General features: G+C 38.0%; 6 protein-coding genes across 6 annotated transcripts; 3 read left to right on the top strand and 3 right to left on the bottom strand.

The window, feature by feature from the left end:
- Positions 1–753: 753 nt before the first annotated feature.
- Positions 754–1,194, bottom strand: LOC138903200 (uncharacterized). Its single transcript, XM_070191131.1, has one exon. It carries the CDS (start codon positions 1,192–1,194, stop codon positions 754–756), a length of 441 nt encoding a protein of 146 aa, XP_070047232.1.
- Positions 1,195–37,600: 36,406 nt separating this feature from the next.
- Positions 37,601–38,287, top strand: LOC138903199 (uncharacterized). Its single transcript, XM_070191130.1, has one exon. The coding sequence runs from the start codon at positions 37,601–37,603 to the stop codon at positions 38,285–38,287; it is 687 nt and encodes a 228-aa protein (XP_070047231.1).
- Positions 38,288–38,864: 577 nt separating this feature from the next.
- LOC138903198 (uncharacterized) lies at positions 38,865–39,605 on the top strand. The gene has a single exon (XM_070191129.1). It carries the CDS (start codon positions 38,865–38,867, stop codon positions 39,603–39,605), a length of 741 nt encoding a protein of 246 aa, XP_070047230.1.
- Positions 39,606–40,789: 1,184 nt separating this feature from the next.
- On the top strand, positions 40,790–41,722 carry LOC104096441 (probable calcium-binding protein CML36). Its single transcript, XM_009602811.4, has one exon. The coding sequence runs from the start codon at positions 40,872–40,874 to the stop codon at positions 41,529–41,531; it is 660 nt and encodes a 219-aa protein (XP_009601106.1). The 5' UTR covers positions 40,790–40,871; the 3' UTR covers positions 41,532–41,722.
- Positions 41,723–42,287: 565 nt separating this feature from the next.
- LOC138903197 (uncharacterized) lies at positions 42,288–42,961 on the bottom strand. The gene is made up of 2 exons (XM_070191128.1): positions 42,910–42,961; positions 42,288–42,796 (listed from the first exon to the last, which is right to left on the bottom strand). Exons 1-2 carry the CDS (start codon positions 42,959–42,961, stop codon positions 42,288–42,290), a joined length of 561 nt encoding a protein of 186 aa, XP_070047229.1.
- Positions 42,962–43,921: 960 nt separating this feature from the next.
- On the bottom strand, positions 43,922–44,401 carry LOC138903196 (uncharacterized). Its single transcript, XM_070191127.1, has one exon. The coding sequence runs from the start codon at positions 44,399–44,401 to the stop codon at positions 43,922–43,924; it is 480 nt and encodes a 159-aa protein (XP_070047228.1).
- Positions 44,402–72,089: the final 27,688 nt, after the last annotated feature.

Raw genomic sequence — 72,089 nt, 5'->3', positions numbered from 1 at the left:
TATAAACAGGAGTACCAAAGGACTCACGAGGAATATCCAAAAATTAAGCAAACAGAGATGACACATATGAATAGGTAGACCCTGGATCAAATAATACCGAAGCATCCCTACCGCATACAGAAATAGTACCTATGATCACGGTATCTGAGGCCAATGCATCTGGTCTGGCCCAAAAAGCATAGAATCTGGCTAGAGCATCGGCGGGCTGGCCCCCGCCTGACTGAACAGTAGCTGACTGGCCTCCCCCGCCTGGCCACTACCTCTAGGACGGCCTCTACTAGCCTACCCTCTGCCTCTGGGCGGCCAGACAACCGGTGATGAAATCATGGGTTGTTGGCCCTGCTGTATTGCCTTGCCCCGAAGGCTGGGGCAGAATCTCCTCATGTGACCGAGATCTTCGCACTCGAAACAGCCCCTCGGTGCGATGATCTATTGTCCTGATGTTTGACCCCGATGGCTTGTCGACCCACTGGAAGAAGCCTGAATAGCCGGTGGGCGGTATGAACTCTCCGGCATGGCACTAAAATAGGAGCTGGAAGAACCCTGGTGGCCTAAGTACCCAGTAGAAGAACCCTGGATAGGTGGTGGGTGGTAAGGACTCCCTGGTATTACTCTGAAATAGGGGCGCGCTAGAGCACCTCGAGGAGGTATTGTTGATGAATATGGGGGCCTGCTAGGCTGACCCCTCCCAAACTGTCCTCTGCCCCTAGTCGGGGCATCTCTAAACTCTCCAGAGAAACGGGCCCTCTTGTCCTACTGCATCTGCTCTCTGCCTCTCTGACGGTAGCCCTCAATCCTCCGAGCAATCTCCACTACCAGCTGATAAGAAGTCCCCATCTCAATCTCTCGGGCCATATTGGCCCTAATACCGGAGTGCAGCCCCGCAAGAAACCTCTTCACTTTCTCTGCGTCTGTAGAAAGTATCATAAGTGCATGGTGAGACAACTCAGAAAACCTTGCCTCATAGTCGGTCACTGACATCTGACCCTGCTCAAGCTGCTCAAACTGATACCGCAACTCTTCCCTCTCGGAGAGTGGAATATACCTATCCAGGAAAAGCTGTGTGAACTGGCTCCAAGTCATGGGAGGAGAACCTGCTAGTCTGCCAAGAAGATAAGACTGCAACCATCTACAGGCCCGGCCCTCCAGCTGGAATATAGTGAAGTCAACCCCATGAGACTCCAGTATCCTCATGTTGTGCAGTCTGTCCCTGCACCTATCAATAAAATCTTAGGCATCCTCATGACGCTCGCCTCTGAAGAAATGAGGGTGTAACCTAGTCCATCTGTCCAATAACTTCTGCGGATCGTCGTCCGCAGTCAGTCTAGGCTCAGGTGCAGCTGCCGCAACTGGCTGGGCTCCGCCCACGGGTAGTGCACCCGAAGTCTGATATATCGCAGCTGCATGCCCAGGAGCCTGAGCAGTAGGGGTCTGTGCTCCCCCTCCTGCATGAGATATGGCTGGGTCCGCTGGAAATAAGCCAGCCTGAGTCATGGTGTCCATGAATATAATCATACGGCCCATGACCTCCTGAAAGCCCGGTGCTGTCATAAAATCTACCGTGGCTGGCTCTACGGACCTGCTCCTCAACAATGGGATCCTCCATTGGATCCGCTGGTGGTGCTACTAGGGAAGCTCTGGGTTGCCCTTGTCCCCTACCTCGGGCTGATGCCCTCCCCCGACCTCTGCCTCGGCCTATAGCAACGGGAGGAGAAGCTCATCCCGGGTCTTGAACGTCCGTCGTGCGCATCCTCACCATATGTGAGAGAATAGAAGAAGGAAATTTAGTATACCATCAATTGCACGATAGGAGATGAATAATAAATAGTTTCCTAGCACCCCATAGCCTCTCGAAGATAAGTACGGACGTCTCTGCACTGAACCGCAAGACTCTACAAGGCATGCCCATAACTTGTGAGACCTATGTGAACCTACTGCTCTGATACCATGTTGTCACGATCCAACTCCATGTCAGGCCGTGATGGCGTCCAGTACCGTTGCTGGACAAGCCAACAATGAACAACTTAGTGATTTCCCATTTTTTGTTTATTAAGCAATTCCAACATTTAGTTTTACTTACGTTTAAAGCATTTGATAAATAAAGGATATTTAAGGCAAACAAACGAAAACATGTAAAAGCAGTTATAACTATTGAATTACACCCCAAAAATCAAAGTCTACTAATACGTGCCAAGATCTAGTGTCACAAATATGTGGGCAACTAGTAGAATATATAAAAGATGACTATCCTACTGTCTGAAACAGAATAGACAGATAGAAATAAAAGAGAAACTCCGGCATGCTGCTGAACGGCTCAGAAGGGGCAGCTCACCGTGAAGTCTCGGTCCAAGATCAAGTATGCGCACCGGGCGGATAACTAGATGCACCAGCCTCATATCCTGTACAATTAAGTACAGAAGCGAAGTATGAGTACATAAATAATATGTACCCAGTAAGTATCCCGCCTAACCTCGAAGAAGTAGCGATGAGGGGTCGACTTGACACTTACTAGGATAATAATAATGTAACAAAAGTATTATGCTAAGCATGGATATCATGAATGATACTGTTAGTTCAACAACAGAAAGAGATAAGTCCTTCTTTTATAATTATAACTTAAATTTCAGTAATACCATTTAGCAACTTACATTTCAAGGCATTTAAGCAGAATACATCATGGAGAATTTCCAAATAATTAGCATGAGCAATTATGCCGAGGTCGTACATCCCGGTCCAACATAATATTAAATTGTGCACTGGCGGAGGGTCGAACGGCGCGAACCATAGATACATCTATTTTCTACCGAGGCGCTCGTCCCGATCCACAATTAACAATTATTTTTAAGAAAACACAAGTTTCTCATTTACAATCAAATATCTCATACAACCTTCAAGTAAGTGCATTTAACCTTATACAATCCTTTTATCAATTTCTATCATGACTAAGTGATTATATTATCAAGTAAGGGCACAAACATTCCAACTATAGCATGATACGGGTCCTAGACTACCAGGACAATAGCATAATAGTAGCTACGTACGGACTCTCGTCACCTCGTATGTACGTAGCCTCCAACACTTAGGTACAAACATTTATTTAATTCACCTATGGGGTTAACTCCCTTTTACAAGGTTAGAAAGGAGATTTACCTCGCCTCAAATTCTACTGCCCAATTCAAAAACATGCTCAAAGCTCCTAATTTGACGCCAAACGACACGAAGCTAGTCAAACATTACATAAACTAATCAATCTATGCTCAAAAGTTCGTAATTCCACCATTTAAGTGATTACCCAACCTAAATTGCAAGATTCCTAAAATTCACCCTCGGGTCCACGTGCCCGGATTCCGGAAATTGTTAAAGAAAGTTGTTATCCATAACCTTAGGAACATAAATATATGATTTTTATAAAAATTTCATAACAAATTTCGTGGTTAAAGCTTATTTTTATCAAAAATCTAGGTTTTCACCTAAACCCATGATTTTTACTAATTAACATGTTATAATCTACCTTTAAACTATGTATTTAACTCATATTAAGTAGAAATTACTTATCTCACAAAGCTAGGTCGAAATCCCCTCCTTCAAAGCTCTCAAATCCCCAAGAGTGAGAGAAAATGTGATAAAAATGGCCTAAGTCCGTTTTAAATGAGCCCTCACTGCCCAGCGACTTTTGCAACTGCGGTGCTTTGGGCCACACCTGCGGTCCCGCACTTGCGACAAATGCCTCGTAGGTGCGCTTTTCCCTTGTCTGGCCATGCTCCGCATCTGCGGGCAATAAGGGCCGCTTCTGCGAGCCTAGCCGCACCTGCGACCATGTCTCTCGCACCTGCGCTCACGCAGGTGCGCCCAAATCTTCCGCATCTGCGGATTCTGGGCTGCCCTCCGTTTCTTGCTTCTGGGCCTTGTGGCTCGCACCTACGAGCCCGCACCTGCGGCTGACCAAGCGCAGGTGCGATTATGACAGATTTGGGAGCTTCAGCTGTTGCTCCAATCTCCCAACTTGGTCTGAGCCTCGTCCGATTGACACTCGGGGCCCCAGGGGGCCCGCCGAACATACCAACAAGTTTAGAATCAGAAAATGGACTCGCTCAAACTCTTAGAACGCTCGAAACAATATTAAAACTAAGAATCACACCCTAAAACCAATTGAATTAAAGTTAAGAACTTCAAGTTGTTCAATTTACTTCCAATGCGCCGAAATGTACTTATACCACTCAGAATGACACCAAATTTTGCGTGCAAGTCTTAAATGACACTACGGAACTATTCCCGATCTCAAAATTTTATTTGGACCTCGATATCACCAAAACCCGCTCCAAACCAAATTTAAAGAACTTCTAAAACATTCAAGAACCAATTTCACTATTATGCGCCAAAACACTCCCGGGTCATCCAAAAACCCGATCCGAACATACGCCCAGGTTCGAAATCATCATACGAACCTATTGGAACCATCAAATCCCGATTCCGAGGTCGTTTACTAAAAATATTGACTAAAGTCAATCTTGGCCTTTCAAGCCAACCTTAAGGAACTAAGTGTTCCGATTTTCACCCAAACTCTTCCAACTCCCGAAACAACCGTCCTCGCAAGTCATAATTTATTAAAAGCAAGTACGGGAAGTTCTATTTAGGGAAACGGGATTCTAGAAAGCAAAACGACAGGTCGGGTCGTTACAAGAACCATAGTAACTAGAATTATTTGGTTGCTATCAATAATTAGTGGCCGATACGTATGACCTTAATGAATGAAATTATATATTGGCTACTATATATAGAGACGTTCAATATAATTATAATGCGCAATAATGTAATTAACTAGTGGAACCATAGTAAATGGAATTATTTGGTCGCTATCAATAATTAGTGGCCGATACGTATGACCTTAATGAATGAAATTATATATTGGCTACTATATATATAGACGTCCAATGTAATTATAAAGCACAACAATATAATTAACTAATGAAACCATAGTAAATGGAATTATATGGTCGCTATCAATAATTAGTGGCCGATACGTATGACCTTAATGAATGAAATTATATATTAGCTATTATATATATAGACGTTCAATGTAACTATAAAGAGCAACAATGTAATTTACTAGTGGAACCATAGTAAATGGAATTATATAGTCGTTATCAATACTAAGTGGCCGATACGTATGACCTTAATGAATGAAATTATATATTGGCTACTATATATATATACATAGACGTTCAATATAATTATAAAGCGCAACAATGTAATTAACTAGTGGAACCATAGTAAACGGAATTATATGGTCGCTACCAATATCTACTTATTATTGATATTTCATAATTAAATTTCTAATTATATCCCAAATATAACTATTGGTGTCAAAATTAACATCACAAGTGGACTAAATATGCAAAATATAGATCTTAATTAGGTTCCAAATCTGTATTTTACTAAACTTTATGGTCAAATATGTATTTTTTGTTAGGTTGGTCGTGTGTGTGTATGTGTGTATATATATATATACACACACACATACACATTCACACATATAATCTTTAATACAATAAACGACCCTCACTCTTACACAAACCCTAGAAACCAAACGATCCACATCCTACTCATCTTCTGATGATAACGACGAAGAGAACAATTCAACATTTGAAGTGCTTCTGAAAGATTCATACATCAAGCAAGACTATCTGGTAAATGAGATCTTTTTATTTTTGAAAATTCGGCTAATCAACAATCTATTTTTTTCTTTAAATCTGCTTTTAAATTCGGCTAATAAGTTCAAATTCACCTCTGTGTAAATGTTTGTTTTTGGATGTTACTACAAACACCCGGTGGTACTGGAATTTGATTCAAAAAAATAATAATTTGCTTTTCGATTTGGTTTTGGAAAAGAGGCAGAAACGAAATAGGGTTATGTTTCGATTTGGATTTGGAAAAACTAAGTTTCAAACAAACAGATTGAGAACCTTTTTTAAGAAAAACGAAATATATATGTGTTTAGATTTGGTTTTGGAAAAACTAAGTTTCAAACTAATGATTTTTTCTTCTGTTTGCAGCATATTCCAAAACGACTCTACGAGCACATTCCTGAAGAACATACCACCGCGGTTCTTCAATATGGTGGCAAAGAGTGGTTTGTAGGAATGAACATTGGTGAACGAAGATGGATCAAAGACGGCTGGAAAAAATTTTGTGATGAAGAATGATATCAAGCTTGGTTGTTTCGTTAAATTTGAGTTGGTTGAACTTACACAATTGTTTGTTGTCTTCAAAGTGCAAGTGAAAGGACAGGGAACTCCTGAAGATCCGGTTGAAATTAATTAGTTTTAGGTTATGTTTGTGTTATTTTTTTCCTTTGTTAGCTTTTATTTTTAATTTCATCCAGTTATGGAATGTGTACTTTTAATTGAACAATGAATTATATCAAATTTTTATCTTCATCCAGCTCTTGTCTGATTTCTTTTTGTTATAACTGTATCTTTTTTTTTTGTATTATTTCAAAATACTAATATGAAAGAGACATTACAGTATTCTACTACCCTAACTATATGGTTGGAAAACTCATCTAAGGAAGTTAAATGGTTGGTATGTGAATAGTTTTTTTAATAAATAAGATTTAATATCTAGATGGGAATTCAAATATTGTAGTTATCAATACAATTTTGGTAACCGAAATAATAAATACAATTCAACTAATACCATTAATTTTGACAATTCAAACCAAACCAGATAGTGTGGCCAAAAATAGGTTGTTTTTTCACTGACGGGTTTCTTTAGGCTAACTAAATTGGAGGATTCATTAGGCTATATTTAATTTCATTAGGAAAATTGTTACTTAGGATTCAAATTTAGGATGAAAAGTGATGGAATTAGAATTAAAATACTATTTAATTAGCACTCAAACGATATGATACAACGTCAAAATTGTACAAAGAAAAAGAAAGAAAATTAGCATTCAATACATCCTTTTTTAACAGGAGGGTGTTTGAAATATTTTTTTGGACTGAGTTGGCCCCATATATATGGTCACATACTCTCATATACTCAAACCCTAAAGACCTAAAGCACACTCATATACTCAAACCCTAAACTATTGATGCCTCTCCCTCAACCAAACGAGCCTTATCTTACTCTTCTACTAGCAGTGATGCCCTATCTTACTCTTCTACTAGCAGTGATAATGAAGAAGAGAATCCTCCAACATTTGAAGTGGTTATGACTGATTTATGCATCGACTACAATGATCTAGTAAATTATTATGTCCTTTAAACTTTATTTCTTTGAATGTTACAATAACTTCTTGAGTTAATCCTAACTAAATTTTTCTTTTACATAAAATACTTTTGTTTCTTATACCTTAACTCCAGAAAATATATATACATCAGTATTGTATATCTTGATTCAGTTTCATATTTTCCGAAACTTAATAGTAATACTTTTTTTTAAGTATATTCCAAGAAAAATGTACAAGCATCTTCCTCCAACTGTAGAACACGCGCTTCTTCACTATCGTGGCAAAGAGTGGTATGTAAATATGAGCGTTGGTGATGAAAGAAGGTACAAGGGTAGGCTAGAGACTTTTTGTTTTGGAGAATTATATCAAGCAAGGTTTCGTCGTCAAATTTACGTTGGTTGATATTTCACCACTGTGTGTTGTCTTCAATGTTCAAGTGAAGGGAGAAGGAACTTCATACGGTTGAAATTGAATAGTTTCTAGGATGTGTTTGTGTTGATTTATCTTTTATTATTTTTTATTTTCATGTATGTTGCTTTAGTTAAGGTTGTTGTGCTTTATTCTGTTGAAGTATTATGTTATGAAATTTCAATCTTCATATTGGTCTTCTTTACTATAATTGTTTTTTAATTAACTATCATTCAAAAAAAGCCGAAATGGAATGATTAGTGATCATGTATTGGAAGAGTAAATGCATCATAGGGAAGTTTAATGGGTTGGTATGTTATTAATGTATTGTAAGAGTAAATCCTACATAGGGAAGTTAAATAGTCCGATGGGTTGATTTTGTATTCAAAGATGAACGGTTTTGAACTCTTGGAGTATTTGGTAGCTGATGGGTTCGTTTGCTACTTAGGATTCAAATTTAGGATGAAAAGCGACGGAATTAGAATTAAAATATTATTTAATTAGCACTCAAACGATAAGATACAACGCTGTCAAAATTATACGAAGAAAAAGAGGAAAAATTAGCATTCGATACACCCTTTTTTTATCAGGAGGGTGTTTGAAATATTTTTTTGGACTGGGTTGGCCCCATATATATAGTCTCATACTCTCATATACTCAAATACTAAAGACTTAAAAAACACTCTCCTACAAACCCTAACTATGGACGCATCTCCCTCTACCAAACGAGCCCTAACTTATTCTTCTACTAGTGATGATGAAGAAGAGAATCATCCAACATTTGAAGTGGTTATGACTGATTCATACATCAACTATGATGATTCGGTTATGCATCAGTATTGTATATATATTTTTTCGTGTTTCAACTTTATATTTTTCGAAAACTTAATAGTATTGTTTTTTTTCCTTTTTCAGTATATTCCAATAAAAATCTACAAGCATCTTCCTCCAAAAGTTGAAACCGCACTTCTTCATTATCGTGGCAAAGAGTGGTTTGTATCTATGAGCGTTGGTGATCGAAGAAGGTTCAAAGAAGGCTAAAAACTTTTTGTTTTGGACAATTATGTCAAGCGAGGTTTCGTCGTCAAATTTACGTTGGTTGATGTTGCACGACTATATGTTGACTTCAATGTTCAAGTGAATGGAGAAGGAACTTCTGATCATAATCCGGTTGAAATTGATTAGTTTTTAGGATGTGTTTTGTATTTTTCTATCCCTTTATTATCTTTTTATTTAATGTTGATTTAATTATGCTAGTTGTGCTTTTGATTTTCTGTTGAACTATTGGTGTTTTCAAATTTTATTTCATCATATTGGTCTTCTTTGCTATAACAACTTTCATTTCTTCCATATGAAATCAATTTCAAAGACTTTTAATTTTTTTAAAAAAAATTAATTCTTCAAGATGAAGACTTAAATGAATTCAACCTAATTCTACCTACACACTACTAAAATGGTTGAGAAGCATAAATGCTTCATTGTTAAATGGTTGCATGTAAATAGTTATTACTTGGGGATTCAAAAATTGTAGTTATGAATATAATTGGTAACCGAACCAGATAAATACAATTCAACTAATTCTATGCAAACCAAACCCGATAGTTGCTCACCTCTCAGATTCTTTAGGCTAAGAATTCTTTAGGCTAACTAGAACTATTTCAGTGGTTAAATTATGAGAGGCAAAATATTTACAGGAAAAAATACCGTTAATAGTGAAAGAAATTAAGCGTTCAATATTCTCAAACCAGATATTCTCACTACTGGTTGGATCAAGAGTTCATGCATAGAATTTTGGATAAACTAAATGGATGCATTGAAAAATGTAAAGACTTCTCTGAGGAGTGTAAAAGATTCATTGAAACCGTAACCCTAGCTAAATTCAAACCATAACTCGTACTACAAATATCACGACCCAACTCCATGTCAGGCCGTGATGGCGTCCAGCACCGTTGCTGGGCAAGCCAACAGTGAACAACTTAGTGGTTTCCCATTTAGCTTTACTTATTTTTAAAACATTTGGTAAATAAAGAATTTTTAAGGTAAACAAACGGAAACATCTAAAAGCAGTTATAACTATTGAATTACAACACAAAAATCAAAGTCTACTAATACGTGTCAAGATCTGGTGTCACAAGTGTGTGGGCAACTAGTAAAATATTTAAAAGATGACTATCCTACTGTCTGAAACAGAATAGACAGATAAAAACAAAAGAGAAACTTCGGCATGCTACTGAACGGCTCAGAAGGGGCAGCTCACTGTGAAGTCTCGGTCCAAGATCAAGTATGCGTGCCGGGTGGGTAACTAGATGCATCAGTCTCAGATCCTGTACAATTAAGTACAGAAGCGTAATATGAGTACATAAATAATATGTACCCAGTAAGTATCCCGCTTAACCTCGAAGAAGTAATGTAATGACCCGGCCGGTCGTTTCGGGAGTTATAGTCCCATTTTCTCCATTTCTATTTCTTTTATTCTCTTAAGCTATATTATGATATACCGGGTTAGTTGGTTCGGGTCCGGAGTGGTTTCGGAGTGGAATGAGACACTTAGTCTCTTATTTAGAACCTTAAGTTGGAAAAGTCAAATGAATATTGACCTATATGTAAACGATCTTGGATTTGAATTTTGATGGTTCTGTTAGCTCCGTTAGGTGATTTTGGACTTAGGAGTGCGTCCGGAATGTGATTTGGATGTCTGTGGTAGAATTAGGCTTGAATTGGCAAAATTGAAAATTTGGCGATTTCGGTCGGCAGTGAAAAATTTGATATCGGGGTCGGAATGGAATTTCGTAAGTTGGAGTAAGTTCGTAGTGTCATTTTTGACGTGTGTGCAAAAGTTGAGGTCATTCGGACGTGGTTTGGTTGGTTTCGGCATCAGTTGCCGAATTTAAAAATTTAGAAGTTCTTAGGCTTGAATCCGAGGGTAATTTGGTGTTTGGATATTGTTTTGAGTGATTCGAAGGTTCGACTAAGTTTGTATGTTGATATATAACATGTTGGTATTTTTGTTTGAGGTCCCGACAGCCTTGGGGTGATTCCGGGTGGTTAACGAATTTGTCGAAGTTGGAAGATACAACTGAAGCTGCTGCTTCTGCTATTTCCGCACCTACAGAAGGAAGAATCGCAGGTGCGGGGCCGCTAGTGTGCATGGGGGTTCGCATGTGCGGGCATTGCTAGGCTAGGTAGGATGTGCAGGTGCGATAAAGCTATCACATCTGCGAGCCCGCAGGAGCGAGACCTGGGGCACAGATGCGGAAGGAAGTTAGAAGGCTGGCTTCGCAGATGCGGCGCGCCACGCGCAGGTGCGACAGGTTGGCCGCAGATGCGGAACCTGGGCATTTAAGTGACTTGCACAGGTGCGTTTGTTAGGACTGCAGGTGCGGTCGCGCGGGTGTGAGTAGAAGGCCGCAGTTGCGAGAAGCCTGGGTAGAAGGTACATATTGCACACTTCGCGAATTTTGGTGCATTCTTCATCATTTCTATTCGGTTTTAGAGCTTTTGGGAGAGATTTGAAGAGGGAATCAAGGGGGTTTCATTGAGGTAAGTTACTTGAGCCCTGATACCGTATATATGGTGATTTTCCATTATTTAATCGTGTAATTAGTGAAAATGAGGGGTTAGGGCTTGGGATTTATGAAAAAGTAATTTAAGGATTTGAAGGATCAAACGATGTCGGATTTTGATGAATTTAGTATGGTTAGACTCGTGATTGAATGGGCTTTCTAGTTTTGTAATTTTTGTCGGATTTCGAGACGTGGTCCCGGGGGGCCGGGTTTGAGCCAATTTCGGGTTTTGGTCTAATTTTATAGCTTTTCTTGTGGAATTCATTCCATTAGCACGTATTTATGGTATTGTACTGATTGTGAATAGATTTGGAGCATTTGGAGGCCGAGTCCAGAGGCAAGAGCATTGCGGGATAGAGATTTGACCGGTTTGAGGTAAGTAACGATTGTAAATCTAGTCCTGAGTGTATGAAACCCCGAATTTTTGTATCATTCTACTATTTTGAGGTGACGCACATGCTAGGTGACGGGCGTGTGCGCGTGCACTGTTGGGAATTGTGACTTGGTCCATCCTGTAGCAACTGTAAGGTTGCATATTTTGTGAAAATTATATGATACTTATATGTTTTAGAAAGAGTTTCTGTAAATTGGGCTGAATGCCATGTTTGAGCCTTGTGCCAGTGCTGTTTGGAACCTTAGGGGCCTTTTCTTACTGTCCTCTCACTGCTTTCGATTGAAAATCTATACTCAGTTATGGTTATACTTGTTTACTGCATAACTCAATTTTATGACTCTTTTTTGATGCATATAAATATTGTTTTGGGCCGAATGCCCTATTTTTACTGAAATGCCTGAGTGGCTTGAGATGTTTATGACTGAGTGAAGCCGAGGGCCTGATTTGTGAGGATATTTATGGGATCAGACTACACGCTGCAGCATGTTCGATCTAGGCCGAGGGCCCGAGTGATTTATGCCATGATTTGGCTTGATATAGCGCTTGGGCTGAAGGAGCCACTCCAGAGTCTGTACACACCTCCAGTGAGCGCAGATACCTACTGAGTGCGAGTGTCGAGTGACGAGTGTTGAGTGATTGTGAGGCATGAGTGATTGTGAGGTATGCCCGAGTGGCAAGAGTGATAGTGAGGTGTGTCCGAGTGGCAAGAGTGATTGTGAGGTATGCCCGAGTGGCACGAGTGACTGTGAGATTTTCCCGAGGGGCTGCTTATGATTTCATCATGTTTGCTCACCTTTGCATTGAGCCTTTTTTTGAAAAAATGTTGAAAAATATTTTTAAATAATTTTTACTGGAACCGGGTTTAAACGAGATGATTTGATTCAAACACTGAGTTTTAAAGCATGTTGTACTTTACTGAATTTTTGTGATATGAACTTGATATGCTTTACTGCTCGTCACTACTGCTCAGTCTTTATTTATTATTGTTACTTACTGAGTTGGCGTACTCACGTTACTCCCTGCACCTTGTATGTAGATCTAGGTGTAGCTGGACACGGTAGCAGTTGTTGATTATTCTGGTTGTAGATTTTCTCGGGGATAGCAAGGTAGCTGCTTGGCGACCGCAGCCCCTGCTCTTCTCCCTCTTATCTTCCTTTAGTTGTATTTAGCTATTTTCTAGACTATGTTAGTCTTGATATTGTCAGACAAATGGTAGTAGATGCTCATGACTAGTGACACCCCGATGTCGGGCTTTTCTTTTCCACACTTTCGTTTTGATTTGAACTCCTTTACGAAGGTTTTTATGTTGAATAGCATTGAAACTTATCTTTGAAATGCAAATATCGGTTTGTTTTGAAAATGAGTCGACTTTCCTAGTTCCACGATAGGCGCCATCACAACAGGAGTTAGTTTGGGTCGTGACAAGTAGTGACGAGAGGTCGACTTAACACTTACTAGGGCCAATAATAATGTAATTAAAGTGTTATGCTAAGTATAGATATCATGAATAATTCTAACAGTTCAATAACAGAAAGTGATAAGCACTTCTTTCATAAATTTAAAATTTTAATTTCGGTCATATCATTTAACCACTTACATTTCAAGGCATTTAAGCAGTATAAATCACAGAGAGTTCCAAATAATTAACATGCGCAATTATGCGGAGGTCGTACGGCCCGATCCAATAAAATAGTTAAAATGTGCACTACCGGAGGGTTGAACGGCGCGAACCATAGATGCATCTATTTACTACCGAGGCACTCGGCCCGATCCACAAATAGTAATTATTTTTAAGAAAATACAAGTTTCTCATTTACAGTCAAGTATCTCATACAAACCTTCAAGTAAGTGATATTAACCTTATACAATTATTTTCTCTATTTCTATCATGACTAGGTGATTATATTAGCAAGTAAGGGAACAAACATTCCAAGTATAAGCATGATACGGGTCATAAACTACCAAGACAATAGTATAATAGTAGCTACGTATGAACTCTCGTCACCTCGTACGTACGTAGCTCCTACAATTAGGTACAAACATTTATTTAATTTACCTATGGGGTTAATTCTATCTCACAAGGTTAGAAAGGAGACTTACCTCGTCTCAAAGCCTACTTCCCAATTCAAGAACGCGCTCAAACCTCCAAATTTGATGCCAAAATACTCGAAGCTATTCAAACATTACATAAACTAATCAATCTATGCTCAAAAGTTCATAATTCCACCATTTAAGTGATTACTCGACCTAAATTACAAGATTCCTAAAATTCACCCCGGGCCCACGTGCCCGGATTTTGGAAATTTTTAAAGAATGTTGTTACCCATAACCTTAGGAACATAAATATATGATTTTTACTAAATTCCATAACGAATTTCGTGGTTAAATCTCATTTTTATCAAAAACCTAGGTTTTCCATCTAACCCATGAATTCTACAAATTTACATGTTAAAATCTATCCATAATCTATGTATTAAACTCACAGTAGGTAGGAATTACTTACCCTCAATAGCTAGGTTGAAATCTCCCTTTTTGAAGCTCTAAAATCTCCAAAAGTGTGTGAAAAATGGGAGAAAAATACCTAAGTCCCGTATTTAAAACAAGCTTCTGCCCAGCTGTGACGCCCTTCTTCGCTTGGTTCCAGAAGATCTTGGATGTCACTACGCCCGAGACCCGCACGTAAAAAGAACTGGCCCTTAAATACCGGTGGAAGGCAAAAAATCATGGTAGGTCGAATTCATCTTATTTTTATCTTTCGTATAGCAAAATTGATTAACTTTTCTCTCATGTCGAATTCAGGTCTACCCTAGGCTCCGTTACCTTCCCCGAAAAGGACGTTTTGGATGATCCCTCGGATGCGGTGAGGTTGTTGAAGGAGGCTTTCACCCGAACGGGTATCCCCGGGCCCTCTTCTGGAGCAAGTTCCTGCTAGAGATGAAACTCAAAAGCAACCATCACAAAATGAACTAAATCAGCAAGAAATTAAACAAAAATTCAGGAGTCACACTATGAACTAAATACAAAACCAAAGAGTATAGATAGAAAGCTTACTATAAATAGAGTAGCACAATTGATATAGGGTAGTATAGTTGGTCAGGTAGGACTGTTTAGGGAGTAAGGATGAATATAAGGGAATCAATTGTAAATGTTTGTGCTGGTAATCAATAAAATTTTTATTTTCACCAAAAAAAATGAACTAAACAAAAATAATTTAGGAATGCAGATTAATACAAAATGCAGATTATTTCCTTGGAATATTTTGCATGAAACATGATCGAAATGCTAAAGAATTAATAAAATTCGAACTTCATAGATAATGAAGAAAGTAAACATGAAATAATCATGCCCAACTTCATACAATACTTGATATTCAAAATAAAAAACAAAGTCTTCATCTCTTGCACACCAAAGAAAAATAGCAAACACTTTTCTAACAAAAGATAAAATAACAACTAAAATTGACATAATTAGTTTGCAATATTTTTTGACAGCTACAACCTAATAAATATGCCCGCTAACATAGCAAATGAAATAGCACTTGTTGCACTTTCATTTGTTACCACTTCTTCATTTTCTTCAACGACCGAGCTTGAAGATGACTCTTCCTATGAACAACTTATTTTTTAAAATTTGTTAAAGGCTTCTAAGGCTTCATCATAATATTGGAAAGCTTGAAAGTAGCTACCCTCTACTCCAACAAGCATATTAATACACTCAGACCAACATTTGTATATTCCCGGCTTCTTACCACAAAATACAACAAAAACCATAGATTTGAGATTTTTTTTACCTTCAATTGATTTTTCAAATTCATTGAACACCGATATGGCCGCATCGTGAGACTTGAAAGATTGAAAGATGCTACGCTTAACCCCGATAACCATAGGAGAACATTCACTCCATGAGTAGTATATTTCTGGCCTTTTACCAAAAAATACAACATATACTTTTGAAGCACTATTCTTCTTCGAATGCACCATTATTGATTCCTTAATCTATTAACTCACACTTAGAAGAACATAGGAGTTTAAATGAAGGTTTGTTTAAGTAGAGTTTCGGTCATCTAGGTTTGTTTAAATAGTAGGGCTTTGAAGACCTTATTATACTAAAAGTATACGAAATACACAATCAAACACATGTATATAGATGAATAATTTCAAAATATATACGTGTATACTACAAAAAAAAGGATGAAAATACGTAAAAATAAATAAATAAATAAAGATTTATGAGAAATAGGGTTTGCAACCTTTGAGATCTTCCATGTATTGGGAAGACAACTATTAAATAGGTGGGAGAGAAATATTCAAACCTAACTAAAAGGGCATATCGGTATAAAGATTCGCCTGAAACCTTAATTTGGGCGTAAATTTAACTTAATGATCCCATTTGGGTCAACGTGGCCAAAAATGGTGTAGCCGAAAGGATTTTTCCTTATTTTTAATTTGTTACGAGATCTTTGAAGAGATTATAGTCGGATTTGTGGCTGTGTTTCGAAGGGAATTAATTGTGCTTGTGGATGTTGAACTGGACAGTGCATTTAAGACTCTAGGCTCTTCTTTCAAAGTTCAAACATGTCCCTCAAATATGAAAGCTGAGGCAAGCCAGGTCTTTATTGTGAATTTGTGATGAATATCTAAACCTTCTTTCTCCTTGTAAAAAATGGTTTGATTATGTCTCTATTGTTGGAAGGATTTACATGTGCTGATTGTCTGCCATTTAGGTGTTTCTGACTACTCCTCTTTAGATCCTGGCCAGGGGTTTCTCAACAGTTGGTCGCCTTAAATTTAGTATAAAGACTACATTTTCACTCATGAATATATATATTCACACATGGGTGCAATATGTCTATAATATTATATATATATATATATATATATATATATATATATATATATATATATATATATATATGGGGAATGTGAAGAACCGTTGGACAACACAGAAGGAATCGACCAAGAATTAATGAATAGTATCAGAGAATATGATACTTTAATTTGTAACGAAGATAAAAAAAATTTAGTACAATAAAAGTACTAGCAAGAAAAATTTAGTTTAACTGAACAAATAAATTTCACTTGTTACATTGAGTAAACTGTAAAGTACCACAACAAAACGTAGTTTAGCTAAAAATTAAACTAAAACTTGTTACATAAAGATGATTTCTTCCGGCTTTCAAGATTTTTTATGGTGCATCAATTGGCAAAAGTTGGGCATACAAAAAAATTTGGTGGCAAATTCATGTCATAGCTAGGTGGCTTCATGCGCGAGCGCGCCCATACAAATCATTTTTATGGATTAAATTGGAAAAATAAAAGCTGACAAACCACGAATTTGATGACTAGAGTCAGATGTAGAGGCAAGTTTTTTCACTACGCAAAAATCAAAATTGAGTAATTGATTGGAGTTCTGCCTTACAAACTCAAATAAGCTAGCTGGAATTTCACACAATTAATTGCTCAGAAGCCAAGGGAAGTTTAATATATACAAAGAAGAGTGTCAAATTTGAAATCTATTGTTGTGCAATGATCAGAGTCAAGCAAACTGATTAAGAGATGATCATTGAGTTAAGAAGAATCGCAATCTAATGCAACGATTTGGTGCAATGAATCCAATATTGGAATTTAGAACTCATATAGCAAGAAAGAAAATGTTTCTTTAATTTCTAGGATAGTATAAATAATTACTTTTATTATTAAAGTTATGAAGTCCTTAAAAGATAGAATAATAACTCTAAGAAACAGATAATATGGACCAAATAGAATAATTTGGTTGAACAATGAGAGTCTCGGTGAAGCACTTAGTAAGGGCGGATTTATAGCCTAATACATGGGCACGTGAACTCATAATTTTTTCCCAAATTAGTTATTTTATGTACATATTTTCTAGAATGGATTTACTATTATATGTTGGCACTCATACTCCAAAGAGGTTAAATAGCGCACTTGATTGAATATTGAGTTATTTACCTAGAGAATCAGGGATCGATTCTCACTTAATACTTTCTTATTTCTCATTTGTTTAGTAGTGCATTCATGTAATCCTAGCTCCGCCTCTGCGGGCTAAAGTTCATGTAAATATTCTAATCTTCTTAGGAATAAATGCAAATCATATTAACTACTCATTAGAGTACTGTTTACCCACAAAAACGGATAACAATTAAATTTATATGTAGTTTTAAGGATAAGTGGATTAATTCAATACGAGTGATTAATGACTTTAGATTAAGCAAATGAAAAACGTAATAAATGTCCAAACCAATGATACGAGTGATTCCAAGCTCGGTTGATGACTCAATGAGGAACCTGCCCTCGATTCCAAACTTGCAATTATGAAGAACTTAAGAACAAAAATAAGAACTTTGAGCGACAAAGAGAATTGAAATAGATTGCCTTGGTATTCGTGTTACAATGTATGTCTTGAACAATAAGCTTCCCCTTAATATAGTAGGAAAGTTTTACCCTAAGTACAATTCTAAGAAAGGTAAAAATCTTCTGTTTCGCTAATCACTGATTTTTTGCCGATACGAGCCGAGATTCACGCCGTGATATCCGGTTGGGCACAGACATCATGGTCCTTTGTTAGTCGTGTGCAGTTGTTTGGTAATGCTCTCCAAAGTCTTGATCCTCGAACCGGACCCGGAGGACATGGCCCAGATACCCCCGAGGGCAGATGTTTTGCCCGAGCCCCGATATGAGGGGTTCCTCACTCTGACTCTGGTTTATTACGGTCACATTCCTGCTCTGTTTGCCTCATCGAGAAATCGGGCATGTCATGCACCGAACCTGGGCCTGGACATAACACGGCACCCGGTGCCTGACTACATGTGACCCAGCGAATCAACTCGATGGCTGAATCAACATGTGATATCATAACATACTGAATGCGGAAGATAAATTTACACATGTTGATATACTGAAAGTCTAAATGATATAAATCAAAGTGCAGAAATACTAATACAATTCCAAAATATATTTGTAGCCAACATAGCTTAACATGAAAAGCATGCGACTCTGTCTAACTATTACTCTAGTCTATGAAGCCTCTAATGAGGTACCGAAAATACTGACTGTCTGAAAATACTGAAGGACTCTAAAGTAATGATAATGCCCCGAAAGAACTTGGGCTCACCAAATAGCTGGTACGTGAATCCTAGCGCTTTGAATCACCAACTTGTAAATCATTGCCTGCATCGTGAGATGTAGGCCCGGGCAAAAGGAACGTCAGTACATTTGAATTGCACTGGTATGTAAAGTAACTGAAAGAAAGAATTGTAAATGCTGAAACTGAAACCGAGCTGATAATAGAGAACAAATAACTAACTGAAATGATAACTGCTGAAACGGAAACTGCATTGATAACTGATAACTGAAATGATAATTGATAACTCATAACAGAACAAAGGAAGTAAGGATATGAATACTCTCTCTTCTGAATGATGAACAACCTGTTTATCTGAATAAATAAATTACGGCCTCATGCCCAATATATATATGCACAAACTGCGGCCTCGAGCCCAAGTATACGTATACATAACTGCGGCTCCAGGCCCAAAGATACATAAATCATTAACTGTGGCCTCAGGCCCAAACATGCATAAAGCATAAACTGCAGCCTCAGGCACAAATATGCATAAAGCATAAACTGCTGCCTAGAGCCCAAATACAGGTGTTCAACATCCAGGGATTTAAAAACATAAACTGAGAATCGTACTGTAATACATGATACTGAAATACTGAATCATATTGAGTTACATGATACTTGAATGTTGAATAGAACTGAACTGAGACATGTATTCATGAACTGATTATGAGAACTTATGCTTCAATATGATATGCTGGTAATCTAGACTGAGACTCATGTGAATTAAACAGGAGTGTATATTTATTACGCACTGAGCTCACAACGTTCAGAATGAAAGTCATGAACGAAATATGAAGCTAAAGAATAGAAGTTCTGCAACTATTCGGGGAACTAGGTTTAACAATATTTCTGAGGCAATTAATAACGTCGTAAAAGAAACATAGTGTAGGGAGAATCATTAACATTCGCAAACATAGAGAGTTAGCCTCACATACCTTAACTTCCAGCTCTTAAGCGTAATACTACATTCGTCAACCCTTTCAACTTTAATCTATATCAATACAAGTCAAAGGGATTCCATATTAGCAATAATACTCATGTTTCCGGTTCTTTCAAGGATGGCCTGAGACATTTTAACTATTTAAGCTTCAACAGTGGCATTGGAGAGCGTTTTCAGTCAAGCAAGACTTCAACTCGGTGATTATAGAGCGTCTATGAGGGAGAGCTTGAAAAAATCAGTACTTTTTAGAGATTGGATCCGTTCGGAAAGAAGAAATTTTGGACTTGTTGAATCACAACCAGAGGAAGACGAAGCTTACGAAGAACTGCTAGTTGAACTTGCGGAGGATGCTGCTTCGCCCGACAATGGAAGCGGCGATGTCCAAGCTACTTTTCCGCTACCACCAACGAAAATTCCTTCGAACCTTGAAGGATTTATAAAGTTTGTGAGAGTTACCATGTAACTTGTATGAATAAAAATTAGAATGTATTATGTAACTTGTATTTTGGCACATCTTGATTAGTTTCTTTTTCTTCTCAATGGTTGTAAGCACCTTGTTGTGCTCATTCCATAGGAGGAGGAAGTCTAAGAAAGATATTGCCATATTTCTTTTAATGCTATAATAAAATTACAAGGCATTGCTTTGAATATCTCTTTACAATATTTTTGTCTTTAAATTTTGAATTAAAAAGTTTAGGTCACAAATTTATAATAAAATTTACAATGCATTGCTTTAGATATTTATTTTTTTTAATCTTTTTGTCTCTAATTTCAATTCTAATTTTTTTAAAAAAAATTTAATATTTTAGCCGTTGGGCCCACTTAGCCCGTTTAGCCCGCGGGCCCGGCTTGTTTAGCCCGAGACCATGAGTTTGTGGGTCCGGTCCCGGGCCGGTTCCTAGGAAAGGACCGTTTAGCCCGGGACCATTTGGCCTGTTTAGTTAGGGATCGGACCGGGACCGTTTGAACCGGCCCACTTGGCCCGTTTAGGGCCCGGACCGGCCCGCATGCCACCCCTAATACCGATAGAACTTCACATATCCAAAATATAACATTACTACTCATTTAATACATTCACACCTAAGCCAAATTTACGAGGTGTTACAGGGCCTTCTTCCACTACTGATTTCATGAGTTTTACGACCGTTCCCGAGCTGAATTCATCGTCATCAACCGAAGACCCCAAGTTAGCGAGAGCATCGGTGTAACGATCCGACTTGTTATTTTAATAATTAACGCCCCGTTCAGTGGCTTAAGGTCTCGAACAGCTTCACAATATGTATTATGACCCGCGGGTGTGGTCGAGTTTGATTTACTGAAGATTCAGAATTTAGTTAAAAGAGCAATTCTTATTTAGAAACTTAAATGGAAAGAGTTGACCGGAGAGATTACTTTTGAGTAAACGATCCCAAAATAGAATTTTGAAGATGGCAATAGCTTTGTATGATGATTTCGGACTTAGGCGTATGTTCGGATTTGGATTTGGAAGTCCGTAGGACAATTCGACACATTTTGGCGAAAGTTGGAAAATATAAGATTTTGAAAAAATCCGATCGAAGGGTGAATTTTTTATAACGAGGCCGAATTTTGATTCCAAAAATGGGAATAGCTCCATTAAGTCATTTATGACTTGTGTGCAAAATTTGAAGTCATTCCGGATTGATTTGATACGTTTCGGCGCAAAACAAAGAAGTTGAGAGATTTGTAAAGTTAAGAAAAATTGAGAGTTTGGCCATGGTCAATATCGGGTCAAAACGGCCTCTTTTTAGTGTTTTAAGTGTGCGAGCAGGTCCGTAGCGTATTTTATGATTGAAATTCATATATGGTTTGTGTACGGGAGGTTCTGGATGAGTTTCGGGATGAGTTTTGAGCGAGTCCGGGCATTACCGAAACTAAGGCATGGTTCTGGTGCTTAAAATTTCGCTGAGGGCAGCAAAAATTCCGCTGAGGGCGGCAACATTCCGCTGAGGGCGGAAAGATTTCGCAGAGGGCGGAGGAGGGAGCGCGGACCGCGTAAATTTGGTCGCGGAGGCGCTCCAGGAAGTTCTGCAGTCTGTTGGTCCGACTTCAGAAGCCTATATCTTTTGATCCACAAGGAATTTTAAGATGATTCAAAAATCAAAGTTGTAGCCCTTCGTGTCTAGTTTCTTAAGAGGTAAAGAAGTCATTATTTGGACTCTGTAAAAAAAGTTATGGCCAAAATAATAAAGCCTGGCAGTGCAGCCACCAAACTTTCACGGCCGCGGTGGGAATTTCGCGGACCGTGGTGAGGCGTTCACGGGGGCGGTGGAAATGCGCGGTCAGCGTATTGAGAATCCGAGAGGTGCACTATATATCCGAGGTTTAGGTTATTATTTTATTTTTGGACTTAGGGAGCTCGGTTGGAGACGATTTTTTGTGAGTTTTTCAAGAAATTCATCGGGGAATATATCACTGATTTCATGATTTAGTTAGTACTTTGAGATGGAAATTTGGAAAAAAATTATAGAAACTTCATAAACAACAAATTTAAGATTTGAAGGTACATTTGACATCGGAATTTGATAAGTTTAGTATGGTTGAACTCGTATCGGAATGGGTGATCAGATTTCCTGAAAATTATGTCGGGTTCTGAGAGGCGGGCCCCGCGTTGACTTTTCTTGACCTTTTGGAATAAAATTTTAAGTCGACATATTATTATTCAGAATTATTTTCGATGAATTTTAATGAAGTTATGAAATTAGTTTGGATAGATTTGAGCGATCCGGAGGTCAATTCAAGCAAGAAGGCGATTTTGGAATATCGGCATAATTTCAAAAAGGTAAGTATCTTGCCTAACCTCGAGTGGGAAAATTACCCCTTAGGCATTGAGTCTTATGTGAAAATTATGTGGTTAGAAGTCGTGTACGCGAATTTGGATTAATGAAGGCGTTGCCCTATACTGAGTATTTTTCATCTATGTTGACTGTTTTGAGATTTTATATACGTTGTGTGGAGCCTTGGGCTATTTGTTGATAAATATATTAATTCTGCTACATATTTAGAACCTGACTGTGGTCAGTGGCAAATTGTGATATGAATTATTGTATTGTGTTGTGGATTAAACACTCTCCTTGACGTTATTTATGCTTCCTACCTTGCTTGTTAATGATATACATGTGCTTGGTGAGGAAGAGTGTAAAGCACGAAGGGTGATGCCGAGCCATTTGAATTATATTATCATGTGAGGGAGAGTGTAAAGCACGAAGGGTGATGCCGTGCCATTTGAATTATATTATCACGTGAGGGAGAGTGTAAAGCACGAAGGGTGATGCCGTGCCATTGAGAGTGTAAAGTACGAAGGGTGATGTCGTGCCGTTTCATTTATATTATCAGGTGAGGATGAGAGTAAAAGCACGAAGGGTGATGCCGTGCAATTATTTTTATATTATCATATATTCATGGCACGAAGGGTGTTTCCGTGTAGGAGAGGACGAGAGACATATATTATATTGTGATATCATTTTGTTGTGTATACATTCATGCCTTTATCTTGAGATGTTATTGTACATCTATGTTTTCTATGTGACTTGTAGTCGTTGTTGCTTCCTGTGTGCCTCTACTTTATTCTTTTTATTGTTATTGGTACTTCTCCCACTTAGTTGGTACTGTTATAAATGCACGAAGGGTGTTGCCGTGCCAATTGATTTGATATATATATATATATATATATATATATATTGGGTGAGAATGAGATAAGTGCACGAAGGTATTGCCGTGCCATTTGATGTGATGTGTTGAATATATTTCTCACGCCAGGAAAGTTAAATGAGGCGTCACATAGTGACTTTTATTCGAAAGAATTATATTTGAAGGATATTTACTTGAAAGAATTATATATGAAAGATATTTACTTGAAATAATTATATTTGAAAGATATTTACTCGAAAAAAATTATATTTGAAAGATATTTACTTGAAGGAATTATATTCGAAAGATATTTATTAGAAAGAATTATATTCAGAAGATATTTATTTAAAAGAATTCTATTTAGAAGATATTTATTTGAAAGAGTTATAATGGAAAGATATTTATTTGAAAGAAGTATATTTGAAATATATTTATTGAAAAGGATTATATTCTAGAGACTTTCATTGAAAAATATATAGATAAAAGATGTATATTTTGAAAGACTAGATTAATTGGTTGTACCTGTGTTTATTATTCGTTTGAGTAATATTTATGATGTTCCTATGCCTTGCTGTTTAAATCACTAGTTGATTGGTGTTTCCCTTATTGTTTTTTGTTTTCTATTATTTTTGTATGCTATATTGCACAGATTATTTGACTAGTGAGTGTCTTGACTGTACCTCGTCTCTACTCCATTGAGGTTAGTCTTAATACTTACTGGGTACCGACCGTGGTGTACTCATACTACACTTCTGCACATTTTTGTGCAGAACCAGGTATTGGAGATAGAGGACTTGGGCAGAGTAAAGCGGGATCGTAAGGATTCAAGGTAGAGTTGCTTAGTCGTCGCAGTCCCTTGGAGTCTTTTCATTTCATTGTACTATTAATATTTAAATCAAATAGTATTGAGTATTCACTCCTTGAGATCATTTCATGTATTCAGTTAGAGTTCGTGACTCAGTACTACCAGTCTTGGGAGGTTGTTACATTTATATTTGTTCCGATATTGGTTTCGAAAAAAAAAACGGGAGGGGGGGGTTCGAAATATAATCTAAATCGGCTTACCTAGTCTTAGAGACTAGGTGCCATCACGACGCCTGTGGTGGGATTTTGGGTCGTGACAATCGGCTTCGCTGTTTTGATCCCGGGATACGTGTTGTAACGTCCATTCCTTGAATCGATGCAGCGTTACCTATAATTTTTCAAAGTACCTTCACATTCGTTGACTTGATTTACCACAAGGAGGGAGTCATACTTAGCTTCGACCACCTCGGCCCCCAGGCTTTTAGCCAATTTAAGACCTGCAATCATGGCCTCATACTCAGCCTCATTGTTAGTTAATTTTAAAGTTTTGATAGATTGCCTAACTATGTTGCCCGTAGGCGGATTCAACATGATGCCGAGTCCGAACCCTTTTGCGTTCGAGGCACTATTCGTAAAGAGGGTCCAGATTCTCGAGGAAGTCCCCGAGGTTAACAAGAATTCCTTTTCGACTTCGGGTATTAAGGCCGGTGTGAAGTTGGTTACGAAGTCTGCCAAAATTTGAGATTTGATGGCAGTTCGGGGTCGATATTCGATATCGTTCCTACTAATTTCTACGGCCCATTTGGACAATCGTCTCGAGAGCTCGGGTTTGTGCATTATGTTCCTCAGTGGGTAAGAAGTTATGACATATATGAGATGGCATTGAAAATATGGATTTAACTTTCTGGAATCGCTTAGCAAAGCGAGCGCACCTTGTTTCGGCCTCGCCTAGAGTTCTTCTAACATAATAGATAGGAAATTGTGTACCTTCCTCTTCCCAGACTAAGACTCCACTTACCGCTATCTCGAATACCGCCAAGTACAAGTACAACTGCTGGTCTGCCTTCGGAGTATGAAGAAAGGGTGGACTCGAAAAGTACTGCTTGATATGACTTGCTCCAAGTAATAAGTTTTTTCCTGAGCTCGGGAGTTAACCCCGTGCCCAGGTATAACTTCTGATCGAGCAAGTATTCGATCAATATGACTTGCTCCAGCTCCAGCTCCTCAACCGTCGACTTGGTGGCATCGGAATCATAAGTGGCGATGAACGAACTAGGAACTCTATAATCATCATCCTCGCCTACCTCTTGCTTCTCTGGTTCCGTCGGGGCCGGTGTCGGTAATTTCTATTTAATTTCTTCCTTCTTAACCGACTCCGGGTTCTTTGATGTCGAGAGTGTGGACATCGGGATCACCTTATCGACCGCGAATATTTCTTTTGAGGCTGGCTGTTCACCGTAAACTGTCTTGATCCCTCCCAATGTGGGGAACTTCAATGCCTGGTGTAGTGTTGAGGGTATTGCCCTCATGTTGTGAATCCATGGCCATCCGAATAGAGCGTTATACCTCATATCCCCTTCGATGTCGTAGAACTTTGTTTCCTGAATGGTTCCGACGGTGTTCACTGGCAGGGTTATCTCCTCTTTAGTAGTTTCACATGCCATGCTGAATCCGTTTAAGACCCGAATTACAGGCACTATTTGGTATTGTAGACCCAGCTGCTCTACGACCCTCGATCTGAAGATATTGGCCGAGCTACTTGGATCAATCAATACATGCTTAACTCGAGATTTATTTATGAGTACAGAAATTACCAGTGCATCATTATGCGGTTGCACAATGCTTTCAGCATCTTCATCGTTGAAAGAGATGGTCCCCTACGGCATGTAATCCCGGGTTAGCTTTTCCCTTGTAATGGACACTTTAGTGCGCTTCAGCATTGGCCGCTGGGGGATGTCGACTCCACCGATGATTATGCTGATGATGTGTTGAGGTTCCTCTTGCTCGGTCTGCTTGTTGGAGTCCCTATTTCTGAAGTGACTTTTGGCTCGATCACTTAAAAATTCCCGGAGGTGTCCGTTATTGAATTACCGGGCCACTTCTTATCTTAGTTATCAACAGTCTTCGGTCCTGTGGTCGTGAGTGTCATGATACTTACACATCAGGTTGGGGTCTCTTTGGGCAGGATTGGACTGCAATGGCCGAGGCCACTTGGTATTTTTGATGCGTCCGATGGCTGACACGATGCCAGCCGCATCGACGCAGAAGTTGTATTCTTATAACCTCGGTGCCTCCCTGGCCCCGATTGGCCTGTCGAAACCATTTTTCCAATGAGTCCCCGGCTATTATGACCTCGATCGCTTCTTTTTAATTCCTTGCAGGGTTACGTCCGGATTCGCTGCCCCTTAGATCTCCGTTATACGGTTAATATTGATCTATGCTTGGTCTTAGTTTATGATCGATGACTCTTTTAGACCTGTCATTAGTTCTGATGGGATACACGGACCCAGAGGGAGGCCCGAGCTGATCATCCTCGACTCTGATTTTCGATTGGTACCTGTTATAGACGTCAGCCCAAGTTACTGTCAGGTACTCTATCAAATTCTATTTCAGCTACTGTGAATCCAAGGAGCTTTAGGGGTTGAGTCCTTGGGTGAATGCTTGAACAGCCCAACCATCCGAAACCGGGGGAAGGTCCATCCTTTCCATTTGAAACCTCGATACGAATTCCCTGAGCATTTCGTTATCTCTTTGTTTCACTTTAAAGAGGTCTGATTTTCTGGTCTCGACTTTGATGGCCCCGGCATGAGCTTTTATGAAGGCATCTGCAAGCATAGCAAATGAATCAATGAAATTAGGGGGCAGGTTGTGATACCATATCATTGCTCCTTTAGACAGGGTTTCTCCGAATTTTTTCAGCAGAACCGACTCGATTTCATCATCTTCTAAGTCATTTCCCTTGATGGCACACGTGTAGAAGGTCTCGTATTTATTTGGATTCATGGTCCCGTTATAGTTTGGAATTTCGGGCATACGGAACTTCTTTGGGATCGGTTTTAGAGCTGCGCTTGGAGGGAAAGGTTTTTGGACAAATTTATTTGGAATACAGGCCTTTCAATATCGGGGATGCTCCTAGGATTTGATCAGCCCTGGAGTTATAGGTCTCCACTTTTTTATTGGTGGCTTCGATTTTCTTTTCTCCCGATTCTACCCGCTTTGTCAGTTCCTCTAGAATCTGTATTATCTTGGGGTTGGTCCCGGGTTCAACTTCACCCGGCCTTTCTGTGACTGGTTCATTTCTGCGGGTGTTATCCCGGGATGGTTCGGGCTCAACTCTGCTGGGGCGCCTTTGGTTCTGCAACTGGGCTATTGCTGCCTGTTGAGCCTGTAACATTTTGAAGATCACTTGTAAATTTATCCCATCGCCTTTGCCGTCGTGGGTACCCCGGGCTATCGATCGGGCTCCCCCGCGAACGCTGTTTTCGGGGTCAGTAGGCAAGTTTGCGTCGATGGCCACATATGAGTTAGCACCGATTGGGTCAGCGACTGGAACTCTGTTGGGGTCAACAGGAGGCACCTCATTGGTGGGCATTACATTATTGTTCTCGCCATGGTGTCCAGACTCAGCATCTTCAAATGAGCGGATAGAGAGTACGACATTTTTAATTTGACCTGAAATTAAAATCTCAAAGAACAAGCGTAAAACAGAGTGCGTTATGGAAATTTGTATTAAATTACCACTCCTTAGCCCCATGGTGGGCGCCAAACTGTTTACCCTAAAAAAGGATAACAATTGAATTTATATGTGGTTTTAAGGATATGTGGATTAATTCAATACGAGTGATTAATGACGTTAGATTACGCAAATGAAAGGCGTAATAAATGGCCAAACCAATGATAATAGTGATTTCGAGCTCGATTGATGACTCAATGAGGAACCTGTCCTCGATTCCAAGATTGCACTTATGAAGAACTTAAGAACAAAAATAAGAACTTTTAACGACAAGAAGAATTGAAATAGATTGCCTTGGTATTCGTGTTACAATGTATGTCTTGAACAATAAGCTTCCCCCTTTATATAGTACGAGATATTTTACCCTAAGTACAATTCTAAAAAAGGTAAAAATCTTCTGTTTCACTAATCAATGACACAGACATCACGGCCCTTTGTTAGTCGTGTGCAATTGTTTGGTAATGCTCTCCGAAGTTTTGATCCCCGAACCGGACCTGGAGGACATGACCCCAATACCCCCGAGGGAAGGTGTTTTGCCCGAACCTTGATATGAGGGGCTCCTCACTCTGACTCCAGCTCATTACGGTCACGTTCCTGCTCCGTTTGCCTCACCAGAAAATCGGGGTGTTCAGTGGGCTCGATTTTACCTGTATACAAGTGTCTTCTATACCTAAAGCACATGGTCCTCGGTAGAGGTGTACAATAAAAATCGATAAACAACACCAAACCGATAATCTGAGTCAAATCGGAGAAAAAAAATGATTGTGATTTGGTTTGGTATTGGAAAAAAAAATCCGACCATAATTGGTTTGGTTTGGTTTTAACTAAAAAAAGTCAAATCGAAACCAAACCAACCCGATAGTATATTTATACAATTTTAAAAAATATTTTATATATATAAATATTTATTGTAATGTGATTTATAAATATTTCTTAAACTTTTTCACAGTTTTATTTTATAACGTATTATTTTAAGTTTGGATCTAACATTCTTGAGTAGTAAATAAATTTTATAGCCCATAAATATGATAACTCAAACAAAGTTTAAATCAATACTAATGCTAACAATTCAACACTAGGAATGATGATAGTGTTGGATATTTATTTTTTAGTTTTACATTATTTTATAATGAAAATGCATAACTTATTTTATCTTTTTCTTTAGTACTTAGTTATGTAATTAATAGTACTTATTAGCTATACTTATTTTAGCATAGCCTATATGGTATTTTTATATTATGTTAATTTTTATTATGATTTATTAATTAGTAATATTTGCTTTATGTAATTTTATTATATTTGTTATTGAATATTTTAGTATAATGCTAGGACTTATCTCATATTATTGTATTATTATTTTTTTTGGAAAATACATTATATAGTTGTATCTTACTAGGACTAAAGAAATATTTGGAGCACAAGTTACATATTTTGTGCTATGAACACTTTACCAGGAAAAAAATCGAAAATTCGAAAAAAACCGAAAAAAACCCGAGAAAAACCGAGATTGAAAAATCCGACTTTTTTGGTTTTGGTTTGGTTTATAGATTTAAAAATCCGACATCATTAGTTAGATTTGGTAATTGAAAAATCCGAATCAACCCGACGTATGTACACCCCTAGTATCCGGACTCTCAACTGCTTAATTGGTCAAAGCACAGTTTTCTCTTTCAATTAATTAGTTAATTATGAACCTTGGTTACAGTACCTCGATAAAATAAAACAGCATAATTGGATATCCACTCTGAAATACTTATAACTAATCACCTTCTTTGCTGCCAGGAAACATTCACTCCTGAACAAATTAATTGCCTTTTCAAGTAAATTTTTTAATTGCAAGTCGCAATTGTCTCGTTCTTTGTAATAAAATATTAGTGAAACTGCGAAAGCTAGAAATATCTTTTTATACATGTTTATTTTATACTACACAATATCGTCTTGGCGTGCTGTTAACAGTGAGCTAAAGCCTATTCAGTGTGCCATTATCTGTTGGCCAAAAGTAAACAAAATGAAGGAAGTTGCATGTGATAGCAAAGCTTCTTCTAATTTTTATGTAATCTTTCACATGCACTATCCTGTTCCAAAATTGAATAATAAATATTTCGTAGAAAGGGGTCATGAATATCTAATCTAGATGTAGAAATTTTCCCTTTCCGGCAGTTGCTTATTGGATTTTGGAAAATACTTACTAAGTATTACTTTTCTAATGTGAAAGATTGAGGTTTGTGTGGACTCTCTTTTCACTAGAGTAGACAGAAACCGGTTGGTGCAATGTATCCAGAAGAGAAGTTTATTAAATTGGTATTTAATGAGAATGTTTTTTTTTTTTTATGTAATTCGCGGTTTAGATTAATCAAACTTAAAAGAATATTTTTATTTTTATTTTTTGTGTTTAACTATGCAATCTCAATCGTCTCTAATCCAATTAATGCGGAATATTTGCGCCAAATAAATTCACTAATAGAGATGAAAGCATTTTTTACTAAAAAATTTATATTCTTGAGACTCGAACACAAGATTCAGGTTCTCTTGTTTGGTTGGTGAGTGAAAAACTTTTTTCTGAAAAATAGTTTCTAGTGTTTGGTCAGAGAGTATAAAATATTTTTTAAAAAATATTTTTTTATGCTACTCTCCTCAACCTACCTTCCCCCAAATTCCCATGTTCTCTGTACTCTCCCCCCTCCCCCCTCCCCCCACTCTATTTTATTTACCAATTTAATTTTACTTTTCAAAATTCACACGAACCCAAAGAAATTAATATGCTACTTTACTTTTTCACATAAGAACAACGTTAAAATTTGAGCTCGATAACTAAAATGAAAATACTTTATTTTGTTGAGAAAAATATTATTTCTACAACATGAAAAGAAAATACTTAGTATGTTTAAATGAAAGAAAATATTTTTTCTACATCATGAAAAGAAAGTACTCTTTTTTTAAATGAAAGAAAATACGTGTTCTACATCTTGAAAGAAAGTACTTATTTTGTTGGAAAAATATTTTTTCTATTTCAGGAAAAGAAAATATTTAGTTTGTTGAAATAAAATAAACTACTTTTTCTACGTCATGAAAAAAAAAGTACTCATTTTGTTTAAACGAAAGAAAATAAAATTTTTAAATCATGAAAAGAAAATACTCATTTTGTGAAAATAAAAAAAATATTTTTTTTAAATCATAAAAAAGTATATGTTTTGTTGAAAAGAAAGAGGTGTGTAGGTGTGGGGGGAGAGGGTTGGGGAGTAGGGGTGGTGGTTTGGAGGTGGGGTGGGATGGTGGGGATGAGGAATAGAGTGGAGAAGGTTGGAAAAGAATTTTGAAAAATGTTTTATCTTCTTTTGATATGGAAAATATTTTTCTTAGAGGAAAATGAGTTCATGAGAAAAAATATTTTTCAAAATATTTAAGCCAGCCAAATATGAAAAAATTAAAAAATATTTTTAAAAAAATATTTTCTTTCGTACCAAACACACCCTAATTGTTTTCTTGTCTGAATTTGAAATTGATCTTTGATTAAAGATAGATGTATACTAATCATTTCACAACATCGTTAATTTGATAAGATTTTTTTATTTCTATCTTGCTTCTTGTTATCGATTGACCTTGTTTTTTTAAGTTGGTTGACTTAAGATTTTGGTGAAAGTCAATTTCTCTCGCAAGTTGGAACTACGAATTGCATAGAATTTTTCTTAATATTACTCAGGAGTGGCATTATGAAGGAAAACATGTTTTATAAGATTAACAGTTGCATCTTGTAGACCAAGACATTATTTGGGAAGTTTGATATTGTTTACCGGAAAAATCGGATAACGTTAGATTTGTGGATGGTTCTAAGGATATGCGATACAATTTGATATAAATCACGTAGAGAAATGGAAATATGTGTATTGTTGACTGTAAGAACGAAAATAATAAGCGAAAAGAATGAATAAGTAAAACAAGCACAAGAGGATTACTCTCAATATCTAGAGGAAGTGATCCTTTTTATGTTCAACCTCCTCTAGCTTACAAGGATTCCCCCTTTTATAGAAGAAGGTCATTAACTGTAAACAATAAAATAAAACATGTAGTGGAAGACCCATAATGACTTGTCTCTTCCTTGATTCCCGCCAAGATTCTCTTTCTTGGTGTGATTGTAACGGCTCTTGTTTGTGAGCTCAATACTAGCTCAAACTCGTTACTGGGTCGGGCCCTTCGGTCTTGGATCGAGTTCGACCTTCGAGATGGGCGTCGCGCATTTCCGACCTTGAAGCAGTGCCTTGCGGATCGATTCAGTCACGGGCTCGATAGGATTATCGAGCCGCCTCCTCGAGCGACCTTCGGGCTCGAGGTTCGTTAGTACCGACCTCAGAGCTCACTCCCAAAATCTCATTCCGACTTCTTAACACTCGAACTCGATCGAACGTAGGAAGGCCAAAATCTATTTCGACCGTATACAGATAGTCCCCTCGTTTCTCGAAAAAGGATGTGACGAGAAACGATATGATTTTTCAACAGTTCGATCAGATATACACTGATGTTTTTATCTGATGATTTCCCAGCAGCTCGATCAGATATACACTGATGTTTTTATCGATCCCGACCATGACGTATGTAATGCTCGATCATTTTATGCGTCTTTATAGTCCTCGACTTTTTTCTTCCCCGGTGGGAATTGCTAGTTACCTTCGGTCTTTGGTGATCGGAGAAGATCAATCAATGATGAATGCGGAGGGGCTTCCTGTCTTTTCAACGAGGCCCAACATGCTTTGAATCGGATAACTTCTGATGGCGTTTTCGCCGCTTCTGTACAAAAATTTTGTAAATACAAATCTTTCTTCTTCTTTTTTGAAGAGAAATGGCCTTTCAAACTAAATAGACAGTTTGAATTTAAATCTCTGTTGCCTTCGTGCCTCGTGGGTAGTCCGCTTTGCTTTATCGGGCTCGAGCGTCCTTCAGCTTAAATAGTCAAGTGTTTGTTTTAATTCGAAGAAATGAGTAGTTTTGCTCTAAATAATATAGCCTGTAGGCGTAATAGTCGAGCGAGTGATGGCTCGAACTCAAAATAAAGGTAGCCCGTAGGCTTAGCAGTCGACTGAATAATTCAAACTTGATGCAATGTAGCCCGCAGGCGTAATAGTCAAAGTAGCCCGTAGGCTTAATGGACGAGTGAGTGAACGCTCGAACTCGAAATAAAGGTAGCCCGTAGGCTTGGCAGTCGAGCGAATGATTCGAACTCGATGCAATGTAGCATGTAGGCGTAATAGTCAAAGTAGCCCGTAGGCTTAATAGTCGAGTGAGTGATTGCTCGAACTCGAAATAAAGGGGGCCCGTAGGCTTGGCAATCGAACGAATGATTCGAACTCGATGCAATGTAGCCCGTAGGCGTAATAGTTAAATTAGCCCGTAGGCATAATGGTCGAGTGAGTGATTGCTCGAATTCGAAATAAAGGTAGCCCGTAGGCTTGGTAATCGAGTGAATGATTCGAACTCGATGCAATATAGCCCGTATGAGTAATAGTTAAAGTAACCCGTAGGCTTAAAGGTCGAGTGAGTGATTGCTCGAACTCGAAATAAAGGTAGCCCGTAGGCTTGGCAATCGAGTGAATGATTCGAACTCGATGCAATGTAGCCCATAGGCGTAATAGTAAAAGTAGCCCGTAGGCTTAATGGTCGAGTGAGTGATTGTTCGAACTCGAAATAAAGGTAGCTGGTTGGCTTGGCAATCGAGCGAATGATTCGAACTCGATGCAATGTAGCCCGTAGGCGTAATAGTTAAAGTAGCACGTAGGCTTAATGGTCGAGTGAGTGATTGCTCGAACTCGAAATAAAGGTAGCCCGTAGGCTTGGCAATCGAGTGAATGATTCGAACTCGATGCAATGTAGCCCGTAGGCATAATAGTTAAAGTAGCCCGTAGGCTTAATGGTCAAGTGAGTGATTGCTCGAACTCGAAATAAAGGTAGCCCATAGGCTTGGCAATCGAGTGAATGATTCAAACTCGATGCAATATAGCCCGTAGACATAATAGTCAAAGTAGCCCGTAGGCTTAATGGTCGAGTGAGTGATTGCTCGAACTCGAAATAAAGGTGGCCCGTAGGCTTGGCAATCGAGCGAATGATTCGAACTCGATGCAATGTAGCCCGTAGGCATAATAGTTAAAGTAGCCCATAGGCTTAATGGTCGAGTGAGTGATTGCTCGAACTCGAAATAAAGTTAACCCGTAGGCTTGGCAATCGAGTGAATGATTCGAACTCGATCCTGTTTGCATAATAAATCTTGATCATAGAGTATCGGTAAGGAGGAGAGCTTTCTTTGCAGGTCATTATACATGGGTTCATGTTTTGCGTTAGGGCTCTGGCCAACTATATAAGCATGGTTCGTTTTGACCATTTGGCCCTTACAACGTTTCCCGTTGAGACACTGTTTGTCATGAAATAACGAAGTAACTTCCTTTGCACCTAACTTGATAATCATCACAGATGCGTTCAATGATAAAGCCCCCCTGTGTACGAGGTTGATTTTAAAGAGGCCTCGGATACTCAGCAGTAGTATCGTTTCTGCTATATGGCTGGTATCGATCTCTAGTCGACTTTTGCTTTTTCGTAATGGTCCTAGAAGTCAACTGGTCATCTTCGACTATTATTTTGGATTGATATCGATTGTGCACATCGGTCCAAGTAATAGCTGGGTACTCGATCAGATTTTGCTTCAGCCACCGTGAAGCCCTCGAGCTCCGCTCATTTAGACCTTGAGTGAAAGCTTGAACAACCCAATCGTCTGTGACTGGTGGCAGATCCATTCGTTCCATTTGAAAACGAGCTACGAACTCCCTTAGCATCTCGTTATCCTTTTGCAATACCTTGAACATGTCCGACTTTCTGGTTTCGACCTTTATGGCTCCGGCATGAGCTTTTACGAAGCAATCTGCAAGCATAGCAAAAGAATCAATGGAGTTAGATGGTAAATTATGATGCCATATCATTGCCCCTTTTGACAGGGTTTCGCCGAATATTTTTAATAATAGAGATTCGATCTCATCATCTTCCAAATCATTGCCCTTGATGGCACACGTGTAAGAAGTGATGTGCTCATTGGGGTCGGTCGTTCCATTATATTTGGGTATTTCGGGCATACAGAATTTTTTGGGGATTGGTTTTGGGGCTGCACTCGAGGGAAAAGGCTTTTGAATGAATTTTTTCAAATCTAGCCCTTTTATCATTGGTGGAGCCCCCGGGATCTGGTCCACCCTGGAATTATATGTTTCTACTTTTTTATCGTTGGCTTCGACTCGTTTTGTGAGTTCCTCGAGCAATTTAGTAATTTCGGGAGTAGTCCCCGATTCTTGCTCATTTGGCTTCTCTATGACTGGTTCCGTTCTGTGGGTGACTTCTCGAAGCGGATTGGGCTCCGGCCTGCTTTGTACCTGAGTTTGGATCTGCAACTGAGCTATCGCTATTTGCTGGGCTTGTAACATCTCGAAGATCATCCGTAAGCTGACTCCGATCTCCTCCACGTTATGGGTGTCTCGAGCTACGGATCGAGTACCACCCTAAATGCTCCTTTCCGGTTCGGAACGCTGATTCGCCTCTAGAGCTATTTGTGAATTGACATCCAATGATACTTCGGCTCGAATTTTGGGTTCTTCGATTCGAGCCTCAGCACCTTCATCGAGTGGCCTTCCGGCCCCGGGTGCCAAGTTGTTGGTTTTATCTTGAAGGCCGGCTTCGTGGTCGATAGGTGAAGCCATTGCTGATTTGAAGTTGCAAACTGGCGTGTACTTTAGGTTTATATCAAATGATCACTGTTACCCTTAGCCCCACAGTGGGCGCCAAACTGTTTACCAAAAAAATCGGATAATATTAGATTTGTGGATGGTTCTAAGGATATGCGATACAATTTGATATAAATCGCGTAGAGAAATGGAAATATGTGTATTGTTGACTATAAGAACAAAAATAATAAGCCAAAAGAATGAATAAGTAAAACAAGCACAAGGGGATTACTCTCAATATCTAGAGAAAGTGATCCTTTTTATGTTCAACCTCCTCTAGCTTACAAGGATTCCCCATTTTATAGAAGAGGGTCATTAACTGTAAACAATAAAATAAAACATGTAGTGGAAGACCCATAATGACTTGTCTCTTCCTTGATTCCCGCCAAGATTCTCTTTCTTGGTGTGGTTGCAACGGCTCTTGTCTGTAAGCTCGATACTAGCTCGAACTCGTTACTGGGTTGGGCCCTTCGGTCTTGGATCGAGTTCGACCTTCGAGATGGGCATCGCACATTTTCGACCTCGAAGCAATGCCTTGTGGATCGATTCGGTCACGGGCTCGATAGGATTATCGAGCCGCCTCCTCGAGCGAACTTCGGGCTCGAGGTTCGTTAGTACCGACCTCAGAGCTCACTCCCAAAATCTCATTCCGACTTCTTAACACTCGAACTCGATCGAACGTAGGAAGGCCGAAATCTATTTCGACCGTATACAGATATGTTTTATAGTTTAATCAATGTGTCAATTGATTTTACTTTTATTTTAAGATGTATTTAGCATTTAGTAAAAAGAAGTCCATTTGCCCTGCACTCTTTGAAATTACTTAATTTTTATTCAGACTTTTGATCCATTCATATCTTGGTTAATAAATCGTCTCGTAATTTTCCTTCTTTATCGCAAAATGGTAGAGTCCACGTGTTCAATTCTTTTTAGAATCCTTAATTATGCTTTGACATTACCCTCAGCTTGGAGCTCCCGTCAGAGGCGGATCTATGTACATGATTCGGGGTGGTACGCCACCCGCAAGTTTCGGCGAAAATTTTATGTATATAAGTAAATATGTATAAGAAATAGAATATATATTTAAAGTGCTACCCATAGAACAAAAGTGGGAAAGGTGCCAGTGACAAAGGTTTGCCTTTTCGTTCAGCAGGGCAAGAGTTCAAATCTAGGGAGCAAATAATTTTTTGGCTTACATTTAGTTGCAATTTAAGAAAATTAAGTATACTACAGCACACTCTTCTATATTTTATATTAAATTTTTACTTTTCTGTTTGTTTGTTTAAGTATAAACAAATAAAATAAAATAATAATAAAAGTACTCTTTATAGAATATTCTCTTATAACTAATACTCCTAACAGAAAGTTAAAATTATTTTTTAGGATCTTTCCTAATTTCCAAAAGGTAAAACAAAACCCCAATTCCCCAAGTCCCTTAGGCTGCTTTCCCCTTTCCCTTTCTCCAATTCTCGCTGCTTTAGCCTTCATTCACGCCACTGCTTCTGCTTCTGCTTCTCGCTTCTCTGTTAGACTGTTAAAAGAGAAAGAACATTCCAAGTAATTTTGATCAAGAAACAATAAAAATTAACTCTATTTTAACAACGACAAAAATATTAGGGAAGGTTGAGACGTTAAGTTATTTAAAATAACTAAACTTATTGATGGTATGTCCTAGTAGAAATTGTTCTATAATTCTCACTGGAATGAACTTCTATTTTATAGAATTGATTGAGATGGATAGATTTGTCACGAGGTTGGACCATTCTCAACCAAGTCCTAGTTGTCAATCATTGATCCAAGCGAATGCCAATCATTCATATCTTATAGATGAACTCGATTTGGGGTCACTTAAAGGCGATCCAGGAGAAAGAATACATATTGCTGACTACAACCCTAGAATACGAGATGAAGTAAGGTAACATTATATTCAACAAGGTCCTTGTCAACCTTCCAAGCATCAATTTCCCAAAACTCAAATAGGAGGAAGAATGCGTCAATTTGTTCCAAGTTGGTTCAATGGTAAATTTTCTAAATGGTTGGAGTATAGTGTGAAGAAAGATGCGGTATTTTGCTTATGTTGTTATTTGTTCAAAAATAAATTTATTCATGGAAGTGCGGGTGAATTTTATACAAAAAATAGTTTTAGGGCTTGGAATAAGGATCTTGAAAGATTGCATTTACATGTTGGTGATGTTAATAGTGTCCATGATAAATGTTTCAAGAAGATGCTAGATTTATCAAATCATCATCAATCAATTCAAGTTGTTTTTGATAAGCACTCCGAGAAGTTGAAAAGTGAGTATCGAATGCGTTTAGAAGCATCAACTGATGTGGCAAGACTTCTATTATTGTATGGATTGCCTTTTAGGGGCCATGATGAAAGTGAATCTTCAACAAATCAAGGCCTCTTTCTAGGATTCTTACGATGGCATGGGGACAAGCATCCGGATGTGGGAAAAGTAATATTAGAAAATACTCCACAAAATGATACTTTGACTTGCCTTATGATCCAAAAGGATATTATCAATGCTTGTGCAAAAGAAATATTAAAGGCTATAATTGGAGACTTGAATGGAGATTATTTTGGTATATTAGTTGATGAGTCCAAAGATATCTCACACAAAGAACAAATGGCTCTTGTTTTGCGTTATGTTGATAAAAATGTGAAGCGGTAGAGAGATTTGTTGGTCTTGTCCATGTTAGTGATACATCGACATGCTCATTGAAAGAAGCAATCTACTCCTTGCTTTCGGACCACTCACTAAGTCTGTCCCAAATACGTGGACAAGATTATGATGGAACTAGTAACATGAGGGGAGAAATAAGCGGTCTTAAAACTTTGATTATGAAAGATAACTCATCGGCATATTACATTCATGCTTTGCTCATCAATTGCAATTAACACTTGTAGCTATGTCTAAAAAGCATTTGTATGTCGGAGACTTCTTTTGTCATGTTACTAATGTGTTGAATGTTATTGGAGTATCTTTTAAGAGCAGAGATTTGCTTTGCCATCTTCAAGCTAAAAATCTGGAGTAATTACTTGAGTCCGGTGAAATTCATACCGGACGAGGACTAAATCAAGAACGCAGGCTTCAAAGACCAGGTGATACTCGTTGGGGATCACATTTCAAAATATTAGATAACTTTCTTGTTATTTTCTCATCTATTATTCGTGTGCTTGAAGTGATTGAACATGAAGGTTCTACCTCTAATGAGAGAAATCAAGCAAAATATCTTTTGAGTGAGATAATGACATTCAAATTTATTTTTATGCTTCACTTGATGTTGAAAGTTTTGGCAATGTCAAATGAGTTGAACAAGATCCTACAAAAGAGAGATCGAGATATTGTTAATGACGTGGAGTTTCTTAACATTACAAAGAAAAGATTTCAAGATATGAGGAAAACTGGATGGGAATCTTTGCTAGATGATGTTTCCTCATTTTGTCATATGCATGATATTATGATTCTCAAGATGGATGAATCATATTTTCCTGAAAAGTCGAAGCGCAAGTCTTCTGATATTTTTTATTCACACCACTTGCGTGTTGATATCTTTTATGTTGTAATTGATGTGCAACTTCAAGAGCTTAAGGACCGTTTTGATGTAGTGAGTAGCGATATGCTTCTTGGGATGACTAGTTTGAATCCAGTCAATTCTTTTGCTAATTTTGATAAAGGTAGAATAATGACTTTAGCAAAATGTTACCCAAATAAGTTTGATGAAGTACACATTCGAGACTTGAGTTATCAACTAGATACTTTCATAATTCATATGCGAGCTGGCAATCCCAAGTTCTCCAACTTGCAAGGAATTAGTGATTTGGCAAAAGCATTGGTTGAGACAAATCTTGTGGAGACTTATTCGTATGTTTATTTACTTGTCAAGTTAACTCTGATTTTACCTGTTGCTACCGCAACTGTGGAGAGAGCATTCTCATCCATGAAGCAGATAAATAATGAAGAGCGGAACAACATGGGTAATCAATAGTTAAATAATTGTTTAGTTTGTTACATAGAGCGTGATGTATTTACAAATGTAAGTAATGATGTCATTATTGATCGTTTTCAAAATATGAAAGCTCGCCGAGGACAATTGTAAATAGATTATGTATGATATTAAAAATATTATTGGAAGTTTTATGCTTTGTGTCAATTAGTTATAGTTATTATATTTTCTTTCGTTTGATCTATTTGTCTATATAAATAAAAAGGATGAATAACCCGAACCGACGCTCGAGTTGATCACATCGATTAGGTCGGCACCAGTAACCTCTAATCCTGGATCCGCCTCTGGCTCCCGTTAGGGATCAAGAGCAAAAAACGAGATATGCTCATCTACTATGTGAAAAAGATTAATTTTACTCTCCGTTATATTTTTCGTACAAAAATACCTTTGCTATTACACAAATTGTTTAAATATACCCCTTCTCTGTTAGGACGGTCTTAGGTGGACTCCCAATCCCACATGAACATGAAGTAGACACCACATGACGTGCCACCTCACCACCGGACCCATTTACCCCTCCCCTCCATTATTCTATCACTTGTACCTCCTACCCTTCCACCAAAACCGTCCTTTACGTTAATAGCTCTCATTGTTTTGAAGGGCAGAAAACTGTAGTAATATCTTTTCATTCTTATGCGCTGGAGAATTAACATTATATTATGTCTACGGGTATTTCTGTTGTTATATTCAAAATTTGTTTTCTTTGACATAAGAATTCCAACACTTAAATTAATGATCGATATTTGAGTATATTGGTGTTAATGGTGATGGTTGTGGTGGGGTGGGAGGTGCAAGTGATAGAAGAAATAGAGGGGGAGTAAGGTGTTGGGGTGCCATGCGATTTGGTGTTCAACTCATCAAAATGTTAGTATGACGTGAGATTGAGAGTTTACTAGGATAGTTTCAACGAATGAGGATATATTTAAATTAATCAGTGTAACGGCAAGAGTATTTTGTACCGAATTGATTACCCTACTCCCGAAATGAATAGAGAAACGCAATCAGAATAAACGAAAGAAAATGATAAAGTAACGGTAATTTCTGAATAGTAAAATGACCCTAAATTTAAAAATAATCTTTAACGAATGCCAAATAAATACGCCTTATTTTCTCTGTCACAGCTAGGAAAGGAAACTTCCTGGAAGCTCACTATGGAGTGCTACTTCCTCCCTCCATTTAACCCTCTCCTTCCTCTCTCTTTTTCCTCAATTCTCCTTTCAACAGCTTCTCCTCTCTGTTTCCTCCATAATGAAGCTCCTCAAAAACATCCCCAATAAGCTCTTCAAGTACAAAAAATCCCGCTCCATTTCTAGATCCGAAGACCCATCATTCGGGTCGGGCACAACTTCGTCTTCATTCGATTCGGAGTCCCATCGCGGCTTCAAAAAACCCAATGGGCTAGCTACGCCAACAAGCGTGTTACCCACTTTATCCAACGAAATCTCTGCTGATAAATGGTCTGAGATTTCGGCCGAAGTTTACGCCGAACTGGTACAAGCCTTTCATATGATTGACACTGACGGTGACGGGAAGATAATGAAAGAAGAGCTGGAGGCTATTCTGAGCAGAGTCGGAACCGAGCCGCCGAGTAAAGAGGAACTGACGCTGTTACTTGATGAAGTTGACAGGGACGGTGATGGATGTATTAGCTTAGAGGAATTTGGTGCCATTAGCTCGGCGTTTGGGCCGCCGTCTTGTGACGGCGAGCTGAGAGATGTTTTTGATTTCTTTGACGCCGATCATGACGGAAAGATAACGGCGGAAAAGTTGTTTAACGTGTTTAGAACTATTGGTGACGGACGGTGTACGTTAGAGGATTGCCGGCGTATGATAAGAGGTGTCGATAAGAATGGGGATGGGTTCGTATGCTTCGACGACTTTTGCCTTATGATGGAGCAGCAGAGATGATTGATAAATAATTATCATGATTTTGTATCTCTTTTTTTTTGTGGAAAGAAGTGGGAGATCGGGCCAATTTATATGTATGTATAAAAATGTGGGCACAAATTCCTTCTTTTTGAACCCATGAAATGAAATGGGAATTGGCATAATATATAATATAGATTTAGATTCTAATTTCAGTGGAGTTTTTATCTTGAGCTGTGCTTTGTTTTTCGTTTTGCTGTATTTATGTTTTTTGTTTTGGTATTTTTGGAGATGTTGTATTGGCCAATTGGGGAATCGAATTGGCCTTTGACTCAAAACTGTTACAGAGTTCTTATAGCAATTCGGCATCTGCCGTGCTCATCAAAGATTTTAATCCAGACTTGCATTGTCAACATCACATAACCAACATTACTTATGCAAAATTAGTTCATTTCTTGACAAATAGACTCATGTTCCTACTTATTACAATAACATGCTCACTATTAGTATTATCCCACATTGTACCCCTACCTTACGAGGATAGATAGACTGTTTCCAATAGACCCTCGCCTCAGGAAAGCATAAGCACTGCATTAATGAAAATATAGACACGAAGGGACAGTACCATAAAACCATATAAAAGCAGAATAAAAACAACAAGATAGTAAGGTGATCAACAATGAAAACAAACAGCGGTTAGTCATAAAAATCTACTACCAACAGAAAGCGGGACTGCGTGCCAATACTACTGTTATAAACACTCTAGACTACCTACTCTACCACCCTAATCCTCGACCTTCATACCTTCCTATCAAGGGTCATGTTCTCGGTCAGCTGAAGTTGCGCCATGTCTTGCCTAATCACCTCTCTGTACCTCTTTTTTGGCCTACCTCTACCTCTCCGTAGGCTCTCCAATGTCAACCTCTCACACCTCCTCACCGGGGCGTCTGTGCTTCTCCTCCTCACATGACCAAACCACCTAAGCCGCGCTTCCCGTATCTTGTCCTCAATAGAGGCCACACACACCTTATCGCGAATAACCTCATTTCTGATCATATCTAACATGGTGTACCCGCACATCCATCTTAACATCCTCATCTCTGCTACCTTCATCTTCTGGATATGAGCGATCTTGACTGGCCAACACTCAGCCCCATACAACATCATTGGTCTGACCACCACTCTGTAAACCTTACCCTTAAATTTCGATGGAATCTTCTTGTCACACAAAACACCAGAAGCGTGTCTCCATTTCATCCATCCCGCCCCAATACGATGTGTGACATCTTCATCAATCTCACCATCCCCTGAATAATAGACCTAAGGTACCTAAGGTAGTTAAAACTACCTCTCCTAGGGATGACCTGCGAGTCCAGTCTCACCCCCCCTTCCCCTCCTCGAGTCTCGCTACTGAACTTACACTCCAAGTATTCTGTCTTGGTCCTGCTCAACTTAAAACCATTAGATTCCATGGTCTGCCTCCAAACCTCTAATTGCGCGTTCACACCGTCTCGCGTCTCATCAATCAATAAAATATCATCTGCAAATAGCATGCACCACGACACCTCCCCTTGGATGTGGCGCGTCAGTACGTCTATCGTCAGAGCAAACAAAAAGGGCTAAGTGCCGACCCCTGATGCAACCCCATCATAACCGAAAAATGGTCTGAGTCCCCACCCACCATCCTCACTCGGGTCTTTATTCCATCATACATATCCTTAATCAACCTAATGTAGGCAACATGTACACCTCTAGCCTCCAAACATCTCCATAAAATCTCTCTCGGTACTTTATCGTATGCCTTTTCTAAGTCGATGAACACCATATGCAAGTCCTTCTTTCTCTCGCTATGCTGCTCCACTAATCTCCTAACAAGGTGGATAGCTTCTGTTGTCGAACACCTCGGCATAAACCCAAACTGGTTTTCGAAAATAGACACACTCATCCTCACCCTTAGCTCTACCACTCTCTCCTAGACTTTCATAGTATGACTAAGCAGCTTGGTACTCCGATAGTTATTGCAATTTTAGATATCACCCTTGTTTTTGTATACAGGAACCATCGTGCTCCACCCCCAGTCTTCGGGCATCTTCTTCGTTCTAAAAATTATATTAAATAACCTAGTGAGCCACTCCAAGCCTGCCTTGCCCGCACTCTTCCAAAACTCCACCGAGATTTCATCTGGCGCGATCGCTTTGACCCTGCTCATCTTACGCATAACCCCCTCAACTTCTCCGCCTGCAATACCCAAAGTCACAACGACTCCCGGAGAGTTCCAAATCACCAAGTATAATGCGCATGTCCCCCTCCTCGTTCAAGAAACTATGAAAGTAGGTCTGCCATTTCCGACGGATAAGCCTCTCATCTAACAAAACTCTACCTTCTTCGTCCTTGATGCACTTCACTTGGTCCAAGTCACGCGCCTTCCTTTTTCACACCTTGGCTAACCTGAACAATCTCTTATCCCCACCTCGGCCCTCGAGTTCCTCATAGAAACGACTAAAAGTTGCATTCTTGGCCGATGTAACTTCCAGCTTTGCCTCTTTCTTAGCCAACTTATAATGTTCCCTATTTGCCCTCTTCTCCTCCTCGTCTACACTTTCCACTAGCTTTAGATACGATACTTTCTTGGTTTTCACTTTTCCTTGCACCTCTCTATTCCACCACCAGTCTCCCTTGTGACCACCAGAGTAACCCTTTGAGACCCCTAATACCTCTCTTGTGGCTTCCCTAATACACTGTACAGTCGTGGTCCATATAGCGCTTGCGTCCCCATTACTCCTCCAAGCCCCCATAGTCACAAGCTTGACTCCCAACTCCTGCGCTTTAACTTCCGTCAAGGCTCCCCACTTGATCCTATATTGGCTATACATCGCCCTCTTCCTCCTCTTGCTCGTGATCTCAAGGTCCATGACCAGGAGCCTATGAAGGGTCGAGAGGTTCTCACTCGGGATGACCTTGCAATCCGTGCAAAGACTCTATCGGACTTCTTGCAGAGTAAATAATCAATCTGAGTCTCAGCCACCGAACTCCGGAAGGTGACCAAGTGCTCCCTCTTCTTCGGAAAACCCGAGTTTGCTATCACCAAATCAAATGCTCTAGCAAAGTCCAGCACATACGTTCCTCCTCCGTTTCTATCTCCAAAACTAAAGCCACCGTGCACATCATCATACCCCCCAGTCGTCGCTCCAATGTGGCAGTTGAAATCTCCTCCTATGAAAAGTTTCTCGGTATGCGGGATACCACGCACTATCTCATCCAAATTCTCCCAGCAATGCCTTTTGACTTCCTCATCAAAGCCTGCTTTAAATCTTCTTTTTTTTCCTAATGAGATAAAAAAAATTATAATAGGAAAAATCTCTCAAAATCGGCAACCATGGGAAATTGTAACAAAACCTGCTCTTTCATTATATTGTTAGGTCTACTCTCCCATGATAAAATAAATAATTTAAATTAAAAATCTTGCATTTTAGGATCCAAGTAAAAAATTAAAGGCATGAGCAATCTATACATTCGTAAAATTAACACAGCATATAAATAAATTAGATTAAGTTTTCAATTAAAAAAACATGCACACTTAAAATTAGTAAATTGCATAATGTCCGGGTTGAAGCTTACTTTCACCGTCAAAATTCACATTGTCAGCAAATTGTAAATCCTCCATTTTCTTTGAGTACAAAGTATATGTTTTCTTCTTCACTATAAAATAGATCCTAAATGCAAGATTTTAACATTTTTTTTAATTATTAAAGAGGAGACCTAATAATATAATGAAAGAATTTCTTTTCTTTTTAATTTTCTTTTATTATCCACCAGCTAAGCATCTTATGTTTTTTGTTTTTTATTTATTAAGCATCTGATTAGAAAAAAAATAGACTTAAATGTTTCCTTTTAATTTATGTTTTAAAATAAGTAGGAATATGAGTCCACTTGTCAAGAAATAAATTAGCCTCACATAAGTAATGTTGATTATGTGACTCACATAGCAAAATTTCTTATGAGATCCGTCCAAGAGGGAAGCGCCTTATATTAAGAGTTCCTCTATCTTTAAAGCTTGATTCAAAATTTTTAATTAAAAATAAAATAGTTTTTCCATTTTCAAGACTCTTAATTAAAAATAAAGTATTGCATCATATGTGGTACATTTACTCCGTACATGGGAAGAAATGGCTATCTCTAGAACATGTATCCCATCATATGGGAAGAAATGGCTGTACATGGGAAGAAATAAAAGTTAGAACTTCATTGGAATTAAATGGGAATCTTAAAATTAAGGAAATTGCATGTTTGTATAGTAAATATGTTCCATAATCAGACCAGGTATGTATACATTTTCTATGAACATTTTGTGTTAGAAGAGTGGCTCCAACTGTTTTCAAAGTAGGACTATAACTATGTTTCCATATGCTCATTGTACTATCCCACCTTAACTTAATATAAATAGCTATCCTTTACACCAAAAATAAATTGTGTTTCTATGTATATGGAAGTAAAATTTATACATGCTACAGAATGAACAAAGTTGATTTGAAATTGGATATACTTAAAAGTAACAAAGGCTTTTATCGTAGGATTTAAATAAATGGTAATAATAAAATCTTGAGGAATAAGAAACACGTTAACTCATTGAGTACTGTTGAGTCACGTAATTAGCACTTCCAAAACGTTTGCAAGTCTAGTGTTCCGTAACATGATTTTCTATTTTTATACACCCCTCGAAATTTCCTAGCAATTATCAATTGTAATTACATGTTGACAACCTACAAACAACTGCTGAGATTCGATTACGTATATATATATATATATATATATATATATATATATATATATATATATATATATAGATTAAAAAAGTCACCATCTATCGATAAATATTTGTCTCTAAACCCAATTATTATTGTACGCTAACTTAAGGTTACAATAAAATCTATAAAATTCAAATTTGGAATCCAATTCTGCTTACTAACGGCCTTAGTCCGGTCAAAAAGACAATTGAAATATAAAATATTTTCCGTTTTATGCTTTTTTGTTAAACTTCGTGGAAATTTCACAATGCAAATGGATGGAGCAATCAAATGTGGTAGCTTTTTGTATTTAATTTCGGAAGATTTAGGTATGTTGGACCAACCTAAACCTGACTCTAGGTATCCATTTTGTTATTAATAAAAGTTCAAGAGGAAATGTGAACCCAAATTATTGCAGTCAATTATATTCATTCTGATAGTGTTATATTTCTTCTCTCTTTTTTTTTTTAAGTACATCAAAGTGGAGAAGAGGAGCAGGTTAGCCATTGCACACAACTTGATGCCAGTGTGTCCTTTCAACCCTTTGAACAAAACTGGAAACTTTTGTTTGGATTAAAAAAGTTCTCTTGAATTTAAATACTAAAAAGATCTTTCTTCCTATTAAAATCTAAAAGATTACAAAAACCAACAATATAAAGAATTTGTACTCTATCATGTCATTTAAATGATATTTACAGGTAATCTTTCATAAAAAATGAGATTTGAAACCTTTTGGAATAAGGTAGGCTACTAGCTTAACTATAGCAGGTAATTAAGATCACTTGATAATATTAAAAAACAATTATACTGTTAATGATATAAGTTCGTTAAACTAAAAAAGAAACTACATGAGTAGTAGAACACTAGAACTTAGAAATGAGGCTAATAATTAGGAATGAGCAAATGATTTTACAAGGATTTCTTTTTAATATCATGAAATAATGTTCTTGTTTATTTTTCAAAATTTCCGGTCAGTAATGAACCCCATTTTAATTTATCATGAATGATGAGTCTATCATACGGCAAGTCATGATAAAAAATTCCCAAATGCATTTTGTTTCCTAAGAACGAAGTCATTAAGTCTACTTTGTTTATTCTTTTCTAGCCGTACCTTTAATTAGGAAAGACTTTGATCGTCGAAAAGTCCAATATTTAGTGGATTTTTCGTGTAAAGCATCTCTCATATATATATCTCAACACTATTGTATATTGGTAAAATCGAGCCCACTGAGCACCCCGGTTTTTCGATGAGGCAAACAGAGCAAGAACGTGATCGTAAGGAATTGGAGTCAGAGCGAGGAGCCCCCGTACCGGGGCTCGAGCAAAACACCTACCCTCGGGGGATCAGGACCACGTCCTCCAGGTCTAGTTCGAGCCTCAGACTTCGGAGAGCATTACCAAATAACCGCACATGACTAACAAATGGCTGTGATGTCCGTTCCCAACCGGATATCACGGCGTGAATCTCGACCCGTATCAGCAGAAAATCAGCTATTAGCGAAACGGACGATTTTTACCTTTCTTAGAATTGTACTTAGGGTAAAACTCCCCTACTATATAAAGGGGGAAGTTTATTATTCATAAAATATATTGTAACACACATACCAAGGCAATTTACTTTTATTCTCTCTATTTCTAAAAGTTATTCAAAGTTCTTATTTTTGTTCATAAGTTCTTCATAAGTGCAAGATCGGAACCGAGGGAGGTTCCTCGTTGAGCCATTAACCGAGCTCGTGATCACTCTTATCATTGGTTCGGCCATTTATTACGTCTTTCATTTGCTTAATCTAACGTCATTAATTACTTGTGTTGAATTAATCCACATATCCTTAAAACCGCATATAAATTCGATTGTTATCCGTTTTTAAGGGTAAACAGTTTGGCGCCCACCGTGGGGCTAGGGATATTAGTGGTAATTTGATACAAATTTCTATAACGCACTCTGTTTTACACTTGTTCTTTGAGATTTTAATTTCAGGTTAAATTAAAAATGTCAAACTCTCAATCTGCTCACTTGAACGTTGATGCTGAGTCTGTCCACCATGGCGAGAACAACAATGTAGTGCCCAGCAACGAGGTGCCCCCCTGTTGACCCAACGGAGTTCCGGTCGCGGACCCAATCGATGCCAACTCACACGTGGCTATCGATGCAAACTTGCTTACCGACCCCGAAAATAGAATTCACGGGGGAGCTCGATCGATAGCCCTGGGTACACACGACGGCGAAGGCGATAGGATCAATTTTCGAGTGATCTTCGAAATGTTACAAGCTCAACAGGCGATGATAGCCCAGTTGCAGAACCAAAGTCGCGCCCCCAGCAGAGCTGAGCCTGAACCATCCCGGGAAAACACCCGCAGAAATGAACCAACCACAAATAGGCCGGGTGAATTTGAACCCGGGACCAACCCTGAAATAATAAAGATGCTTGAGGAACTGATAAAGCGGGTAGAATTGGAGGAAAAGAAGATCGAAGCCAATGACAAAAAGGTGGAGACCTATAACTCTAGGGTTGATCAAATCTCCGGAGCACCCCCAATATTGAAAGGCCTGGATTCCAAGAAATTTATCCAAAAGCCTTTCCCTCCGAGCGCGACTCTGAAACCAATCCCGAAGAAGTTCTGTATGCCCGAAATTCCAAAGTATAATGGGACCACGAATCCAAATGAACACGTAACCTCCTACATGTGTGCCATCAAGGGAAATGACTTAGAAGATGACGAAATCGAGTCGGTTCTGCTGAAAAAGTTCAGAGAAACCCCTGTCTAAAAGAGCAATGATATGGTATTACAACTTGCCCCCTAATTCCATAGATTTGTTTGCTATGCTTGCATATGCCTTCGTAAAAGCTCATGCCGGGGACATCAAGGTCGAGACCAGAAAATCAGACCTATTTCAGGTGAAACAAAGAGATAATGAAATGCTCAGGAAATTCATATAAAGGTTTCAAATAGAAAAGAATGGATCTGCCTCCGGTTGCGGACGATTGAGCCGTTCAAGCATTCACTCAAGGACTCAACCCCAAAGCTCCTTAGCTTCACAGCAGCTGAAACAGAATTTGATAGAGTACCCGGCGGTAACTTGGGTTGACGTCCATAACAGGTACCAATCAAAAATCAAAGTCGAGGATGATTAGCTCGGGCCCCCCTCTGGGTCCGTGTATCCTATCTGAACTAATGACAGGTCTAAAAGAATCGTCGATCAAGAACCGAGAACAAACAAAGATCAGTATTAATCGTATAGCAGAGATCGAAGAAGCAGCGTATCCGGTCGGACCCTGCGAGGAACGAAAAGAGAAGCGATCGAGTTCATAATAGCCGAGGACTCATGAGCAAAAATGGTTTCGACAGGCCACTCGAGGCCAGGGAGGCACCAAGCTTATCGGAATACAACTTCAACGTCAATGTTGCAGGCATCGTATCTGCCATCAGACGCATCAAAGATACCGAGTGGCCTCGGCCATTGCAGTCCGATCCTACCCAAAGAGACCCCAACCTAATGTGTAAGTATCATGGCACTCACGGCCAAAGGACCGAAGACTGTCAACATCTAAGAGAAGAAGTGGCCTGATTATTCAATAACGGACACCTCCGAGAATTTCTTAGTGATCGAGCCAAACATCATTTCCAGAATATGGACTCCAACAAACAGACCGAGCAAGAGGAACCTCAGCACATCATCAACATGATCATTGGTGGAGTCGACGTCCCCAGGGCCCAATGCTAAAGCGCATTAAGGTGTCCATTACAAGGGAAAAGGGAACCCGAGATTACATGTCGGAGGGGACCATCTCTTTCAACGATGAAGACGCAGAAGGCATCGTGAAAGTGCATAACGATGCACTGGTAATATCTGTACTCATAAATAAATCTCGAGTTAAGCGTGTGTTGATTTATCCAGGTAACAAGGGCAATAGCATCAGATCGAGGGTCGTAGAGCAGCTGGGTCTACAAGACCAAATAGTGCCTGCAGTCCGGGTCTTAAACGGATTCAACATGGCTTGTGAAACTACTAAAGGTAGGGGTGTTCAAAACCGAACCGAAATCGAAAACCGAACCGAAACCGAAACCGAAGCTTAATGACTTATTGGTATCGGGTTAACGATTTAACGGACGGGGAACGGATTGAAATTTTTTTATTAACGGCTTATCGGTTTGGGGGCGGATTATTCAATTTTCTTAACGGATAATCCGTTAACCCGTTAAGAATATATATATATATATATATATATATATATATATATATATATATATAAAATTTGTTTTTATCCATATATATATTGTTTAAGTTGTTGTCTCCCACCCTACTATAAGATTGTTTAAGTTGTTGTCTATGGTTCACCTCTACTTTTATTTTTTAAAACTAATGCCTGTTGTCTATGTTTAATAGAAGAACAATAGTGTTGTTGCCACAACTTTTATCCCACAATATTGACGATAGTACTGTCTTGAATTATGTTCTGGGGAAATAGCGCATCTGCGTTTCCTGTAAATTGTTTACTACTTATAATCCATCCCTATTTCTATACATAACTGCCTTTTGCTCGGTGTTGTTTGTATGGTTAATGATATAGCGTGAAATGCCCGGTTGAGAGTTTAAGTTAGAAATTTGAAGTTGTTGTTTGAACTTTGAAGCTGCATAAATTCAAGCTTTGTTAGGCGTTAGCTGCAGGCCAAACATTTCTGTGTATTCTGCTCACTTATGGATTAATCATTTTGAAATATCTATCCTGGACTCACTTTGAATATAGACTGGAATTTCCTATTCTGAATTTGTATGCTAGGCGTTAACAGACATATGTATGTCTGGACTCACGTAATGTAGTCTGCTTTGGGATTTAATAGTAGGCGTTAACATACATGTATGTCTAGACTCATATGTAGTCTGCTTTGGGATGTAATCTAGCCTACAATGTGTTCTACTTTTTTCACTCTACAACACATGACACACTATATCATTCTTATGTAGGCGTTAGCATACATGTTTGTCGGGACTCAATGCGTAATTTTCTATTATGAATTTGTATGCTAGGCGGTCAACAAACAATTAATGCACGCAATATAGATTTAATTAGGCCGATAAACCGCCCGATAACCGCCCGATAAGATCTAAACCGATACTAATCCGTCCGATATCTTATCGGGTGGCTAGCGGATTAATACATTTAAAAGCCGATAACCGTTAAGCCAAACCGTTAAGAGTAATTAACCGCCCAATCTGCCCAATAAGTAGCCCTAACTAAAGGGGAGATAACCCTGCCAGTGAACACCGCCAAACCATTAAAGAAACAAAGTTCTACGTGATCGAAGGGGATATGAGATATAATGCTCTATTCGGAAGGCCATAGATTCACAACATGAGGGCAATACCCTCGACGCTACACCAGGCATTGACGTTTCCCACACCGGAAGGGATCAAGACAGTTTACGGAGAGAAACCGGCCGCAAAAGAAATGTTCACGGTTGATGAGGTGATCTCGATGTCTGCACTCTCGACATCAAAGAACCCGGAGTCGATTAGGAAGGAAGAAACTAAATAGCAATCATCAACAACGTCCCCGACCGAACCGGAGAAGCAAAAGGCAGGCGAGTATGATGATTACGGAGTTCCTAGGTCGTTCATCGCCCCTGACGATTCCAATGCCACCAAATCGATGGTTGAGGAGCTGGAGCAAGTCATATTGATCGAACACTTGCCCGATCAGAAGGTATACCTGGGCACGGGGTTAACTCCCGAGCTCAGGAAAAAACTCATTAAATTCCTTATAGCTAACGTGGATTATTTTGCTTGGTCTCATCTAGATATGACAGGGATCCCTCCAGAAGTAACCACTCATAAATTAAGCTTGGATCTGAAGTTCCACCCTATTAAACAGAAAAAGAGGCCTCAGTCCGAAGTCAAGCATACATTCATCAAAGACAAGGTATCTAAACTCCTTATAATAGGTTCCATCAGGGAAGTTAAGTACCTTGATTGGTTGGCTAATGTAGTAGTGGTGCCTAAAAGGGGAAAGTAATTAAGGATGTGCGTAGATTAAAAAAACTTAAACAAGGTGTGCCTCATGAGTTCTTTTCCTTTGCTGAACATCGATCGCATGATCGATGCAACTACCGGGCACGAGATACTCAACTTTCTCGATGCCTATTCCGGGTACAAACAAATCCGGATGGACCCGAGCGATAAAGAAACTTCTTTTATCACTACATTTGGCACCTATTGTTATAACGTAATGCCGTTTAGACTAAAAAACGCCGGTGCCACTTATCAACGCCTAGTAAACTGGATGTTCAAAGAACAAATAAGAAAATCAATGAAAGTTTACATAGACGACATGTTAGTTAAGTCCCTGCGAGCAGAGGACCATTTGAAACATTTGCAGGAAACCTTCAACATACTGAAGAAATACAATATGAAGCTGAACCCGGAGTAATGTGCATTCGGGGTCGGATCCGAGAAGTTACTTGGACTCATGGTGTCCAACCTAGGGATCGAGATCAATCCCGACAAAATCAAAGCTATAGAAGATATCACCTGGTGGACAATGTCAAGGTCATTCAGAGGCTAACCACGCGCATAACCGCCCTGGGCCGATTCATATTGAGGTCCTCCGATAAGAGTCATCGGTTCTTCTCATTATTGAAGAAGAACAATAACTTTTCATGAACCCCGGAGTGCCACTAAGCTTTGGAAGAACTCAAACGGTACCTTTCGAGTCCACCCTTGCTCCATACTCCGAAGGCAGATGAGCAGTTGTACATATACTTAGCGGTGTCCGAGATAGCTGTAAATGGAGTCTTAGTTCGGGAAGAGGAAGGTACGCTCCTATCTATTATGTTAGTAGAACTCTAAGTGAGGCCGAAATAAGGTACCCTCACTTAGAAAAATTGGCGCTCGCTTTGCTAAGCGCCTCCAGAAAGTTAAAGCCATATTTTCAATGCCACCCCATATGCATCATAACTTCTTACCCACTAAGTAACATAATGCACAAACCTGAGCTCTCGGACCGATTGGCCAAATGGGCCGTAGAAATTAGCGGGTACGATATCGAATATCGAACCTAAACCGCTATCAAATTTCAAATTTTGGCAGACTTCATGGCCGACTTCACGCCAACCTTAATACCCGAAGTCGAAAAGAAAGTGTTGTTAACCTTGGGGACTTTCTCGAGAATGTGGACCCTCTTTACGGACGGTGCCTCGAACGCAAAGGGGTCCGAACTCAGCATCGTGTTGAAGCCGCCTAAGGGTAACGTAGTTAGGCAATCTATTAGAACTGTGAAATTGACTAACAATGAGGTCGAGTATGAAGCCATGATTGCAGGTCTCGAATGGGTTAAAAGCTTGGGGGCGAAGTGGTCGAAGTTAAGTGCGACTCCCTCCTTGTGGTAAATCAAGTCAACGGGACATTCGAAGTAAAAGAGGAATGAATGCGAAGGTACTTGAACAAATTACAGGTAACGCTGCATCGATTCAAGGAATGGACCTTACAACATGTACTCGGGATCAAAATAGCGAAGCCGATACTCTGGCTAACTTGGGGTCATCGGTTGATGATGATGACAGCAGCTCGGGAACGATCGTACAACTCATAAAATCAGTAGTGGAAGAAGGCCATGCCGAGATAAACTCAACGAGTTTAACTTGGGACTGGAGAAACAAGTATATAGACTACTTTAAGATTGGGAAGTTGCCGTCGGATCCTAAAGAATCGAGAGCTCTGCACACGAAGGCGGCCAGGTTTAGCCTGTCCGAAGGTACTCTGTTTAGAAGAATGTTGGATGGCCCACTCGCCATATGCTTAGGGTCGGGGGACACCGAATATGTTTTAAGGGAAGTTCACAAAGGCACCTGCGAAAACCATTCGAGGGCAGAATCTTTGGTTCGTAAGATAATTAGAGCTGGCTATTACTGGATCGACATGGAGAAAGATACGAAGGACTTTGTACGGAGATGCGACGACAGTCAGAGGTATGCACCAATGATCCATCAACCCGGGGAGCTACTACATTCGGTCCTGTCACCTTGGCCGTTCATGAAATAGGGAATGGACATTGTCGGTCCCCTGCTATGGGCACCCGGTAAGGCTCAATTTATACTGTCTATAACTGACTATTTTTCTAAGTGGGTCAAAGCTCAAGCGTTCAAAAAGGTCTGGGAAAAATAAGTCATCGTCTTTATTTCCACATAATATGTTGGTTCGGTATACCGGCTGAGATAGTGTGTGATAACAGGGAAGCAGTTCATCGGAAGCAAGGTAAGCAAATTTTTCTAGGACCATAAGATCAAAAAGATCTTGTCAACACCATATCACCCTAGTAGGAATGGACAGGCGGAGTCTATGAACAAGACCATACTCCAAAACTTTAAGAAAATGTTGACCGATGCGGAAGGTAAATAGAAGTAAATTTTGCCCGAAGTCTTGTGGGCATAACGTACGACCTCAAAATCTAGTACCGGGGCCACTCCATTTTTGTTGGTCTATGATGCCAAAGCACTAATACCGATCGAGGTGGGAGAACCGAGCCTCAGGTTCTGATATGCGACCGAAGAATTAAACGGTGAGGCCATGAGCACAAGCCTGGAACTATTTGATGAGAGGCGCGAGACCGCCCAGAAACAACAGATAGAAAGATATTACAACCGAAGAGCCAACCTCTGACACTTCAATATCGGGGACTTGGTATTAATAAATGTAATACTACACACCCGGAACCCGAACAAAAGGGAAGCTGGGACCGAATTGGGAAGGATCATATCGAGTCATTGGGATTACCGATAAAGGTTCATACAAACTCGAAGCAGAAAATGGTGCACAGCTACCGAACAACTGGAATGTGACACACTTAAAATCGTACTACTGCTAAGGTACAATCTCATTCACCTTTTTTTACAAATTGGACTAACACTTGCAGGCAACAACCAAAGGAGAATGCAGTTGTTAGGTCCGAAAGCACGTGTTGCACTCTTTTCTTCCCTTGAACAGGTTTTGTCCCAAATGGATTTTCCGGCAAGGCTTTTAATGAGGCAACAGTAAAACGTGCTAACTTAGAATCGAAGACCGATTTTAAATCGGAGTCAATGGTCGCATCAACAGTATTCGAGCCCTCTCTAGATCGTCCTCGAATACTAGGGGTCATCACCCTCTTGTCAAGCTTTTTAGCAAGGAAGGAAGGATACCTTGTGCTTGAACAGTCTAGGCTTATTGGTTAGGATTATTGTAAGGGCCAAACGGTCAAGTGAACTGTGTCCGCGTAGGCCACCTTAGCCATACGAGCCTTTATACGCTTACAATCTTGTATGTTACACACAAAAATGAAAAAAAGTTTCAACCTTGCTAATACACATTTTTGCTTCTTAAAAGTATCGAGCCCAAGAGTCACCCCTATTCGAGCCCAATGGGCTACCCCCACTCGGGGACTGTCGTCCAATATAAGTTCGGGTGGCTCAGGTTATCGAAACTCGGAGGCACAAAACCTATTAGGCAGTGCCTAAACCTAAAAGGCTACGGCCACCCTAAAAATGGTTCGGAGACGTCCGAAGGCCGTAATCAAAACATAAGGCCTTCAACAAAATTCTAAACCTGTTCAAAGGTTACCCTCAACAAAGGCATAGTATAAAAATATTTAAGCAAGCATCTTGGGAAAATTTCCGGTCACTCCGAGTTTTCACAAGTTTCGAGCAAAAATTGCATCGTGGACAGGTTTTGTTCGGACCTCCAAAAAGCGACTTATTACTACGTTTTATTTTGTGCTAAGGCATTAGAAATATTTGCAATTGTAAAAAGATGCCAAGATAATAGACTCAAAAACTACCAATAGGGTAAAAATATATATATATATTCCGAAATATCTTTACAAAGGCCCAACAAAAACGGCCTCAACAAAAAATATGTACAGGATACAAAAAAAAAATTAAAAAATTCTAAGGTATTTACGCCTGATATTCACCAGAGCCCGACTCATCACTAGAACCGTCGGGCCCTCTATATAATTTTTTCAAATGGTAAAGGTTGGGTGACGACAATACTGGTGCAGTGATTTTTTGACATAGAGGGAAAAGGAGGAGAAGATGGTTTGGGGCAGAGGAGGGCTGAGGATGGTGGAGGAAAAAGTTGGAGAAGAAGGAGGTGAGAGAATTAGGTGGGGTCCATATAAATAAGGTTAATTTCAAGAAAAGTAGAAGGAAAAAATATAATTTTGGAAGTTTCACGCCCTCAGACGTAAATATAAAACACACACTTTGCTATGTCAATGTGAGGGGTTCACGAAATCATACTTAAGTCGAAAAGAAGTGTTTAATTGGTAATGGGTTCGGTTGTGGTATTCAACTGATCGTTGTGGACAACTCAAAGAAGTTGTTAATGTATTCCGCCTATTTCTTATTGATTGAAAGAATTGAGTGCAACTGTAACACTCCAATACTTCTATAATAGAGAAAATAAGGATTAGATAAAACAAAAATGCATTAGCAGTCAATGGGTAAGTTATCAGGAATATGCATGACTGCGAGTTGGAAAAGAAATATCTTTATAAGTTGTAGTGGAAAAAACAAATACAATAAATATGTAGTGTTATTTGTCAAAACTTGAGTTTTGACCCCTTGAACGTATTTGTTTTTGTTTTCACTACTTATCTTTCACATATTAGATATAACCCATAGATTACCATTCTTATGTTTGAGTCATTTGGAGAATCAAAGTGACGCTAATGCTAAGTAAAAAAAGCCGATCATTTTCGAAACGGAAAAGGACCATCCCTTTACTATTAGAATTTAGTTATCGGTAACCTCCGTTATATTTTCTTTCACTATCACCCTAGTTATTACCCATTTTAATATTTTTGTTCATACAACTAACGGACCCTTTTAGTAAAACACGTGGCATGATCTGAAATAGCCTAACCATCTACCCATTTACTTGACCCGATAGCCCCAATTCAGCAACACCAAGAGAGGTCCAACAATATCAATCGCCTCCCTCTTCTCCGATTCCACTGGCGCCTCCAACTGCCCCCAAATTTTATTTTAACAAATTTCACCACAAGCCGCAAAGCAGAGTTCAGCCATTCACAATCATTTTTAGATCCTAAGATATTGAGCAATAACCAGCGATATCCTAAATCTATTTCAATCAATATGATCTCCTAGTCATTTATATTCTGAGCTATTATAACCTTTTAGTTCTAATTGCTCTTTCCCAGTTACCTTTTTTTTCATTTCCACCACCTCATCGTGGCCTACTCTCCCCTCGTGTACAAACATTACAAATGTTTAATCACATAATTTCCATAAGCCATGATTTACCACGGCCTTCCATGAAAAATAGAGAATTCATAAAAATTAGTTGAGCCAAAATTCCATCCTAGGGAAAAAGATAGAAAAAAAGAAAAAAGAAACACAATTATGGGAAACCATACAACTACAAAGAAATCTTCTATTCAGGGAGGAGGGTGGGAATGTGGTGGACTGATGGTGGAAAATTTTGTTTTGTCTCACTCTCTCGAGTCTAATGTAATCTACTTGTACTGGTTATGCTTTTACATTTGCTACCAATAAAAGAAACAAAAAAAAATACTCATGCAGGCAGCTAGAGGTTTAAGCTTCAATCTCAAATTCTTTCCTTTATACAAAACATTGCCTTTCTTTGCTTGTGCTGAAATTTGTTAAAATAGAATATGGGGGCAGTTGGAGGCGCCGGCGGAATCAGAGAAGAGGAGAGGCGATTGACGTTGTTGGACCTCTCTTGGTGTTGCTGAATTGGGGCTATCGAGTCGGGCTGATTGGGTGGGGTAAACGGGTAGATGGTTAGGTTGTTTCAGATTGTGCCACGTGTCTTACTAAAGGGGTCCGTTAGTTGTGAGGGTAAAAATATTAAAATAGGTAATGGTTGGAGTGGATAGTGAAGGAAAGTATAACATAGGTTACTGATAACTAATTTTCGATAGGAAAAGGACAGATTCGGCCCTTTTTCGTTTTAGAAATATAGTGATTTGAGATAGCTAATTAACGTTATATACAGTAAATACAAAACCACATTACAACATATATTAACACATTAGACAACAAATGGAAACAAAAGCTAACGGTAATAGATTAGAGATCCAAACCGACATCCAAAAAGTTAGGAGACATAAGCATACGTCTTATGTTAAGATTGTGACGATAATTTATCGATCCATCACACACTGTTGGCACACGCACTCATTTACGTGGACTTGAGCAAAAATATTATCGAACATATTGTTGACTGGGCTATCTTATCCAACCTACTACGTAAGAAACAGTTGGCACCTCTTCGAATTTGAAGAGTTGCATCTCTTCAGTTTGAACTCAACATTGTCTATAAATATCAGTTTATTCTCTCAGATTTTTCATACGAATTTCTGTCTTCTCCTCCTTTCTTCTGCATTGTTTTAACTACAAACAAAGCATCAGTAAGTGTGATTTGCTACCGATCTTTGTGTTCGCTGAAACATTGATGTTTGAAATATCGCTACACCAGTGTGTAATTCGTTCTATCTTGGGAGGAAATAATCCACAACCTTGGGTACTAGGAGGGGATTAAATTCCTTAAGGAAATACTGTGAATTCAGTGGGCTCCGATTAAATTCTATTTCTTTTACATTTATGTTATTTTATCTTCTCCATAATTATTTTACAAATACAGCTAGATAACATAAAGTTCCATAATCATCCTATACTCCTAATAATGTTTTTCTGATTGTAGTTTGAAACTCATACTCATAAGTTGTCGGTTTATTCTTGTTAAATTGAATCTCAGAAAATGAACATGACCAGTCAATTCCGTTGATGAGAATATTTACATTAATAATTCTTTTCTGAAATGTTTAGTCGGTAGGAAAGTTTGAAAAGTCATGAGAAATAGGCGGTTTGTCGTGAACTGATGGTAAACTTTAATTATCTATTTTCCCCCAGGTTAGGTATTAGACTCTGTTAAAGGAAGAAAATACACTAGATTATCATGTGAACAATTATTATAAGCAACTTTATAAAACAAATAACCATTCTTTTCAATTCTGTTTTTTTTTGGGGTCATTCTTTTCAATTCTTGCACTATTTTTCTTTTGTGGGGCTAAAACTTGGCATTTAGCAAGAGGCCAGTTAAAAAATTATCGGCTTATTGCCAGCCATGATGTCAATTTTATGAATTTTGATTTTTGATGACGATTTCAAGTACTAGTAATTGAGTTCTAAATTTAATATTTATATATATTTAATAATTTTTTAAGTACAAATATATTGTTTGAGCAAAACTTACTAAGAGTTCAACCAAATTTGTTTCCGGGCTTCTAGCTCCGCCATTGCTTAGCGCATCTACTTCAAAAATTAATTATGATTGTTATAAAGGATTTATGGGAAGTCAGGTTGAACAACAAAGATGAAGAGTTTTAACACAATGATAAGAATATGATATTTATAATTAAGTTACGTGCTCAAACTACGAAAACATATATGTTGAGGTAAAATTACATGCGTTAAACTCGATAATATTGCCTTTTACTAGATATTGCATATAACGGGAACTTAATATATATGAGATTTTTTTTCTTGTGGAACACCAAAATTCAAGATTTATTTCCTGGAAAAGAGGAGTTTCTTCTAAGGTGTGCTGTCACTTTGCTGGAGAATTTAGTGATTTGTTAAGTTTTTTAGGGAAAAACACCAAACTTCATCTTCCATGAAACTTCTCGGAGAGTTGGTACATCAATTTTGTTGGACTAAAAGACAGAATAATGTGGCCTTAATTCTGTATTTTTCCTTACTCTATCACTGCAAATTAAGGATAAAGTACTAAGAATGTTTGAAATGTGAAATCTCTCAGGTACAACTTAACATGTAGTGCACGTTCTTTTTGGAATTATTCGTATTGTTTTCATGATCATGCAGAGGAAATAGATGCAGCTGCAGGCAAAGTTATCAATCTAGGTCTAGCAGTTTATAAAAATTAATTTTCAAATCACAATAAAACTCTTGTTTGCATTTACTTAAAAATAGCAACAAATGAGAGGACCAAATTAAAATTTTAGAAGCAAAAGCATTTGCTCGACAATGACAACACCAATATAATATGGCAAAATATATTAAAATCCAACTTACCAATTTCGTCTTGGTTAGGGTGAGACCAGAAAATAGATTCAACTTGCCAACTTGGTAATGTACCAATCGAATTTTAAAGCAGAAAAAAAAAGACCGGTGTTATCTAAGTCAAAATTTTGCTACAAAAAATGATTTTGTGTAGCTTTCGAGTAGAAAATAAAAACTTTGAATTTTCTTCTTTTTCTAATCCTCAATTTTTGAATAGCCAAACTATTCTGATTTTGCGACATTGGCCACTTTCATCCAAATATACTTGTGGCCTCCTTTATTTTTGTGACCATGCATATAGAATTGTAATAACTAGCTATTTTATCATCCATTTTTTTACATGATAATGTACTCCTTTCATTCATATCTTCCGTGTTAGTTTGAAGTTCTTGAGAGATCAACGGATTATAAACACTATACTACAACGTCAAGGTGTTACTAAGTAATTTGGCATCAGTTCTGAATAGATTTTTTTCATAGATATACAAAATTATAAAGTTATTTACCCGAAATATTTGAAGTTTACTATTTACCAAAAATAATTAACTTTTTAAATACAAATTATATACATTCCATCTAAATAGACTCCTCCCAACTATATATTACCTATTTTACATCCGTAATTAGCTTTTTTTTTTCCATTCTCATCTCTCCTCTCTTCGCTTCCTCTATCGCCTCCCTCCTATCCTCCTAATCTCAATGTTTTTGCTGCAATTTAATTTCATCACTGGCGCTTGAGTCTAAAGTTGTTTTTAACTTAATATTTTTCATTATTTATGACTAAAACTTCGGTCCGTTAATGCGCCAAACGCCATGAGAAACCTCGATAAGGGAGCTAGGAGTAATGTGTATTTATCAATCCTCTAATTGCTTGTGTTTGCAAATTTGATTATTTCTACATGAATAACTTAGTTATGCATTTATACAAAGTTGTCAAAAAGAAAATTATTTAAGTGGTTGTAATTGGTTAGAAGTACCAGTAGCACTGATCATACTAATGGCGGTGGATCCCAATTTGTTTGTTGACACCTTAAAGGACAATTGGATTGGTGTCTCAGTTTGCCTAGTCATTGGTTGCTATCCGTTGCAAGAAAACATTAGAGTAATTTCAAACACTATAGGGATTGTTTCCTTTTGGTATATCCAGTTTGTGGATTAATTCTCCACTTCTTGTAAACAAAGTCAACAATAGACGACTTGTCATCGCTGCAATTTGCTTGGAAGATTATAGTCACCGCTAGCCAGGGGTGTACAAATAAAACCGACAAATCACACCAATCCGATAATTCGAGTCAAACCGAGAAAAAACTCGACTATGGTTTGGTGTTGGAAAAAAAAACCGAGCATATTTGGTTTGGTTTGATTTTAACTAAAAAATGTCAAACCGAAACCAAACCAACCCGACATTATATGTATAGAATTTTAAATATATTTAATACATAAAAATATTTATTGTAGTGTAGTTTATAATATTTCTTAAATTTTTTCATAGTTTTATCTTTTAACGTATTATTTCAAACTTGGCTTATAATTTTTGGATGCTCCAATAAGTTTTATAATCCATAAATGCTCCAATTTGTTTTATAGTCCATAAATCCTAAATCAAAATCAAATCAATACTAATACTAATAAAACATTCAATTCAATTGTACTATGAATGAAAATAGTGTTGGATATCTATTTTTTAGTTTTTTTCATGGTTTAGATAAAATGTATAACTTATTTTTCTTTTAGTGGTTAGTCATGTAAATAATCTTATTAGTCGTAATTTTAAATTATGTTTGTTTTTATTAGGGCTTATTAATAATATTTATTTTATGCAATTTTATTATCTTTATTGTTGAATATTTTAGTACAATGTCATGACTCATCTCATATTTATGATATTTTATTGAAAAACACCTTATATAGTTCTGTCTTACTATGATTAAAGAAATATTTGGAGCACAAATTTTACGTTTTGTGCTATGAAGACTTTATGGGGGAAAATCCGAAAAGTCCGAGAAAAACTGAGATTAAAAAAACCGATTTTTATTGGTATGATTTGGTATTTAGATTTAATAACCCGATACAATTGGTTTGGTTTGGTAATTAGAAAATCCGAACCAACCCGACCTATGTACACCCCTATCGCTAGTGGTGACAAAATGGTTAAAAGAAAAAAATTATTCACCCATATTATACATTAAAAAATGGGTTGGATAATGAACTTTTTTAAAACAGGTCAAATATGAATAAGAACCATATTATCCACTTAGAAAATGGATAACCAAGTGGATAACCAATGGATAACTAATTGGTTTAACTTTTACATTTGTAAAACCTCAAATTGGGGGTTCCTAAGTTTGGAAAATTTGTTCCAGAAGTGATCATATTAAAGAAGTCATGAATAATATGGATATCTATATTATCCGCCGGTTAACCCATTTTTTACTTCATTTTAAATATGAGTTGAATTGAATAATTTACCCGTTTTTTTACATATACATTTTGACTCATCCATATCCGACCCAACCCGCCGTTTTCACCCTTAGTCACCACAATCGACAGTGAGTCGCTGGACATCACGACAATAGCCTCCTTCTCTGCTTTTTCTTCTCTACTAAATCAAGATTCCTGTTAAAATAATTTATGAAATTTATCTACAACTTTCAAACAAATTTAAAATAAATTTAATACATCTATAATAACATACAACTTAAAAATAATTTTCCTACAACTATAATACAATATAATTTATTTAGTACATCTACAATATTATACAACTTATAAATAAATTTTATACAACTAATTTTATATATATATATATATATATATATATATATATATATATATTATTTACAACTTTCATACCGCATTAATACAACTTAGTTATAACTTTCACACAACTTATTTATGACTTTCATACACCTTATTTACAACTTTAATATAATCTTAAAAATACAACTTTAAATGCAGTATGTTGTTTGTATGTGTTTTGTATGTCATATGTTTTTCTTCCTCTTCGAGTTTTAATCTAAAATTCAGCAAACATCAACTCTAATATTCACTAAACACCCTCAAAATTTAGATATAAACTCCAAAGGGTATTCTAAATCGTTTGCAATACATTCAGTCCAAACAAATAATATTTTTTAAAACCTCGAACTTGAATTCAAATTCAAATCTTCAGAGCTTTTTAATAGCTATCAATGGTGGAAAGTCAAACACCTTCAAAATTTATTGATTAACAATTTCAATATAAACAACAATTGTGCAACAGGAATAGCCAAACAATTGAAATTCATTGTTGAACTCCCTGAAAAAGAAAAAGGAATAAGAAAAGAGAAGAGAAATAGAGAATATCAAAGGAAGAAAAATAGGGTATAGGAAAAAAACACAGAGATAGTGACGGACAGAGAAAGACCGACGAAAATAGTGGATATACACTACGTGATTAGGGGATAATTGATGCGTGTGTATTAGTTATTCTCTATTAAAAGTCTAATATAAATGGATACTTATTTAATACTAATTTTTATATAATTGATAATTATATATTAAAATGTAATTAAATTAAAACTTTTCTAGAGATAGTAAATAAGTTTATAATCAAGTATAGCTAGGTGAAAATTAATATAGAAATGGGATAGATGATGTTGCGACTGATGTCTTGTCCAAAAGAACTGATGACTAGGCTGAATGTTAGTGGCTATTAGTTGTGCATCCCAAATGGCCCAAGATATTATAATGAGCTACACTGATGAATTTGAAGTTCAAGAACTCATTTTTATATTGAGAATTGACCCATTAGCGATCTCAGAGATGCAGTTTGAACAAGGGATTATGAGATACCAAAGAAAAATATGGGTAGAAAGTTATGATCTACTAGAGGAAAAAGCTAATCCATGAATTGTATTCCACGCAATTGAGCGGTGGGGTGGGTTTTGAGGATGGATTGGGGGTTCATTGAGACATAGGCAAATGGGCGGGTCGGGTCAAATATGAACGGGTCAAAATGGGTAAGATAGAAACAAATAAAATATCTGACGTCGGATAAAAAAACAGGTTAACCGGTGGATGACCGGATGATATTAATATCTATATTATCCATGACTTTTTGAATACGATCATTATTGGGAGAATTCCTAGTCTCTCAAACTTGAAGAACCCCAAATTTGAAGCTTTACAAATGTAAAAGTTAAACTCATTAGTTATTCATTGGTTATCCATTTTCTAAGTAAATAATATGGTTTTTATCCATATTTGACCCGTCTTTGAGAATTTTATTATATTATCCAACCCATTTTTAATGGATAATATGTGTGAATAACTATTTTTTATTATTATTTTGCCCCCACTATATGTTACACATCAATGAATCATAGCCATATTCTATTGGTTCTACATTATTATAGGATGTAAAAAATATTATGAAGGAATCTGAAATAAGAATGAAATTGTTCTTGTCCTTCCCTTTGCAACTAATAACTATTTTATTTCGAGTTTGGGAACACGTTGTAATGTACTTCATCAATAATAGACAAGTGTGTTAAATTTGCGCATTTCTTTGATCTAACGCAACTCGATACTACCGCCCAAACGGTCCAAATTTCTCGGATAATGTTCGCAAGTTACATGATATTTTCAGTTCAATTATTTCGTATCATGATCCCATTTTCCTTAATTCATTTTTGAAAACTTTTTAGAGTAACTAGAATCGAATATTGACTTGATTTTTCGACAAACCGTTCCTAACCAATTAAAATTTGAACTTCTTGTGTAATTCACCTGCATGCCTTGCACTACCTAACCCCATTAATGCATTGCTCGAGTATATCCTCTTAAGACTTTTTTCCTCTGCTCCATTGCCACTCTTATTTCCACCGAACAAATTCAATTATAAGACCAATATAAAATATAGTTAATACAATTAAAGAGTATCTTCTTATATTTATGCTCAATGTATCTCATAAGATTAGTTTTTAAGTATAGATATATTATTATGTGATGTATTTCACATTTCACAAAACATTTCGGGGTCATTTTAATTGAGATACCTTTGTCCAACCCTAACTTAGCCTAATTCTCAGCGAACTAGATGAAAACACATATAAATGAATCCCAAACTATATTCATTTCATGAGTATCACTAATTCACTATCCATCAGCCTAAAACCGGTAATTTCAAATTATTTTTCATCTTCCTAAAGGATATCTTGGTCGGCTGATCATGTTGGCTATTTTCAGTCACAATAATGCGCTGAAATCTATTATAAGATTGTTCTTCAGCTAACCTCATAAAGGTGGCATGCATCTTTCTTCATTACTAAAATAAAGAGCGCTCAGCGCATCATCACTCTACGTATAATTCATCTTTCATTCTTTCTAAATTTCAATCTATCAATCACTACTCACTGTAGTAATTTAGGAAAATCTTTCTTTTTCACTCGAATCCATTATTGATCCAATTTTTGAATTTTCCCTATTATGCCCTTTTAAAATTTAAAATTTTGGTATATTTTGCATGTCCCGCTCTACACTGTCCCATTAGGGGTCGTTTGGTATGAGGTATAAGAAGGTATAGTGCTGGTATAAAAATTTAATACCACCTTAATACTTTGTTTGGTTAGCAAACTTGGTATAAGTTATCCCGGGATTATAATTAGTACCAGGATAATTTATACCTTGTAGAGGGTGAGGTAATTAGTGTCGGGATAACTTATACCTTCTTCTTAGAAATTATGCAATTGTCATTTATAATACAACATACCAAACAGTGGATAAAAAATAATACCAAGATAACTAATCACAGCATAACTAATCCCAACATAACTTATCCCGGCATAAGCCGTATTCGAACCAAACGACCCCTTAGTGTTTTATACTACCATGTCCATTAAGCCCATATCTCTTGCCTTGGTCCATCGCCACTCCTATTTTCTACTAAGCAACAACTCAATTCTAAGACCAATATAATATAGTTGGATAATACGATTAAAGGGTACTTTTTTTACATTTATGTATAGATAAATTATTATGTGATGTATTCTACAAAGCACAAGAAATTTCTGAATCATTTTAGGAAGAGTTAACCTTAGTAACTATCCAACCAACCACTTAAATTAAAAATAGTCGGCGCATATATAATATATGTGTAATATGTATATATCTATATATAACAGTATATAATTGATGTGTAAAAAGTAAATATTAAATCGAGTCGCCTATTTCAAATGTTTGGTACGGGGTCAGTTATACTCATACTATATTTCTGCACCTTGCGTGGAGATCTTGGAGCGGAGCTGCGGTGGATGACGGGAGCTGAATCTGAAGATGTTCATGCCTTCCGGGTGTGGATACCACTTGTCCCTGGGTAGTTTTAGAGTTAAATTCTGTTTATGTACATTTCAAACAGAAGTTATATTTATTTCATATCAGTTTTTGCAATAATCCAGTCTTAGTAGCTCATGACTTGTACTACCAGTCCTTGGGATATTGTATGAAATTTAGATATATCATTTGTTGGTCACCTTTATTTTATTAGAATTATGTTAACTATTAATTGGATGACCTTGTATATTTGTGCTTCGTGTACTATATTCATGTGTTCACACCAGTTGGGGGATTTTATTGTGATAGCCCATGTATATCATTCTGATTTAGTTGCTAATGAGGGTCATGAGACTTGGGTAGACTTCTTGTTAGTTAGCACAATAGGTTTTGACGTGATTTCTAGGTGGTTTGGCCACAATTTGTGATTTGGGTGTTCTACATGTATGGGAAGTTTGCTTTGTCTTGTGGTTTTGGTATTACGGGATTGAGTTAGTAGAGTGTTTTAGCTGCCGAGATGTGTAAAGACCCGGCCGGTCGTTTTGAGTATTACAACCCCGTTTTTCCATTTACTGCTCAAATTAAACTTTATAGTTGTTGTGTGAATTGCCGGGGTAATTGGTTCGGATCCAGTGAGGTTTTGTAAGAATTGGAACACTTAGTTCCAAGGTTTAAAGCTTAAGATAAAATAGTGATCGGATGCGGACTTATGTGTAAATGACCTCGAATTCGAATTTTGATAATTTCAATAGCTCCGTATGGTGATTTTTGACTTAAGAGCGTGTCTGAAAAATTATTTGGAGGTCTGTAGTGGAATTTGGCTAGAATTGCCGAAAGTTAAATTTTTGGGAAGTTTGACCAGGGGTTTGACTTTTTGATATCGAGGTCGGAATCCGATTCTGGAAATTGAAATAGGTCCGTAATATGAAATGTAACTTGTGTGCAAAATTTGAGGTCAATCGGACGTGATTTGATGTGTTTCGGCGCAAGTTATAGAATTTGAAGTTTCAAAGTTCAATAATTTCGAATTGTGGTGTAATTCATCATTTTGATATTGCTATGTGTGATTTGAGGCCTCGAGTAGGTCTGTATTATGTTATGAGACTTGTTGGTATGTTCGGACGGGGTCCCGAGGGGGCTCGGGTGAGATTCGGATGGTTAACGGATCAAATTTGGACTTAAGGAAATGCTGGAACCGCTGCCTACTGGTGTGATCGCACCTGCGAAGATTTTGATCGCAGGTGCGAAGCCACATGTGCGCGAGATCAGTCGCAAAAGTGGCCAAGTGTGGAACTGGGCAGTGCTCGCAGGTGCGAGGAATTTTCCGCATCTGCGAGGCCGCATCTGCGAAGGTGTTAGCGCAGATGCGGACTAGGGCTGGCGTGAGGCGACCGCAGGTGTGAATGGGAATGCGCATCTGCGAGCCCGTAGATGCGAGAAAACGGCCGCAGATGCGAGGTTTTAGAAGGCTAGTTGTTTCCGCAGGCGCGCATCTTTGTCCGCAAATGCGGATGCGCAGGTGCGAGCCCAGGCACCGCAGGTGCGAAAATACCTGGGCAGTGTTTAAAACAAGGGTTCCGAGATTTTTTTTCCATTTTCGGATTTTGGAGCTCGGGTTGGGCGATTTTGGAGAGGAAATTTTCCACCACACAACCTGAGATAAGTGTTCTTAACTCCCTTGTGATTATATTCCATGAATTAATCTTCATATTTGGTGTAAGATTATTGAATCTTCAAGAGAAATAGAAGGAAATTTCTATAATGTCACAAAATGAGTTTTTCAAGTTTGAATACCGATTTGGAGTCGGATTTGAGTGAAATTAGTATGGTTGAACTTGTAATTGGATGGGTTGTCGTATTTTGTGAGTTTCGTTGGATTTCGAGATGTGGGCTCCACGAGTTATTTTTGGGTCACAATTTCAGATTTTTGAAAAATATTAGTATTTTGACATGGAATTAATTTCTATAATCTTTGTGGGCTAAATCAAATTAATTGTTACTAGATTCGAGCCGTTTGGAAGTTGATACGTGCATAATGAGATTTTTGGAGCATTGTTTAGCTTGCTCGACTTTGGATTTGGCTTATTCGAGGTACATAACTCTTCTAATCTTGGAGCTGAGGGTATAAACCCTGAATATACGTATTATGTGAATTATTTATAGGTGACGCACATGCTAGGTGACGGGCGTGTGGGCGTGCACTATAAAAATTGTGACGTAATTGGTTCCGTGAAATTTTATAGTCAAATAATATTGGCATTTTCTATGTAGTTTTATATGCTGAGAATTATATTAAAAATCATGTTGAGGCTATGTGCCGGTATTATTGGGACCCACAGAGGCCATATTGCTGTGAAATATTTGTTTAAATTGAAAAATTTATATTCATTTCATTGCATATCATATCTCAGTTTCTGTTGTTATTTATTGATGCATCATATCATCATTTTTGGGGCTATTCTCATGACATTGTGAGCCCATGATAGAGAGACCGGAGAGATTGATGACTGAGGGAGGCCGAGGGCCTGATTGTGAGGATATTTTGGGATCGGACTGCATGCCGTAGCAGGCCATGTTGGCTTTATATATATATATTATTACTATTATATGGATCGGGGCTGCCCGCCTGCAGCATGCCTTATTGGCTTATTATGGCACGTGAGTTGTCCGTGCAGATTCTGATATGATATTATAGCACGTGAGTTGTCCGTGCAGCACGTGAGTTGTCCGTGCAGATTATAGCGCTTGGGTTGTAGGAGCCCCTCCAGAGTCTGTACACACCCCAGTAAGCGCAGGTACCTACTGAGTGCGAGTGCAGAGTGCCGAGTGCTGAGTGACTGGGAGGCACGAGTGATTGTGAGGTATGCCCGAGTGGCAAGAGTGATTGTGAGATATGCCCGAGTGGCAAGAGTAATTGTGAGGTATGCCCGAGTGGCAAGAGTGATTGTGAGGTATGCTCTAGTGGCACGGGTGACTGTGAGGTTTGCCCGAGGGGCTGTAAATGAGTGATGTTCTTCCCGAATGGTTGTTTATAATTTTATCACTGAGTTGCATCGCATTGGCATGCACACATGACATACATGCATAGAGATGTATTTTTTCTCATACTATATAACATCACATCATTTAAGATTTCTCACACATTTTGATAGATGGGCATAGTGATACATTTGTTTTACACGGGTTATCCGGAAGGAAAATAAAATATATTATTTATTATTGAAAAGATTTTTGGAGAAATTTATTATTTTCAAACTATTCATATTATTGGCAACTTCGGCAAACGATTTGGGTTTTCACTGATGTATTTGAAAGAAAGAACTACTATTTTTGAAATCATTATTTGGATGAGTATTTTATCCCTTAGTTACTTCTGGTATTATTTGCTTTATGTTGTTATGGACGGTTGTGGATTATTGGTTTTGGACTCGACCTTGGTGGAAGCTCGTCACTACTTTCAACCTACGACTAGGTTTGTTACTTACTCAATACATGGGGTCGGTTGTACTGATACTACACTTCTGCACATCGCGTGCAGATGTTAGCTGTTGTTGTTGCTGTGCTCGATGGTTGCGGGATTTGAAGATGTACTTGCGTTCCTATTATAGCCGCCTCTTGTTCAGGGTAGCCTTAGATTTATAAAAGCTCTGTTTATGTATTATTCAAACAGACTATGTATTTATTTCATTTTTGCTTTGTATACTTTATTTTTAGAAGCTCATGATTAGTACTACCAGTTCTTGGGAATTGTATAAGATTAGGATCTTTATTCACTTAAATTGCTTTAATAATTATTATTAAAATTGGTTAGTTGAAAATTGGCTTACCTAACGGGATGGGTTAGGTGCCATCACGACTAGTTCGATTTTGGGTCATGACAAGATATTTATTTCACTCATGATTCCGAATGGAGGATGGGGACCTGGTGTATCGGGCCATGTGCCGCGACGAGGTTATATTAAGGTAATATTTGTTGTAGTTGTTGCGGGTATCTTGTTTCTTCCTTGGGGATTGGATTCACAGTATGGTATCGGTGTGGAGTCGTGCCTGTTGAACTTGTTTGATAGTTATTTCATGTGTTCCTCTTTTCATATTCAGTCGTGTTTGAGTCATGCTTGTTGGGTTTGGATTGCGAGGGGTGTGCACAAGTGGCATTTGGTTTGTTAGTCGAGTGAGTAATTATGAGTTCTGCATGTTTCTTGTATCATTGTTAGTGTTGTGAAGGTCTGGAACAAGGTTCTAGTTGATATGAGTCTATTTGCCGATATCGGGCTTCGTAATAGGCAGCTATTGTGGTCAAAGTTATTGTTATGAGCATATGGGCGATGTGTTATGTCGTGTGGTATTATCTTGTGAATGTATGCATGAGCTGTTGCATCTAGTTGAGGATTTTACAATGGTTTTATGTGATAATATGGCCCTTAGTAGATGTGAAAATTTGGTTCTAAGGCTTACGACATGAGTGGAAGGAATAACCTTCGCTTGGAATAATGTTGTCGGGTTTATGTGGATTGGGGTGATGTGGGATCACCCGTGATTATGTGCTTGGTGAGTTTATACAATGACTTGATGGCATGGGAAAGACTCTTGGCACGTTCGAGGACGAACGTTTGTTTAAGAGAGGGAGAATGTAACGACCCGACCAATCATTTTGAGATTTAACGATACATTCAGTGGTTCGGAGTCTTGAATAACGTCATATTGTGTATTATGGCTTGTGTGCGCGGTCGTAATTGATTTATGGATGCTTCAGGATGAATTTGGATGAGTGGTTCTTACTTTAGAAGCTTAAGTTGAAAATGTTGACCGAGGTTTGGCTTTTGTGAAAACGACCCAGGAACGGTATTTTGATGGCTACAACAGGTTGGTATCGTAATTTTTGACTTGGGCATATGCCCGAAATCGAATACGGAGGTCCGTAGGTTGATTTGTGTTGTTTTGCCAAAAAATGGGGACTTGAGGTTTAGAAATTTGACCGTAGATTGACTTCATAGTTATCGTGTTTGAATTTCTGTTTCAGTACTTGGAATAGGTCCATTTTGTTATTTGAAACTTGTTTTCAAAGTTTGGCGTCATTCCAAGTTGATTTGAAAGGAATCGGACGCGTGATTGTGTTTTTAAAAGTTCTTGAGTTTCTCGTTAATTTCATGTATTTTGGAGGTCCGATTCATGGTTTTAGATATTATTTTGATGATTTGATTGCGCGAGTGAGTCCGTGTTATGATTTCATTCTTGTGTTGATATATGGTGTGGAGCCCCGAGGGCTAGGGTGAGTTTCAGACACGTTTCAGAGAGTTCATAGAAGGTTCAGATTTTGCTGGTGTTCTGATCTCGCATTTGCAAGAAATATATCGCATTTGTGAGTATCACATTTGCGTGCTCTTCTTTGATTTTGCGAAATGCA

This window comes from Nicotiana tomentosiformis, chromosome 12 (genome assembly GCF_000390325.3).
Source record: "Nicotiana tomentosiformis chromosome 12, ASM39032v3, whole genome shotgun sequence".
NCBI classification, from domain to species: Eukaryota; Viridiplantae; Streptophyta; class Magnoliopsida; order Solanales; family Solanaceae; genus Nicotiana; species Nicotiana tomentosiformis.
The sequence above is the reverse complement of the archived record's forward strand: the minus strand, read 5'-3'. Positions and strand labels throughout refer to the sequence as shown.

Coding starts and splice junctions, on each gene's coding strand:
- LOC138903196 (XM_070191127.1), bottom strand. CDS start 44,401: ATGGACCTTGAGATCACGAGCAAGAGGAGGAAGAGGGCGATGTATAGC.
- LOC104096441 (XM_009602811.4), top strand. CDS start 40,872: ATGAAGCTCCTCAAAAACATCCCCAATAAGCTCTTCAAGTACAAAAAA.
- LOC138903200 (XM_070191131.1), bottom strand. CDS start 1,194: ATGAGGATACTGGAGTCTCATGGGGTTGACTTCACTATATTCCAGCTG.
- LOC138903197 (XM_070191128.1), bottom strand. CDS start 42,961: ATGGAATCTAATGGTTTTAAGTTGAGCAGGACCAAGACAGAATACTTG. Junction 42,797..42,909: donor CAAGACAGAATACTTGGAGT/GTAAGTTCAGTA, acceptor TCTATTATTCAG/GGGATGGTGAGATTGATGAA.
- LOC138903199 (XM_070191130.1), top strand. CDS start 37,601: ATGCGTCAATTTGTTCCAAGTTGGTTCAATGGTAAATTTTCTAAATGG.
- LOC138903198 (XM_070191129.1), top strand. CDS start 38,865: ATGACATTCAAATTTATTTTTATGCTTCACTTGATGTTGAAAGTTTTG.